The 72,089-nt window shown below is 38.9% G+C and overlaps 1 protein-coding gene, 1 long non-coding RNA gene, 1 other non-coding gene and 1 pseudogene across 3 annotated transcripts; 2 read left to right on the forward strand and 2 right to left on the reverse strand.

Moving 5' to 3' along the window:
- Nucleotides 1-10,090: 10,090 nt before the first annotated feature.
- LOC122478117 lies at nt 10,091-10,244 on the forward strand. The gene has a single exon (XR_006295868.1). It is a non-coding gene; the product is annotated as a small nucleolar RNA SNORA62/SNORA6 family (small nucleolar RNA).
- A 10,349-nt stretch (nt 10,245-20,593) lies between these two features.
- Nucleotides 20,594-32,925, reverse strand: LOC122477108 (T-complex protein 11 X-linked protein 2-like). The gene is given in 12 exon segments (XM_043570000.1): nt 20,594-20,723; nt 20,758-20,942; nt 21,063-21,070; nt 22,026-22,186; nt 22,960-23,011; nt 23,014-23,140; nt 23,236-23,450; nt 23,666-23,799; nt 24,552-24,619; nt 25,333-25,452; nt 26,358-26,443; nt 32,859-32,925. Coding segments are annotated over 12 exon segments (1,353 nt in total).
- Nucleotides 32,926-32,998: 73 nt separating this feature from the next.
- Nucleotides 32,999-35,936, forward strand: LOC122477109 (annotated as a pseudogene).
- A 27,035-nt stretch (nt 35,937-62,971) lies between these two features.
- Nucleotides 62,972-66,027, reverse strand: LOC122477789. Its single transcript, XR_006295760.1, has 3 exons — nt 65,932-66,027; nt 64,378-64,490; nt 62,972-63,414 (listed from the first exon to the last, which is right to left on the reverse strand). It is a non-coding gene; the product is annotated as an uncharacterized LOC122477789 (long non-coding RNA).
- Nucleotides 66,028-72,089: the final 6,062 nt, after the last annotated feature.

Below are 72,089 nucleotides of genomic sequence, written 5' to 3' on the forward strand. Positions count from 1 at the left end.
GCATCCCAGGAATGAATCCCACTTTATCATGGTGAATCATTCTTTTTATATGCTGTTGAATTAGATTTGCTAGTATCTTATTGAGAATTTTTGCATCCATATTCATCAGGGATATTGGCCGGTAGTTCTCTTTTTTTCCTGGGTCTCTGTCTGGTTTAGGAATCAAAGTAATACTGGCTTCATAGAATGAGTCTGGAAGTTTTCCTTCCCTTTCTATTTCTTGGAATAGCTTGAGAAGGATAGGTATTATCTCTGCTTTAAACGTCTGGTAGAACTCCCCTTGGAAGCCATCTGGTCCTGGACTCTTATATGTTGGGAGATTTTCGATAACCGATTCAATTTCTTCGCTGGTTATGGGTCTGTTCAAGCTTTCTATTTCCTCCTGATTGAGTTTTGGAAGAGTGTGGGTGTTCAGGAATTTGTCCATTTCTTTCAGGTTGTCCAATTTGTTGGCATATAATTTTTCTTAGTATTCCCTGATAATTGTTTGTATCTCTGAGGGATTGGTTGTAATAATTCCATTTTCATTCATGATTTTTTCTATTTGGGTCCTCTCCCTTTTCTTTTTGAGAAGCCTGGCTAGAGGTTTGTCAATTTTGTTTATTTTTTAAAAAAACCAACTCTTGGTTTCATTGATCTGCTCTACAGTTTTTTTAGATTCTATATTGTTTATTTCTGCTCTGATCTTTATTATTTCTCTTCTTCTGTTGGGTTTAGGATGCCTTTGCTGTTATGCTTCTATTTCCTTTAGGTGTGCTGTTAGATATTGTATTTGGGATTTTCCTTGTTTCTTGAGATAGGCCTGGATTGCAATGTATTTTCCTCTCAGGACTGCCTTCGCAGCATCCCAAAGCGTTTGGATTGTTGTATTTTCATTTTCGTTTGTTTCCATATATTTTTTTATTTCTTCTCTAATTGCCTGGTTGACCCACTCATTCGTTAGTAGGGTGTTCTTTAACCTCCATGCTTTTGGAAGTTTTCCAGACTTTTTCCTGTGGTTGATTTCAAACTTCATAGCATTGTGTCCGAAAGTATGCATGGTATAATTTCAATTCTGGTAAACTTATGAAGGGCTGTTGTGTGACCCAGTATATGATCTATCTTGGAGAATGTTCCATGTACACTCGAGAAGAAAGTATATTCTGTTGCTTTGGGATGCAGAGTTCTAAATATATCTGTCAAGTCCATCTGATCCAATGTCTCATTCAGGGCCCTTGTTTCTTTATTGACCGTGTGTCTAGATGATCTATCCTTTTCTGTAAGTGGGGTGTTAAAGTCCCCTGCAATTACATTCTTATCAATAAGGTTGCTTATGTTTATGAGTAGTTGTTTTATATATTTGGGGCTCCGGTATTCGGCGCATAGACATTTATAATTGTTAGCTCTTCCTGATGGATAGACCCTGTAACTATTATATAATGCCCTTCTTCATCTCTTGTTACAGCCTTTAATTTAAAGTCTAGTTTGTCTGCTATAAGTATGCCTACTCCCGCTTTCTTTTGGCTTCCAGTAGCATGATAAATAGTTCTCCATCCACTCACTTTCAATGTGAAGGTGTCCTCAGGTCTAAAATGAGTCTCTTGTAGACAGGAAATAGATGGGTCTTGTTTTTTTTATCCATTCTGATACCCTATGTCTTTTGGTTGGCGCATTTAATCCATTTACATTCAGTGTTATTATAGAAAGATACGGGTTTAGAGTCATTGTGATGTCTGTATGTTTTATGCTTGTAGTGATGTCTCTGGGACTTTGTCTCACAGGGTCCCCCTTAGGATCTCTTGTAGGGCTGGTTTAGTGGTGACGAATTCCTTCAGTTTTTGTTTGGGAAGACCTTTATCTCTCTTTCTGTTCTAAATGACAGACTTGCTGGATAAAGGATTCTCGGCTGCATATTTTTTTTCTGTTCAACACATTGAAGATCTCATGCCAATCCTTTCTGGCCTGCCAAGTTTCAAAAGAGAGATCAGTCACAAGTCTTATAAGTGTCCCTTTATATGTTAGGGCACGTTTATCCCTTGCTGCTTTCAGAATTTTCTTTATCCTTGTATTTTGCCAGTTTCACTATGATATGTCATGCAGAAGATCGATTCAAGTTACGTCTGAAGGGAGTTCTCTGTGCCTCTTGGATTTCAATGCCTTTTTCCTTCCCCAATTCAGGGAAGTTCTCAGCTATTATTTCTTCAAGTACCCCTTCAGCACCTTTTCCTCTCTCTTCCTCCTCTGGAATACCAATTATGCGTATATTATTTCTTTTTAGTGTATCACTTAGTTCTCTAATTTTCCCCTCATACTCCTGGATTTTTTTATCTCTCTTTTTCTCAGTTTCCTCTTTTTCCATAATTTTATCTTCTAGTTCACCTATTCTCTCCTCTGCCTCTTCATTCCAAGCCGTGGTCATTTCCATTTTATTTTGCATCTCGTTTAAAGCGTTTTTCAGCTCCTCGTGACTGTTCCTTAGTCCCTATATCTCTGTAGCAAGAGATTCTCTTCTGTCCTCTATACTGTTTTCAAGCCCAGCGATTAAGACTATTATTCTAAATTCACTTTCTGTTATATTATTTAAATCCTTTTTGATCAGTTCATTAGCTGTTCTTATTTCCTGGAGATTCTTTTGAGGGGAATTCTTCCGTTTGGTCATTTTGGATAGTCCCTGGAGTGGTGCGGACCTGCAGGGCACTTCCCCTGTGCTGTGGTGTATAACTGGAGTTGGTGGATGGGGTCGCAGTCAGACCTGATGTCTGCCCCCAGCCCACCGCTGGGGCCACAGTCAGACTGGTGTGTGCCTTCTCTTCCCCTCTTCTAGGGGCGGGATTCACTGTGGGGTGGCATGGCCCCTCTGGGCTACTTGCACACTGCCAGGCTTGTGATGCTTGGGATCTGACGTATTAGCTGGGGTGGGTAGGCAAGGTGCACAGGGGCAGGAGGGGCAGGCTTAGCTCGCTTCTCCTTAGGTGATCCACTTCAAGAGGGGCCCTGTGGCAGTGGGAGGGAGTCAGATCCGCTGCCGCAGGTTTGGCTCAGGCTCCGCAGAAGCACAGAGTTGGGTGTTTGAGGGGAGCGAGCAAGTTCCCTGGCAGGAACTGGTTCTCTTTGGGATTTTGGCTGGGGGATGGGCAGGGGAGATGGCGCTGGCGAGTGCCTTTGTTCCCCACCAAACTGAGCTCTGTGTCCGGGGGCTCAGCAACTCCCCCTCCCTTTGTCCTCCAGCCTTCCTGCTTTCCGAGCAGAGCTGTTAACTTATGACCTCCCAGAGGCTAAGTCGCGCTTGCTGTGGGAACACAGTCCGTCAGGCCCCTCCGCTTTTGCAAGCCAGACTCGGGGGCTCTGCTTGGCCAGCAAGCGGCCCCTCCGCCCCGGCTCCCTCCCGCCAGTCCGTGGAGCACGCACCGCCTCTCCGCCCTTCCTACCCTCTTCCGTGGGCCTCTCCTCTGTGCTTGGCTCAGGCGACTCCATTCTGCTAATCCTCTGGAGGTTTTCTGGGTTATTTAGGCAGGTGTAGGTGGAATCTAAGTGATCAGCAGGATGCGCGGTGAGCCCAGCGTCCTCCTACGCCGCCTTCTTCCCTCCAAAAAACTAGATATATTTAGACATATATTTTATATCCTTTTATTTTGTGAGTTCATTGACTGATTTTTTTTCAGAAATATTCATCTCTGTATTTAGTTATGGATTGTTCTCCAGTTTATTTACTTGGTGTGAATGATATCTAGTTGTAAACATGGAACAGATGAGCTCAATGTCCTTTTAATCTGCCATCTTTTCAAGCTAGCTCCTCTCAACATTTTTAATTCAAATTGGCTTTTTCCACTTATGATATATTCCAATTTTCTTCTTTTTAGTTTTTGGTTTGGGATCTCTACAGAGGTTTACTGGAGAAGGATTTTGCTTTTTAGGTGAATTATTTGTCAATATCTTTTGTTCCCTTTTCTACTGATTAGTAAATGTTCTCTTTGGTCAAATATATTAACATAAAGTTTATAATATTTGTATAATTATTATAATATAGTCTATAATATTGTATACAAATGTTTTCTTTTCACGTTTTTATTTTATTCCTTTCAGTATTACAGAAATTATTTAAGTTTATTCATTGATTCTTTTTATGAAAAAAAATTATACAACTCATGGCAGAAAAACAAAATTGAGCAATTAACAGTGTTACATCAACTACCAGGACCACTGGGGATTCCTATATTCAAAGACTAAAGGGCTACAGGACACAATGGAAAAACTTTAGACATAATTATGCATTTTTGAATAAAGTAGATGATAACTGAAGACTTGTTTGGCTTAAAGGAGATACCATCAAAAGTGCTTCTGGCTTAAAGTAATTCTGTTAATAATTTCTTTCTCTCCTTAGAGTTCACCTCTTCTGGGCCCCACACACACCACCATTCCATATGGCCCTATATCTAAGCCTCTAGGCCTGGGACAGAATTTCGTCTCAACCACCTTCTTTACCACCAAGTGGGTAGGTTGTTTGTTTATATTGTGCATATGATATAGATACCAAAAGAATTTAAAATCAGCTGTGTGACTCTGAAAAGGTTTTTAACTATGATACAAACCTATTTAGAAAATTAAGGTGAAGTTAAAAACACTTTGTCTATCCACCCAAGAAAACCATATATAAAGAAAGGTAAATCATTGTAATTTTTTTCTAATAATATTTAGAAAATTTGGAACATGTTTTATAGGCAAATTCTTATCATATAAATATATCTGATTGCTGAAAATAGTGTTATTCAAAGCACATGGTGAAATAATTCAGGGGAGAACTATGCATCATGATCAAAAATATAAAGGTTAAAGTATAAAAAACCATGAGATACTTAATGAAAAAGCGAACTGAAGAACACCTATATTTAGACAGATAGACCCAAATTTTGAGGAAGAGTATGTATATATATATATATATATATCCATGTTAACCTACCTATACATTATTATATACATGGAAATATATCTGGAGAATAAAATCTGAATTATCAAAAGTAGGCATCTTACTGTGCAACAAGATGAAAGAAAAATACAAGAAAACTTGTGATAATAAGTACATATTTCTCCAATGCATGCATTTTTAGAACAAATTTATTAATTTTGAAATAATCAAAAATAACTGACATAAAATTTTGGTAATTTATTGACATATTCTTGGTTGAGAATTTTATGACAAAAATCACATTGTGGAAACATATTTCTGGATATGAAAAGATTATAAACATACACAAAGTACTTATGTATGTCTCATATGGGATGTATGTGTACATGCACACATATATTTATTTATATTAACATTTTCTCTCTGTGTGTGTCTCCCTCTGTCTCTCTCTCATACACATACATTCATCAGTGGTCAGTGACCTCCAACTTCTAAATCTTCTTTAATAAAAAGTATTTGAGAAAATTAAACAATTTGCTAAATGCCTACTTTTTCAGGTACTGAAAGAATATGTTAAATGAAATTATGATGTAATCTCCTTAATCAACAATTATCTTCTCTTTCTTGTCAAAAATGAATATAATGAAAATGGTGTCACAGTCTTGTGAGAAGTCTAATGACTATTACAAGCTTGGGATCAGAACAAAGATGACACAAACATGATTTTTATTAATACAGTAAAATATTTTCTGTAGCCTGAATATATAAAGCATAAATAAGAAAATAGAAATCATGATCAACCCCCTTCTGAACACTAATCATTATGTGGCAAGTTCCTGAGAGGCTGTGGTATGCAGGGACAAGCCCAGATAGGACATGAGAAAACCTGAGGGATAAATGTGAAGTCATGAATCTGCTTTTTTTAATTGTAGTTGACACAAAATGTTATATTAGTTTCACGGGTACAACAAAGCAATTTTACAAGTGGATACTGGATACGGTTATGCTATGCTCACCACAAGTGTAGCTTCTATCTGTCACTATACAACACTATTACAATACCATTGACTGTATTTCCTATGGTGTAACTTTTACCCCATGACTTATTCATTTCACAACTAGAAGCCTGTATTTTGGACTCCATTTCACCCATTTTGCCCTTCCCTCCACCCTTCTTTTCTCCCCTATTACAGCCATCAGTTTGTTCTTTGTATTTATGAGCCTATTTTTGCTCTTTGATTGTTTTGGTTTTTTGGATTCCACACACAAGTGAAATCATATGGTATTTGTCTTTCTCTGACTTTTTTCACTTAGCAGAATACACACCGTGTCCATCCATGTTGTCTCAAATAGCAAGATCTCATTCTTTTTATGGCTGAGTAATAATCCATTGTGTGTGTGTGTGTGTGTGTGTGTGTATACACATATATAACTTATTTATCCATTCATCTATTGATGGATATTTGGGTTGCTTCCATATCGTGGCTATTCTAAATAATTTTGCAGTAAACGCTGGGATGCATAAATCATTTCCAATTAGCATTTTTAGTAAATTCCCAGTAGTGGATTTACTGTATCATATGGTATTTATGTTTAATTTTTTATGGAACCTCCATACCTTTTCCATAGTGGCTACACAAGTTTACATTCTCACCTAGGGAGCACAAGAATGTCTTTTTCTCCACATTCTTGCCAACACTTGTTATATCTTGTCTTTTTGGTTCTAGCTATTCTGATAGGTATAAAAATAATATTGTGATTTTCATTTGCATTTCCCTAATGATTAGAGATGTTGAGCATCTTTTCATGTACCAGCAATCTGCATGTCTTCTTTGGGAAAAAAAAAGTCTATTCAGATTCTGTATCCATTTTCTCTGGTGTGGAGTTGTAAATGTCCTAGTTTACTAATTTTGTTGAGGGTTTTTACATCTGTGTTCATCAAGAAACTAATCTGCTTCTTTGTGGATGGAACTTGGCACTTGATTTCCTTCAATACTTATATCTTTCACAGTATGTATTATTTTCACTATCCTCCCTACAAAGAAGTTAAAAGTTAGAGCAAGTTAGTCACTTGCCACAGAGCACAGTACTAAAAATATTCAGAGCCAGAACTTGAAATCTGCACTTATCCTGTAGCCCAAGTTGTGTTTCACTGACTTCTGGAGCCTTTACTGCTTAAGGATGGTCTACAATACTGATCCACAGGCTGGAGTTCTATGACATATTCTTCATTAACTTTTTTTTTTTAATTTTTAAGCTTATTTATTTTCAGAAAGAGAGAAAGCACAAGCAAGGGAGGAGCAGAATGAGAGGGAGACAGAGAGAATCCCAAGCAGGCTCCACACTGTCAATGTGGAGCCCTGTGTGGTGCTTGAACCCACTGACCCGTGAGATCATGACCTGAGCCAAAACCAAGATTCAAATGATTAACTGACTGGGCCACCCGGGTGCCCCTTCTTCATTAACTTTTAAAATATCGAACCAAGGGCGCCTGGGTGGCGCAGTCGGTTAAGCGTCCGACTTCAGCCAGGTCATGATCTCGCAGTCCGTGAGTTCGAGCCCCGCATCAGGCTCTGGGCTGATGGCTCAGAGCCTGGAGCCTGTTTCCGATTCTGTGTCTCCCTCTCTCTCTGCCCCTCCCCCATTCATGCTCTGTCTCTCTCTGTCCCAAAAATAAATAAACGTTGAAAAAAAAATAAAATTAAAAAAATAAAATAAAATATCGAACCATATTGTTTCCTTAATCACAAAAATCTATTAAATTTTTTAAACCACTTTGCTTGCAAAAATTTAAAAAATATATAAAAATCTAGGAAGAAAAACTGGCATATATATTACTCGCAAAGATTAATATCCTTCATATAAAAAGACAAAATTGATGTAGAAAGACAAAATTATCTCAACTTAGAATTCTCATTGAAAGCAACAAAAATGCCAGATAAAGTCATGAAAATCTCAGCTACAGTAATTACAGAAATCCTATTGCAAAACTTGTGATAGCCTGTTAAATGATAAAATAAATTTTCAAAAATGGAAATGCTGGGACAGAGAATATACTATTTTTTTAGATGAAAAGAGTGTTGACAAACAGGTCCTTATAGTATACTCCACAGTTTTATAATTTTGTTTCACTTGACATAATCCATTAGAATTTAAAATGCTTATATCATTTGTATAAAATTTAAAGTGTTTATATCCTGGGACCACTGTGTGACTCAGTCGGTAGTCTGACTCTTGGTTTTGGCTCAGGTCATGATCTTGTGGTTCGTGGGATTGAGCCCCACATCAGGCTCTGTGCTGACAGCATGGAACTGGCTTGGAATTTTCTCTCTCCCTCTTTCTTTGCCCCTTCCCTGTTCATGCACTCTCTCAAAATAAATAAACTTAAAAAATTGAGTGTTTATATATTTTGAGGAATCTATGGCATAGAGGGAACCACAGGTTGCTGATGAGGGCCCATCCCAGAATGGGCTCCTTTAGAATCTCTCCTTATGGCTGGTATCCCTGCTCCCATTGACTCAGCTGATGTCAAGGTTTGGGGTTAACATGTTTCCAGTTTAATGATGAGAAATTCTACATTAACGGTTCTGTGCGGAGGCTGACACTCAGACATAGCTCCACATTTGTATGTTTCTTTTTCTCAAAGCCTCTGTCTTCACATACTTTTCCCTGTGTGCCTCTTGAGTTTAGAGTTCATTTCATAACTAGTTCCCTAGTAGATTTGTAGTAGCAAAGGACATGGCTTTATTGTCTTGTGTGTGAGCTGACTTTGTGCACTCACTGAAATGAAAGCTCCTGTCAGACTACACTAAGATATTCAGTTTATGCCTCCCTTATAGACACACAAACACAGCTAGAGATACAGAAGAGACAAGGGGTATAATGCTTGATGAAGGTGGAGATACATGAATGGTGGTCCAGATATCTATTGGAGAGCTTTGATTGTGACACATTTTACATATCACAGCCTGCACACAGTGGTGGTTCTAACACTTACCTTGCTTCACATGGAGCTGTAAATGAGAGTTTGAAGCTCAAGAGAGGACTGAGCTGGGCAACTAGTGATGTCAGGACCTGGCATTTTAGATGATCAAGTTTATTAAAGCTGTTAAAATTTCTGTGTGCTATTCCTTGAATTCTGGAAAGAGCAAGCCATTGGCTTTTCTGCCTGAAGATGTAGAGTGCCATTTAATTGCAAAGATTGAAGATGATTGCTGCTGCAGTGATGTCTTTAGTTGACAGAGGTATTATTAGGCAAAGTTTGTCTGAATACTTAGGAAAGTGAAACAAATAATAATTAACAGAAACACTGCTCATATTTTGATTCTGACAGAAGTGACCTCTGGACCTGAAATATCAAGACTGGCTTCTTAACATACAGTGCACTAAGTGTCTGAAACATTGCAAGAAGTGCCCTTTGGCTCTAGTCTCTGTTAGAGAAAAATCCGTTTGCATGAGTATGTTCATTTGAGTCTGTGTGTATGTGAGAGAGACAGAAACAAAGAAAGATAGAGAAAGAATGAATAAATGAGTGAATGAATAAATGGATACCACTGAGTACACTGACAAATTGGCAGTATTAACCACAAATAACCTGCTATGCATCCCCCAACAGGATTTATGTTCCATCTTACCCACGCACATAAAATCACATACATTTGCTACAAAACTCCTTTTTAAATATATCATTTTAAAGGTTTCTTCCAAAGTATATTCCTTTATGTGAAAATAAAAGCTTCTAGGTTTGAGGCACCTGGGTGGTTCAGTCAGTTAAGCATCCACCTCTTGGTTTTGAGTCCAGTCATGATCTCATGGTTCATGAGTTCGAGCACTGTGCTGGGCTCCGTGCTGCCTGTGTAGAACCTGTTTGGTATTCTCCCTTTCTCCCTCTCTCTGCCCCTCTACTGCCTTCACACACACTCTCTCTCAAAATAAATAAGTAAACTCAAAAAAAAAGCTTCTAGATTATGCATGTTCCCCATTACCATCTCAGGTTGGCTACCTGGCACAAGTTAATGTTCTCCCAGTTTCTTGAAACCAAAAACCCACTTATATTCCTGTTTTTGTTAGTAATGTCAGTACCAAAAATATTTCTACTTTTTTACAATTAGAAAAGAGTAATAGATTGACTATTGGCAATGATAAATAGAAATGAACACTCTGCTCAATTAGTGAATAAAATCCAGAAAACAGAAATTAAATTAATAGCCTGCACATTATTGCAGCTTGGAGTTGAGGCCACTAGCTGGCCAATGAACTAACAAATGTATGTAGTGTGTTACATGAGGGGCATGTCCTTTGCTAACACCATAAGTGTCTCTGGTCCAATGAGTGGAGTTTGATAGTAATTATTGCTACAAGTATGAGGTTTTTAAAACAAAAAAAGAAATTAATAGCATAAACAAAACCAATTTTATTTTTTAATTTTTTTAATGTTTATTTATTTAGTTTTGAGAGAGAGAAAGCTGGGGAGGAGCAGAGAGAGAGAGAGAGAGAGAGAGAGAAATCCCAAGCAGGCTCCACACTATCAGCACAGAGCCTGTCTCTTGGGGCTCAAACTCATGAACCGTGAGATCATGACCTGAGCTGAAACCAAGAGTCAGACAATTAACCAATTGATCCACCCAGGTGCCACAACAAAAAACAATTTTAAATCATGCTTTTAAAAGTTTTTTTGATGTTTATTTTTGAGAGAGAGAGAGAGAGAATGGGGGAGGGGCAGAGAGAGAAGGAGACACAGAATGTGAAGCAGGCTCCAGGGTCTGAGCTATCAGTACAGAGCCTGATGCGGGGCTCGGACCAACAAATGGTGAGATCGTGACCTGAGCTGAAGTAGGATGCTTAACCGACTTAGCCACCCAGGTGCCCCTAAATCATGCTTTTTACAAAGAACTGGGAGACAGAGAGAATAGAAAATATTTAATTTGTCTTAAGAATTCAGCTGTCAATGAAGCTGACAAAAATTGAAAACAAAAGGGGCGCCTGGGTGGCGCAGTCGGTTAAGCGTCCGACTTCAGCCAGGTCACGATCTCGCAGTCCGTGAGTTCGAGCCCCGCGTCAGGCTCTGGGCTGATGGCTCAGAGCCTGGAGCCTGTTTCCGATTCTGTGTCTCCCTCTCTCTCTGCCCCTCCCCCGTTCATGCTCTGTCTCTCTCTGTCCCCCCAAAAATAAATAAAACGTTGAAAAAAAATTGAAAACAAAAAACTATAACTTTTAAGTATCAAAAAATATTCAGCGATTAAAAATACCAACAAACAATAGGACCCTAAAGGTGTAATTCAAATTCTGGTCTTGGCTACTGCTTTAAAGGACCTTCTGATGATTGGATAGTGCTTTTGATGGACGCTGATCATTGTCCATACTCTCCCTTTCAATTAAGGAAATGCTGCTCCACAAATACTGGGAATACTGTCAGCAGGCAGGCTCACCACTGTAGATAGATACCTTAGACCTTGTCAGGTTGCTTACATTTATGACTGACCTTATCCCAAGTAGAGAGTACTCTGAAGAACCATTATAGCTCCAGAGCTTCCTGTGGGTTTGATTAAGGCTCTTGTTGGATTTGCATGACTGTTCATCTTCTCTGTCCACTACTGCTTCCTACCATTTACTTCAACAGGTATTGATATCAAGGACTGTCCTTAATGAATACCTTGTATGCTAGCATCCATTAAACAGATTGATTACAAGGAAACCTAAACCCACTGTGTGATAGAGCTTTACAAATTATATTCTCTCATTTGACCCTCATAAGCTTCTGTCAGTGAGAAATAATCACCCCAAGTTTATAGCTCAGTTAATGTATTAGTTGGTTACTGCTGCATAACAAATTACTTCAAACTCTAGTGGCTTAAAAATAAAAGAAAAAACTTATTACCTTATAATTTGTGTCAGTCAGGAATTCAGGAGTGACTTAGGTAATTCTGGCTCAGTTTTTCTCACAGGTTGTAATCAGTACATATGCCAAATCTGTATGTTATCTAAAGGCTTTCCTAGAGCCTTAAGATCTGCTTCCAAGAAAGCTCATTGACATGGACATTAGCTGGAGACCTCAATTCCTTGCCACATAAGACCTCTCTATATATTGTCTGAGTGTCCTTACAACATGACAGCTATTTTTCTTTAGTGAAGTGATCTGAGGGCTGAGATGGGGCAGGGGGACAGAGACAGAGAGAGTGGAGAGAGAACAAGATCAGTAATCCATAGTAACTTTCTGCCTCACTGCAATGAGTAAAAAGCCCAACTTTGACTACAGATGTGATTCTGGTATTTTCCTGGTAAAGAACGATGATAGCAGGATGGTCCTGAATTGGTTAGCCACACCAGTTTGACAATGCAGCCCTTTCACAACCCTTTTCCTAAGCCCTTTCATTCCTTGTTTCTACAAGTATCTGGTATCCATGCTGAGCAAAGGTCTATTAGGGACAGAGACTACTGCAGATACCTATGTCAAGGAATAGGTAGATTGTGATATGGTATAGAGTGTGATATGGGAGGACTGATTAGGACAGAAAACAGCAAATGGAAGTGCTGGCCAGGAGGGTCCAGCAGCAGCTGCTGTGTTCATTTCCCTGATCCTTGACACACTTTGTTTAGAGATAGGGTGGTAGGGAGTCTGGGGCTGTGGAACTAATGTGGGATCAGCTCTGCAAAGAGGCATTATTTCCATGTTATTTTTTTTTTCTGACCCTCAGGCACAAAGGTATCAAAATACCTGGATACTTCTAAAGAGGCACAGTTCTTACATGGGTTGCTCGTGGTGGACCCCTCCCTGTCCATCATTAGGGACCAGGATCCTCTTCAGGGAAGGTGCCCCAGAAGCAGCTGCAGGCCTTCAGAGGAGTGGCTTTAGTTATGCCCTTTTCTATTCCTCATCTCCAATTAAATTATGTGTCTTTCCTCAGAATATCTCTGGTTCCTAGTATTTTGTCCTAGAACTTGTCTCTGAATTGATACCCTTATTCCTGGGATCCCTGACTGTAGTCCCCACCTCCAGTCCTAGTACATAACTCTGGAGTCTATTGATCCCACTCAGTTTCTTATAAGACTTTAATGACATCATGCTATTAATGATCACAGAATTCCCCTCCAGGCACTGCTGCTTGTGATCCCACCATTTTGTAACCTCTGTACCAGAGAAAGCAAGTGGTTGGATATAAACACTTCATCTCCTCAGTAGCCATATCCAAGGGCAAAAACTTCAAACCTAGAAAAATCAATGTTATACACTGCCCTCCACCCTAACCAAAATAAAATAATTCAGGGTGAAAGGGTGTCCAGATGTTCTTAGCATCCTAACCTTCATCAAAGAAAGGAGGTAATGTAATGGTAGGGGAGCACACTTTCTGGAGGTTGGGAGGACAGTCATAAAGACGTGGCCTAAGATAGACCAACAGCCAGGGAATACCAGGACCCTCTATCTCCCCAGGATAATGTCATTGTAGAGCATTAAATCCACAGAATTGCCTTATCACCAGTGCTCTGGCTGGCACCTGGTGGGCATTTAATGATTGCTCAATGCATGAATGGAGCTTTAGCTATCATCCAGTTGAATACTTCTGTATTTGGTACTATATTATTTCGCCAGGTCTTCCATAACAATTACCACAAACTAGGTGGATAAAACACAGAAATTTGGTTTTTCACAGTTCTGGAGGCCAGATGTCCAAGATCAAAGTGTCAGCAGGTTTGGTTTCTTCTGAGACCTCTCTCTTCTTGACTTGCAGATGGCCTCCCTATTGCTGTGTCTGCACATGGTCATCTCTCTGTGCTTATTTATCCCTAGTGTCTCTTTCTGTATGTCCTAATCTCCTCTTCATATAAGGATATCAAGGGCACACCTTAACAGACTCATATTAACCTAATTATCTTTTTAAAAGCCCTATCTTCAAATACAGCCACATTCTTAGACACTGGGGGTTGAGGATTCAACATATGAATTTGAGGAGAAAACAATTCAGTTCATAACAAGTGGTGCCACTCAAGTACAGAGGATGGAAGGAGCTCCCAATGTTATAGTAGCAGAAGGTTTTCCAGCTTCTAGAAAAGTATCTCCTAAGTCTTGCAAGGCCTTGATCTTGCCCTGACTTCCTCCTTATCAACATGTTTCCCCTATTTACCAAGCTTTCCATCTGATAGCTTTTCTGAAATGCCCCCCCCACCATTTTCCTCTTGAGGATACCTATGCCTTTCTTGGGAAGAGGTTTTCTGTCCTCAAATTTTTACTTCAGCTTATTTGTGGATACCATTGGCCTCTCTGAAGAGGGATCACATCCTTATACCCCACAGTGATTTGAAAGAGAAATAATGACAGAGCCCATGAAACAAGGATGCCCTCTATTCTGTGTTGAATTGTGTCCCCTCTCAAAATTTGTATGTTGAAGTCCTAACATCCAGTACCTCAGAATGTGGCATTATTTGGAAATACAACTTTTGCAGGTGTAATTAGTTAAGATGAAGTCATACTGGAATAAGGTGGACAACTGTCAGATATGATTAATGTCCTTATAAAAGGGAGAAATGTATACACATATTCATACAGTGAAGATGATGCAAAGAGACACAAAGAGATGATAGCCATCTATCAGCCAAAAAAAAAAAAAAATGTCCTGGGATATATTCTTGCCTCACAGCTCCCAGAAGGAATGAATTCTGCCAATACTTTGATTTCAGATGTCTTACCTCCAGAAATGTGAAACAATAAATTTCTCACTTGTCTTGTGTTAGTGAGGTTGGGAATATAGGCTGTGGTAACAGAATGCTGCCGTTTGATTCTGGCTTCTTCTACTCACTAGCTATATGATATTGCACAATTTAGCTTCATTCTGTGCCTACATGCTCATCTGTGAAAATGAGGATGTAATATAACCAATCTAACGTTATTTTAAAAATTAAATGGGGGTAATTTAATTATAGATCATGTAATTGTAGCTCATATTGTCAGTGTAATTCTCATCTAGATGATGCCTGTGCCTGTGCTCTTTGTAGGTGTATGTGGACAAGACAGACATTTAAGAAAGGGAAGTAGCTCCTAAATTCCAGATTCTATTGGTTTTTATGCTTTTCCCCAGTATCTAACTTGTGAGATCATCCTGACTTTAAGACATATATTTAAGATGGCTTATCAGCTAGCCCTGAAGGCCCAGAAATCCAGGGCAATGAGCATCTCTGCAGCTGGGAACTCAAAACAAAATCTCCCAAACCAGTGCTGAAGATTCAAGTTGGCATTAAGAAATAAGCAATACATAGACCCCAGTCACCAAGACTCTCTAGTCCCTCTCTGGCTCTGGTATTTGAGTTCTTCAGGTGAGGTTTCATGCAAAGAAAATCTTCTGACACTTTCAGACAGCTTGCTTCTCAGAGAAACTGCCCCCTTAACTTACTCCACTACCGAAGTCCTAGCCTTGGGAAGACAAAGTAGACAGTTGTCAGCCCCAGTTCTCTCCCTTGCCTGGCTCATCTCAAAGCTAAGGCCCCCTGAAACCATAAGGAATATGGCTCACAGAGAATCCATTGGAAACATAGATTCGTGGTTGCTAGGAATGGAGGCAATAGGGAAATGGGACTTACTGGTAGTTACAGAGTTTCTTTTTAGGATGATGGAAACGTTCTTGAATTAGAATGTGGTGATGACTACAGCATAATGAATGTCCTAAAAACCTATTAATTTTAAAATGGGGGAAATTTATGTTATATAAGGTGTATCTCACTAAAAAAAAAAACATAGCAGAAGGAGGTGACTTGCATGACATAGAAAGCCTAGGTCACTTTAGAGAATACCTAAATTATCATAAACTTTTGATAGAAATATAAATGTTAAAGGCACTGCCGGTGAGAGTTCAGAAGGAAATAGGGAACATGTTTTTAAAAACAGGAGAAAAGGATAACCTTGTTATAAAGTGGTAGATAGCTCAGCTTAATTGTGTCTTCCATTTGTGTAGAAAGCAGAATTTGTAAGGAATGAACATGATATTTTGAGGAGAATGCCAAGTAAAATATTAAAGGTGTAGCCTTTTTTCTCCTTGCTGCTTATAGTAAAGAAGTTGGAACACATAGACTGAAGGAAGAATGTTAAGAATAAAAAACCCTGGACTTAATTATTTGGGAAATTCTGAGCCTATTCAAATTGTAAAAGATGCTAAAACTAAGGGATTCACTATGAGGAAATCATTCCCTAAAGAGAAAACAATGGGTATGGCTGAACAACCTTTGTTAGAGCTTCTAAAGGATCGGAGTATTTATTCATACAGAGGGTCCTTTGAGGAGATTAAACATGTGACTCATGGATCCCATCAACCATCTCAGCAGAATCCAGTTACAAAAATATGTTTATCCAGGAAAGATCTGTGAAAGCTCTTCTGGTCAAATGCAATGAATATTTGACATATAAAGAGTTGACTCATAAGGTTTTTGAGAATGTTGTATCAGCAGAAACACTGCCAACTTGAACTGAATGGGAAAAAGAGAGGATCAAATGAAGGAAGGCTGTTGGACTCCCAAAATTCTACAGGCAGGAAACAGGCTGATAAAAGTACTCAGCTTCAAACATGTATTATCCTTCAAGGAAAATGGAAGGATAACTCTGAGGACAGAGCCTTGGATATAAAAGGTGGAGCCTCAGGCACAGAAGTCAGAGCCTCTAGCCATAGAGAATTATTCCTAGACCTTTAAGCCTAGGGGAGCTTGTCTGGTTGGATTTCAAAATTCCTTGGAGCCAATAACTATTTTCTTTATTTTCTCACATTTGGAGTGGGAATGTCTGTTAATTATCATAATCCTATCCTACCACTATAATTTGGGAAGAGGTAATGTTTTTACTCCCTCACAGGCCCACTAATAGAAGTTTTTCCCAAGGGAGTATCATACTCAGTTTCTCACATACCTGATTAAATGCTTTACAGTTGATATTGTGGACTTATATTGATATGTAATGTGTTAAGACTTTGGTGGATATTGGGATGAGGTGAACACATTTTGTATGTAGAATGGATATAAATTTTAGGGGGTCAGAAGGCAGACTATATGGTAACCTGAATAATAGCCTGTAAGGATATCAATGTCTCAGTCCCTGGAACCTGTAAATGTTGTCTTATATGGCAAAAGGGACTTTGCAGATGTAATTAAGTTAAGGATCTTTAGATGGAGAGATTATTCTGGTAGGCTCTAAATGTAATAACAAGTATCCTTGTTAAAAGGAAGGGAGAGGGAGATTCGACACAGAAGAAAGAGGCAATGTGATGACTGAAGAAAGATGCTATGCTGCTGGTTTGGATGATGGAGGAATGGATCACAAGCCAAGGAATACAACAATGCAGCTCTAGAGGTAGAAATGGAAAGTCAACAAATTCTTTTCTAGGGATGCCAGAGGGAGGCCTTGCCAATACCTTGTTTTTGACCCAGTAAGACTGATTTCGTACTTGGACTCTAGGACTATAAGAGAACAAGTACATGTTGTTTTAAGCCACCAAGTTTGTGGTAATTTGTTACAGCAGCCATAAGAAAATCGTACTGGAACCTTTAGGGATCATCTAGTGAAGTGGTTTGCAAGCAATCCTCAAAACTTCTTTTTACAGCTCTGCTTCAACTCAAGGTGCCTAGTTTTTATTTTATTCATGTCCATCTGGAAAAATTTCATTTTTTTTGAAAAATGAACATATAGGAGATTTAAAAATAAAATCACTGATTTAGTCTAATACACAATTTTATAGATGAAGAAAAAGAAAAATTTGAGAAAGTGAAAAGATTTTCTCATATTCCAGAGCAGGCAAACAAAAAACACCAAAACAATTTCCAACTAACATTTCTTCTGCTATACTGCACTAGAACTGGAAAAATAAATTGGAGATAAATTGTAAAGGAGTAAATAATATATGTAGAGAGCATAGAAAAGTGCCTGGGACATATATGCCCATAAATGTTATAATATGTTCTTGAATTTGCAGAGAATATCTCTGGGAGAATACACAAAAATCTGGCAACAGTAGTTTCATCTATGTAGGAGAAATGAGACACAGGAGTGGGAGAGAAATGGATTTTTCACCACATACCTTTTTTTAATTTTTTAAGTTTATTTATTTATTTTGAAAGAGAGAGTAAGAGGGGTAGGGGCAGAGAGAGAGATGGGAGAGGTAATCCCAAGCAGGCTCCACACCGCCAGCACAGAGCCCAATGTGGGGCTCGAACTCACAAACCATGAGATGATGACCTGAGCCCAAATCAAGAGTCAGATGCCTAACTGACAGAACCACACAGCCACACCCACCAAATGCCTTCTTTAACCATGTGCATATACTATCAATTTCTCTATACATAGAATCCCTAAATTGTGAGAAGGATTAAATGAAGCTATCATTCCTTGTTTAGAATTAGGGTTCCTATCTCCTCCATGTGGAGATATACAACCAACTCAGAATCTCTAAATTAGTTATGCCAAATTGTACTTATAGAGTATAATATAGCAAAGGTTCATTTCAGTCCAATGTCTGTATCCACCAGTCATCTCTACAAAGATACCTTCAGAGCACATTTTTCAAAGACAATTAGACTTCCAAAATTAAGATTTTTTTATATTTGTATAAATATTTGCAAATCATATTTGAAAATCCAACTAGACAAAGTTCACTACCTGCTTATTACATACACCACATTTACCAGCCTTAGTCTCTTTCCTGAGGCTTAACTAAGTCACAAGAATAGACTCCTTGAATGGTCTATTCCCCAGCTCCTCTGTGTTTCCTATATCTAGCCAAAGTAAAATTATCACTCCAGTCACCTATCTGTGTTACCCATTTGGGATCCAATCTCTGGAGAAACTGCCCTGGGACTAATGGAACACAGATCCCATCTGTTATATTTCTTGGGTTAAGTAAGTTATCCTCAGCTCTTTACATTCCCTGAAATAGTGAGGACATTGGATAACCCAGTTACAATGTCCCATAAGTGAATTTCTATTTTCCCCTGCCCATTCCAAACAAGTCAAATTCCAAACTGAATTTTTTCCTTAATCTTCTAGATTGCTGTTGGTCTGTTGCAGTTGGCCTAAGAATGATAGGATGAATCTCCACAATCTCCAAAAACAAGCCCAGGTCCTTGTGGACCTAGACAATTTGTCATGTGTGATTCCAACTGAGTTTACAATCATAACCTGGAAGTTAGAGTTCCAGAGTTCAAGTGAGAATTACGGTGGCTGCTTCCACCCTTGAAAACCCACATCATTCTGTCAAGAAGAATGGGTTATTCTAATCCTAGAGATGTTGAAACAGGATATTAATTCAGCTGCAGAACAGGACCAGGGATGAACTTCATACAAGTCAGTCACTGACTTTTAACTGCTTTCATTTGGTGTTACTACCAAAGACTCCAAACCTCACCCTTATGATCACTTGAGAGACATGAATCCTATAGAGTCTGAGAACTGTCCTCAACAGAATGCTTGTTAGCAGACAATATCAACTTTCATCCAGTCCCCAGTTTTCATACTGCCTCATTCCATAGACCAGAACAGGAGGTGGGGGCTCTTACTATCCCTACATCCTTTAAAATTATAGGGAAGGGCACTTGGGTGGGTCAGTTGCTTAAATGTCTGACTCTTGATTTTGCCTCAAGTCATGATCCCAGGATCATGGGATCAAGCCCTGTGTCGTTCAGTGTGGGAGGCCGGACCCCGGTGCCAGGCTGAGACCGGGTTGAGCAACGGCTCCCTGTTGACTCAGCCAACCCGGTGGTTCCCCCTCCCATTCCCCCACTTGCAAAGGCATACGAAAGAATTGTCAAGGCTGAGAAATCTAATTCCTGAAGCTTATGGTCTGTGGGTGTTGGCAGTAATGTTACCCCCTTTTTTACCCCGAGTCAAATAGGAACAAACATGGGAACTATGTTTTGCTAGCAATCTCTCAACAAGGTCTTGTTGTGACCCATTTAGAAAGTTCACAAGGTACACAGAACTAAATGTTTTGGTTGGCAGCGATCATGCAAAACCTGTTTATTCTTAGAATGACCTGACCCATAAGAGTCTTGATATAAAAGATTGTGTACAGCAACAATAAAGCCGTCACTTGGGCCATCAGCCCAGGGGACCCTCCTGTTCCCAAACTGGCTTCTCTCTTCTTTTCTTTCTTACATTCCCCTATCCTCAGGACCCTGATCTCGGTGTTTGTTGCGCAGGTCGCAACAGTTCAGCGTAGAGCCTGATTAAGATTCTCTCTCTTTCTCTTCCTCTCTTTCCTTTTGTCCCTCTCCCACACTCACACACTCACTCTCTTTAAAATAAAAATAAATAGGAGCACCTGGGTGGCTGTCAGTTAAGTGGCAACTTCAGCTTAGGTCGTGATCTCATGGTTCATGGGTTCGAGTCCCACTTCAGGCTCTGATTTTCTGATTTGCCTTTATATTCATACTCTGGATAACTCCATTCCAAAAAGGGTTTTCATAGCCCTCAAGGAAATTATTTTCCATTATACAAAATAATGTTAGCACCTGATGCCTTGATTCCTGCTCAACCGCTAGCATACTCTGAAGGAAAGCTGAGGGTCCGCTGTATTCTCAGCTAGTTAGGATATAAGGGCACAGAACCTATAATCAGTTGCAAAACAAAAGGAACTGAAGTTTTCTTGCAGCTCAGAAGTTTATTAACTGAGGTTGGACCACTTGGTGTTACTTGCTTGATCCTGCATCTCTGTGTCCTGGCTGTAGTGAGGAAGAGGACTAGCTGCTCTATTGACCACAGGTGATGTCATCCCAGGAACATGGTGAGCCCTCTCTCCTGGTTCCCTGTTGCCATATCTGGGGTCCATCACTATCAGACCCCACTTCTGTTTCTTGTGCCTGAGCTGAAGGGATGATACATTGTTTTTTTGTTGTTGTTGTTTTTGTTTGTTTGTTTTAGGATTTTGGCATAGTAGGGGATAAATACTTGCTGATTGTGATGCATCAGATTGAAAAATTTCCAGCCTAGTTCTGTCAACTCCCCTTTGATGAGAATAAAGCCTCCAGGAAAGTCTAGCCGAGACTCCTGCATGCCATGAACCAAACATTTGAGAAACAAATGGATTGATTCATTGATCTGTAAGCAAGGGAAAACAATGAAAAGAGGAAGATCAAAGAGGTTTCAGAAAAAAATCATAATGTCCTTGTACTTTTTGCTCACCAAAGATTAAGTTAACTGAGATATTCACTGACCTACCCATTCATCTGGATAAACTGTATAAATGAGAATTATCTACTTCATTTTTGAGGAGGGAATGCTATCAAGCTCCCAAAGGCAATGCATGTTCAAAAGATGTTGACCTAGCAAATTTCTGGATATTCATAAGATTATGTGGTTTTAAGTGAGTTCCTTGTATGCATTGACCTACCAAGAGGATCCCAGATATTGTAGATGAAATTATAAAGGCATGCATTGCAACAGTGCACAAAATTCAGTCCTACACATCCAAATCAGTTGATGTTAAGATGCAAAAGTAGAAGCAAGCTGGCCAAGTTTACTGCTTCCATTGCAGCATGGAATATATCCTACAGCCTAAGTCAGTATTAGTTCCTTGGAGGTGTGTAGGAGCCCACAATGTAACTTTTAAAACATAGGCTAGAGGAAAGGTCTCCCATCATAGATCTTGGACTATATAGTTAGGAAAATGACCAGGAATGACTTGGGTTGATGGGACAGTATTTCACACCTGCAAGTTACATAGCTTAGCTATGGGTCCACTTTAAAACCATACAATCACTCTTCAAACTGAAAGAGATCTATTTCAACCCTGCATATTATAGATGAGAAAACTAAAGCCAAAAGTCTTTCCCAATGATCATGCTTTTCTATTTTTAAATAGTTAGCAAACTGGCTTCCAAGGTTATGTTTACCTCTTCATCTTCCACATTCTTTTTTATTTAGTTTATTTATCTTTTTTTTTTTGAAAGAGAAAGATACAGCATGCAGGAGGAGCAGAGAGAAAGGGAGGAAGAGAGAGAATTCCAAGCAGGCTCCGTGCCACCAGCACAGAGCTGGACATGGTGCTTGACCTCACAAACTGCGAGATCATGATCTGAGCTGAAATCAAGAGTCAGACACTTAACCAACTGAGCCACAAAAGTGTCCCTTCATCCTCTACATTCTTGGCACCCCTCCCTATCACTACTATGGGACTCTTACCAATGATGTTATGAACACAGTTCTCCTTGGCAATATTCTGGAGTTGGCCTAAAAGAGATGCCATGTTTTCTCTTCTCAGGGCAGTAAGGTCCATGTCTTTGAGGCCTTGATGGATTTCCTGAGACACTTGTTCACTCACACTCAGCATAGCCACTTGAGGCCTAGATAATGAAGGACAGAAAGCAGAGTGGCCTTGACATAGGGTCATAGCAGAGTGGCCCTGACCTAGAGTCAAAGCCCAGAAAGCCCCTAATAGAAGACAGGTCCTCAAAGGATAATTCTAAGTCACCACTACTGGTAGACAGCAGGACCCCATGTACAAATTAAAAACCTTCATTGTTACCCTCAAGGGGCCAACTAATTCATACATATAGTATTATATTCATCTTCAAATAAAACAACATAAATTGGACAAAGGTTCAGTTCTATCGTTGGATTCACTCAGTATTCTTTAGTCACATAAACGTTATTTAAATCTTGTTTTAAGATTTTCTTGGGTATTTTCCTGGTTGTTCTTTTCGTATTTCACCAGTTACATTATAAATATGTTAAGAGACCTGGACTTCTAATTCCTCTTTTTATTTTCGTTGTGGTGCTCTGCATGCAGTGATGATCAATCAATATTACTGATCAACTGATAAACTTCTGGATATACATACACAAATCCAACATCACCTATTCAAATATCTAATGAATTATTTTTAGAAAAACATGATAATGAATCATTTGTAGCAAACTAGCCTCCACACTCTTCTCTTTGTAACTAAGTTTTATTACTCTATTCCAAGCCTTGACTTATCAAAAGACACCAACAATCTTTACTAGTGGCCCCCAAGGTCCTTTGTGTGGTTTCTGATGACAAATAATCAATAATATATTACCAAAAAACACATATTATTTTCAACTCTAAGAAAGATCTGCCTATGAAGCTTACCTAGAGTTAAATTCCTCTGTCAGGGCCTTGGTTATGCACTTCAGTTTGTCACAAATTCAGAAAACCTGAGTAAAGCATTACCAGAGAAACTTCTGGCTATTAGCAAGACTGAGGCTAGGATAGTTAACTGGTGCAGCTGGGACTCCATCTCCCACAGCCAGATTTTGTCCATCAGCAAAGTCTGTTGAGAGAGGGAAGAGTGGGTTAAGAGAGGAAAGTTCTGGTAGAGATGTTAAATACAAAACAAAAAGGCAAAGCTCTAAAACACATTTGTACCTCAGGGAACTCATAATTATCAGGATCCCAGAGAAGGTTCATGTAACTCTGGAATATCACCCTTGTGGGATTGGGGACATCTGAGTTTTTAGCTACCCAACTTGGAGGTGAACAGGACAAGCTGCAGGAGCTGGAAGATCCATAAGAACTTGTAGATGGTATAATGAGATCTGTTGCTGCTTTGGTTAGCCATTTTGTGGTGTAATCAAGGAGATCTATGACATAAAAGTGAATATGTGAGGCTTAAAGACTAAGACTTGGTCAATAAAAATTATTTTGTGGGACTTTCTGTCCTAGTGAAATATTCCTTTTCCCTACCCTTTACCCAGAAAAGAAACTTTCTATTCAAAAATTAGAAAATACTTTATCACTGTAAGAAGGCAACCCCAAAGTCAAATCTCCCTCTCCTGAACTTAAATTTTAAACATACTGGGATGCTTGTCAAGGAGTTCTTGAAATTTAGCTCGTTCATACTGGACATAATGTTCCTGCAGGAAGGGTCAAAGGATCTAGATAGTATAGCTCACCATGTCCATTTTCACCAGGATAAGAACATGGAAGATACTTATGTCATAAGAAGAAATCAAATATTTACACTATGAAAGGAAATCTAGTGTGGAAGGGTGGAACTCAAGCAAGAAGTTCTAAAATCACAGTAGAGTTAAAGTGGGCCTTAAAAACAACCATCTAACTTGAATTTACAAATAAAAATACTGCAGTTAGGGACCCAAGACCACAAAGTGATTGTTGTCAGAAGTAAAGACAAATATGTCTTCTGTCCTTTTAGTTACCAGTCTAGAACTCTTTCCAATGTAGCCACTACTTTTTAGAAAGAGTACTCAGTGGAAGGGAAATGATCAAAGCCCTAATAACTATCTACGAGTAGCTGGAGTGATGGTGATTGAATTTCTAACTCACTGGTCATATCACTTTACCATTCTGAGTCTTGGTTCTCCTAGCTATGAAACAGGGATAATCTTCATTTATGTACCCTCACAGGGTATAAGTTAAGATACATAGGAGAACATCTTGGAAAGGGCAGTTTGAAATCTCTAGAAGAAAGAATTACTATGCTATGTCTTAGCATCATTTATTAAAAGGAGTCAAAATGATATAAAGATCACCAAAAAAGACGCCAAGAGACTATCCTTGGAAAACAACAGCCACTAGTCTAGGGAGGAAAATAAGAGATATTAGTCAGTTCATCAGTATAGAAGAGCAAGATAAGGCAGGAGCTACAACACAGTATCCAGCCCAGAGTTTTCTGGCACAGTTGTCTAAGGCAGATTTCAGGGTCACTACATTTAGTTTCTTACCTCAGTAATTGCACAGGATCTGCTATGCTTTCTACTTTCTGCACAGCTTCATCTTGGACTGGTGCACACAGTCAATGGAATGAAATTGTTTAGAAATCCTAACACTCTCCAATGAACAGCCCTCTTAAAACAAAGTCATCACAGCCTATGTCTTTTGGGAGTCTCAAAACTATGTCTCTAAGTTTCTTGTAGGAGAATATTATTTCTTTCTGTTTAGGGACCAATTATAACACAAGGCTTCACTGGGATCAGTAATAACAATAGTGCCATATTATTTCTTGACGACAATGAGGTTAAAATATGAATAAAAATAGGAGTATCATAAAAAGAAGTGCAGAATATAAAATATAAAAAAATACACACCACCACAAGGTGATTGAAGCACTCCTAATGAGGGATAAAGACATTTTGATTGTTTTATTTGAAAGGTCAAAGATAATAAGCAAAGGAACCATTAAAGGTCATTTGAAATTGCTTTTTGACTCAAAAGTATGAGATCCTTGTGGGCAAGGGCTCTTTTATTCACTTATGTGCTTCTGAAACATAGAAAAAGCTCAGTGAAAATCTTTTAAATTGAACAATATACTGTGATATTATAGCAAGATACCAACTTTCAAGCTTCATATCATACAAATAAAATGCTTCTTTAGATGGTCTATTTAAGTAATGGACCATGTTCAGAAAGGCAGTATGCAACTTAGGATATTGGTAGCCATCAACAATCCAAAGATTTGGTCTGCCCAGAAACTTAACATCCACAAATGAGAGGTTGGTTACTCACCTCCTTAAATTCTTTTAAAAGTTCAAGAGCATAAGTGAGGTCAGGGGAGTACTGGATAGCTGCGCTTTCAGATGGTCCCCAAAAGCATTGTACATTGTCTCCATGAACCTGCCTTCCAAACTATAAGAAGTTTAAATGAGCAAATTTCTCTCTACCCAGAGAACTGATACAGGATCATAATGTCCTAAATCCCAAACAGCACTTTCAAGATCATGAAAGATCATTAAATTGACAGGCCAAGAGCTATATGTAGATGGGCAGAATTGAATAAACTGAGTTTAGTATCAGATGCAAAGATGTTAACCAAATCATCTCAGAAGGGACCTCAGGGATCCAGAGAAGCTCTCCTGCAGTAGAAAGAACCATGAACTAGGGGTTGGGCCCTTAAGTTCTAGTCCTGGTTCTGCATCTAACCTAAATGTATACCTTAGTTTCTGTGTCCGTATACTTATACTTTACACTAGATATTCTTTTTATTTCAGTTTTGAAACCCAAGAAAAAATTTCCTTCTTGATAAAACTTGAAAGTTTTAGGTGCACCTCAAACTCAGCAAGCTGAAAATTCAACTCATTATCTCCCCCGTTCAGCCCTGTTCCTTATTCATGCAAACCAGAGAGCTTAGCTCTTTTCATCTTAAAAATATAATAATAATGCAAGTTTTTTTAAAACAAATACAAGAAATACAAAAACAAGTGGGTAAAAAGTCAAAGTTCATCCCCCAACACACCAATCCCACTTGTGAGATGTTACCAACACATAACTTTGGTGTGTACTGGATTCCTTCTAAATTACTTTCCCCTCATCTATTTATCTACTGGGTCACAAAATTCCAGAGATTTTGTTTCCTAAATATCTCTGTAATCCATCCCCATCTACTGTAAATTCCTACCTGAACTATTTCAATAAGTCTATTAAATGGTCCTCCTACCCCCAACAAAGTCTTACACACACAATGCCACATATTCGTGCTAAAATCAAGGATTTTTTTTAAAGATAACAAATGTGATCATGATGGCATGGTTTACCATGATTTCATGAGCAATGCTAAGTTTAGAAACTTCGTTAACTGTCTCTATCAGATCTGTGACAGAAAGTACTTCAGGTCTGCTCTCTGGAAAAAGGCATAGCAGTCATCATCAGAGAACCCACACAAGTAGAATTTCTATTTTATTTAGAGATTTACTCAGTGACGTAAGACCGCAAAATTTAGATCCATCAAACATCCTACATGGATTCACTCAATCATTCTAGTATTTGGAGGTTTTCTGAACTCTTTGACCTTCAATAGCACTGTAACTCTCTGAGAATTCAGGCACGAAGAGAAGTTTATGAAGAGGAAAAAGTGAAACTGATTTCAAAACCTTTTGCTTGAAATATCAAAATTGTAAGTAAACACAGCAAAGAAACACTGACAAATTAATAATTATGATTTATACAATAAATATTTTTATGAGTTACTGTTTCTACTATTTTTTTAGTTTCAGGAGTATAATTTGCTGATTCATCACTTATATACAATACCCAGTGCTCATCACAAGTGCCTTCCTTAATACCCATCCCCCATTGAATCCACCCCCCCCACCTCCCATCCAGCAACCCTCAGTTTATTCTCTGTAGTTAAGAGTCTGTTTTATGGTTTGACTCTCTCTGTTCACCTGTTTTGTTTCTTAGATTCCACATATGAATGAAATCATATGGTATTTGTATTTCTCTGACTGACTTATTTCACTTAGTATAATACGCTTTAGCTCCATCCATATCTTTGCAAATGGCAGGATTTCATTATTTTTTATGGCTGAGTAATATTCCATTGTATATATATACACACCACATCTTCTTTATCCATTCATCAGGAGATGGACATTTGGGCCCTTTCCATAATTTGGCTATTTTTGGTAATGCTGCTATAAACATCAGGAATAAATTCAAGATAGATGAAAGACCTAAATTTAAGATAGCAGCCTATCAAATTCTTAGAGAAGAACACAGGCAGTAACCTCTTTGACATTGGCCTTAGCAACTTCTTACTGGATATGTCTCCTGAGGCAAGAGAAACAAAAGCAAAAATACACTATTGGGACTTCATCACATTAAAAAACTTCTGCACAATGAAGGAAACAATCAACAAAGCTAAAAGGCAACCTACAGAATGGGACAAGATATTTATAAATGACACTATCTGATAAAACGTTAGTATCCAAAATATATAAACAACTTATAAAACTCAACACCCAAAAAATAAATAATCCAATTAATAATGGGCAGAAGACATAGACAGTTTTCCAAAGAAGACATCCATATAGCCAACAGACACATGAAAATATGCTTAACATCACTGATTGTCAGGGAAAAAGAAATCAAAACTACAATGAGCTATCACCTGAAACCTGTCAGAAGGGCTAAAATCAACAACATAATAAACAACAGGTGTTGGTGAGGATATGGAGAAAAAGGAACCCTCTTGCACTGTTGGTGGGAATGCCAACTGGTGCAGCCACTATGGAAAACAGTATGGAGGTTGCTCAAAAAGTTAAAAATAGAACTACCTTAGGATCCAGTAATTGCACTACTAGGTATTTACCCAAAGAATACAAGAACATGAATTCAAAAGGACATATTCACCTGTATGTTTATATCAGCATCATTTACAATAGCTCAAATATGAAAGCAGCCTAAGTGTCCATCAATAGATGAATAGATAAAGAAGATGTGGTGTATATATATATATATATATATATGGTATATATATGTGGTATATATATATATGTGGTATATAAGATGTGGTATATATATATAATATATATATTATTTTGCTTGATATATATATGTGTATATATATATATCAAGCAAAATAAGTCAGCCAGTGAAAGACGAATACCATATGATTTTACTCATATGTGAAAATTAAGAAACAAAACAAATTAGCACAGGGGGAAAAAAGAGAGAGGCAAATAAAGAAACAGATTCTTAGGACACCTGGGTGGCTCAGTTGGTTTAACATATGACTCTTGATTTCAGCTCAGGTCGTGATCTCATGGTTTGTAGGATTGAGCTCTGTGTTGGGCTCATGCTGATAGTACAGAGTCTGCTTGGGATTCTCTTTCTCCCTCTCCCTCTGCCCCTCCCCCACTTGCTCACGTGCTTTCTCTCTCTCTCTCTCTCTCTCTCTCTCAAAATAAATAAATAAATAAACTTTTTTAAAAAGAAACATATTTTTAATTATAGAGAACAAACTGATAGTTACCACAGGGGACGTGGGTGGGGGAATGATTAAGTAGGTGATGGAGATTAAGGAATGCATTTGTTGTAATGAGCACTGGGTGTTGTATAGAAATGCTGAATCACTAAATTGTACACCTGATAATAATATTGCACTGTGTGTTAACTAACTGAAATTTAAATAACAATTTTAAGAAAAAAACACTACCAAAAAAGAAAACTACATGCTAGTTTCTCTGATGAACATAGATGCAAAAATCCTGAACAAAATATTAGCAAACCAAATCCAACAATACTTTTAAAATATATGCCATACAATCATGTGGGATTTACTCCTGGCATGCAATGATACAATGTTTGCAAATCAGTCAACTTGATACATCACATTAACAAGGGAAAGGATAAAAACAATATCACCTTTTTAATGGATTCAGAAAAGCATTTGACAAAGCACAACATGTACTCATGATAAAAACTGTCCAAAAAGTAGGCTTGGTGGGGGGCGCCTGGGTGGCTCACTGGGTTAAGAATCCAACTCTTGGTATCCGCTCAGGTATCTGCTCATGGTCCATGAGATCAAGCCCCTCATTGGGCTTGGTGCTGACAGTGTGGAGCCTGCTTGAGATTCTCTGACTCTCCCTCTCTCTCTCTCTGCCCCACCCCCGCTTGCTCTCTGTCTCAAAATAAATAAATAAATATTGTGGTTTTTTTTTAACTAGGTTTGGTGGAAACATACCTCAACATAATAAAGGCCATATATAAAAAAACCCACAGTAACATCATACTCAATGGTGAAAAACTCAGAAATTTTCCCCTAAGAGCAGAACAAGACAAGGATATCCACTCTCACCACTTTTATTCAATAGTACTGGAAGTCTTAGTCACAGCAAGTAGACAATAAAAAGAAATAAAAGACATCCAAATTAGTTAGGAAGAAATAAAACTTTCACTATTTGTAGATGGCATAATACTATATATATATAAAAAAACCTAAAGATTCCACCAAAAAAAACCTATTAGAACTGATAAACGAATTTAGTAAAGTTGCAGGATACAAAGATCAATATACAGGAATCTGTTGCATTTCCATACTCTAATAATGAAGTAGCAGAAAGAAATTAAGAAAACAATCCCATTTACAATTGCACCTAAAAGAATAAAATGGATAGGAATAAACTTAAAGAAGGGAGTGAAAGACCTGTACTCTGAGGACTATAAAACACTGATGAAAGAAATTGAAGATGACACAAACAAATGGAAAGATATTCTATGTTCATAGATTGGAGGAACAAATATTGTTAAAATGTTTATATTTTCCAAAGCAATCTACAGATTCAATGCAATCCTTTTCATAATACCAACACTATTTTTCACAAACTAGAACAAAAATCTTAAAATTTGTATGGAACCACAAAAGACTTCTTGAGAAAGAAGAACAAAACAGGAGGTATCACAATCCAAGGTATACTAAAAGCTATAATAATCAAAATATAATGGTATTCACACAAAAATAGACACATAGATCAGTAGAACAGAATAGAGGGCCCAGAAATAAACCTACACTTTTATGGTAAATTAATCCATACAAAAAAGGCAAGAATATACAATGGGAAAAAGATAGTCTCTTCAACAAATGGTGCTGTGAAAACTGGGCAGTCACATGTAAAAGAATGAAACTGGATCACTTTCTTACACCACACACAAAAACTCTAAATCGATTACAGGCCTAAAAGTGAGACCTAAAATTTCTAAAATAAGACATAGGCAGTAATCTTTTTGACACAGAAACATTTTTCTTGATATATCTCCCTTGGCCAAGGTAAACAAATGCAAAGTTAAACTATTGGGACTACACCAAAATTAAAACTTGTGAACAATGAGGGAAACCATCAATAAAAGAAAAAAACAACTCACCTAATGGGAGAAGATATTTGCAAATGATGTATCTGCTAAGGGGTTAATATCCCAACTATACAAAAGAACTTATACAACTCAATACCCCAAAAATAAATAACCCAACTAAAAAATGGACAGAAGACATGCATAGACATTTATCCAAAGAAGGCATCCAGATGGCCAACAGACACATGAAAAGATGCTCAACATCACTCATCATCAGATAAATGCAAATCAAAACCACAATGAGTATCACTTCACATCTGTCATAATGGCTAAACCAAAAACACAAGAAACAGCAAGTGTTGGCTAGGATGTGGAAGAAAAGGAACACTCATGCACTGTTGGTGGGAATGCAAAGTGGTGCAGCCACTGTGGAAGAAAGTATGGAGGTTCCTCAAAAAAACAAAAACAGAATTTCCCTATAATCCAATAATTCCACTACTAAGTATTTACCCAAGAGTATGAAAGCACTAATTCAAAAAGATATATGCACCTCTATGTTTATTGAAAAATGATTTACAATAGCCAAATTGTGGGAGTAATGTAAGTGCCTATCAATAAATGAATGGAGAATGAAGATGTGGTATATATACATAATGAAATATTAATCAGCCATAAAAAGAATAAAATCTTGCTATTTGCAACAACATGAATGGATCTAGAGGGCATAATGCTAAGTGAAATAAGTCAGTCAGAGAAAAACAAATACCATCCAATTTCACTGATATGTGGAATTTAAGAAACCAAAGGACAAATGGAAAAAAATAGAGACAAACCAAGAAACAGACTCAACTATAGAGAACAAACTGATGGTTACCAGAGGGAGGTGCATGGGGGGATGGGTGAAATAGGTGAAGAGGATTAAGAGTACACTTACCATGATGAGCACTGAGTAATGTATACAATTGGTGGATCAGTATATTGAAACTAATATAACATTGTATATTAACCATACAGAATTAAAATCTTAAAAAACAGTCTCTTAAATATAGAGAATAAAACGGTGGTTGCCAGAGGGTAGGTGGGGAGGGGGATGAGTGAAACAGTTGAAGGGGATTACAAGTAGATTTATCTGTTTCTGTCTCAAAAATAAATAAACACTGAAAAAAGTTGTTGAGGCACTTGGGTGGCTCAGTCGCTTAAGCGTCCAAATTCATTCAGGTCATGATCTCATGGATTGTGGGTTTGAGCCCTGCATCGGTCTCTGGGCTGACAGCTTAGAGCCTGGAGCCTGCTTCGGATTCTGTGTCTCCCTCTCTCTCTCTGCCCCTCCCCCACTCGTGCTCTCTCTCTATCAAAAATAAACATTAAAAAAATTTTTTAAATTGTTGAAGAGTAGACTTATCATGATGAGCACTGAGTAACATATAGAATTATCGAATCACTGCATTGTACACTGGAAGCTAATATACACTGTATGTTAATTATTCTGGATTTTATAAATAAGTAAATATGTAATCTATTTCCAAAGACTCTCAAGGATTGTCAAACACAAGCTATTATGCTTTGTTGGCCTCTTTCTCTATAGCCAAAATGTCTTTCAATTTTACCTGCTGGTAAAGTTCCTAGGTCCTATATGTAAATATTCAAAGGGGAAAAAAAGACAACAAAAATAATAATCCAAAAGAGGAGTAGTGAAAGGATGAGGAAGGAAAAATGCAAGGTTGCAAGAGACTTCTATGCTCCTAAAAGACACTTAAGCCACAGGCAGTCTATTACTTTAATGTAACTGCTATCAAGCACTACCCAAGGATGTGATGGTAGAATTCTAGACGTACCAGGAGAGTGGTCATCTAAACAGAAACTCTTGTTTTCCTGGCTCTTCCCTGGTGTTTTAGGCTTATAAGCCCCACTCTCTGCTTCACGGGGATCATTTTGTAGCACACTTTATTCAATCTTGGGCATCTTGATGTTATCTGGAATGAGGAAGACAAGAAGAGGTAAGCTGTTGGTAGTATAAGATCTGGCTCTGACCAGGGATGAGGGAGAGGAGGGCTCTTCAGCTGTCATTGTGTGCCTTGATGACAGAACCTACTTCTCCCAGTTAAGGTGGTTAGGAACAAAGTCTTCAAGAGCCTCTTATTGCAATAGCTAAGGTCCTCAAACAGTCTTGGGGGAAGGAGAACTTGAGATTAGTAGGACTGCCTTTCCTTAAATCAAAGCAGTTAAGGATAAGGCAAGCAAAAGAGGAAATCAAGGCCCAGAGATGGACAATGACTTGCCAAAAAGCACTGCACAGAAAGAGTGGAACTAGGAGAGGAAACTTCCTCAACTCTGACTGCCTTTTATTAGTCCAGGAATGAGTCCCTTCCTCCTTAAATTTCACCCCAGACCCACCTTTGACTATGAAGAGAGTAGTGGCTAGACTCATGCAGCAACAGACCCCCTTGGGGACCCTGGTCCCTCACCTCCTCCCAGCCCTCGACCTGCTGCCCTTAGGCAGCTGCTTCTGCTAATGAAGCCCTTCTGTCTCATCAGTCTGGTCCTGGAGCATACCTTGGTAGACAGGGCAGGAAGGCAGATCAGCAGGAAGGGACTGAGTGGAACCATGGAAATGATGAGACCTACCTGGAGCACACCCCTGCCAATGATGCCAGGTAGAAGGATCCAAAGCCTAAAAACAAAGGGTAACCAGTATCACAGGTAGCAAGAAGGGTTTTGTGCCCCGGGTACTATGGAACCAAGAGACCAGGAAAGGCAAGTAGGGAGGCATCATTGGTGATAAAGAATGGCATTCATCTTATGAATTTAGTGCTTCTCCATTTCCCTGTGGATGGTTTTGGGGAAGAGTTTTTCTTGTGAAATTCCCTGTGTGCACTTTCTCTCTCTCTCTCTCTCTCTCTCTCTCTCTCTCTCTCTCTCTCTCTCTCTTTCTCTCTCTCCTCTCTCTGTGATTAGGGCTCCCTCCTCATCATAGCACCTGAAACTCTTTTCTCCTCCAAATAAACTCTCCACAGCTCCTACCTTCCAGGATGTGGCAGTTTTTTCACCTTTAGTTATATCCTTTTGCTCTCTCAGTCTTCACATCAATTTCTTGGGTGATGAAAATGATTTGATATTTAGCTGTGTTTGAGGAAGGAAGCAAGCCTAGGGTCTCCCTAACCCTCCACCATCTTAACTCCTCTCCTACACTTTTGATTCATTATATTGCACACCTGAACTAATTAATATAACGTTGTATGTTAATTGTACTTGAATTTTAAAAAGTAAATTAATTTTAAAAATAGAGCTGAAATTCCTCATGTAAAAAAGAGGAGAGAGAGAGTGACATTCTCATTTTTGGCCACCCCAAATTTCTTTCTCAGTTTGGTGTCCTGGGGCTGGAAATTCCTAACACCTTAGAGGTATTTCCTTCTAATTATTCTTAACCCCAGGCAGTGCCTTTTTTAAAATGCACATATGTCCTGGGAGAGGTCACCAGGGCCCAGGTTCTGGCCTTTTGTCACATGTCCCAGGGTGTTATCTATCAACCATCAACAAATTCCATAGTTGTGCTATACATATCCCACATGATTTAGAGCTGCACATATGAAAACTTTTTGAACATTTCAAAGAGAAATGTAAAAGTAAAGGATTGTTATAACTCATTGCTAAAGGTTTTTTCAATTATAACCTCCATATTATTGAAAATGACTCAAGAAAAACAGAAGACTCTTTAGGTCCCAAAGCAATGCAGCACTAACGTTAAAATTTCAGATTCCAAGATAACATGAAAGATATTTCAAATAAGAAGGTAAGAGGGGATGATGTTTTTCCAGAGCATCTCAAACCCCACTTCAAAGGTAGCCACCCACTTCGCCAATTTCTAGGCCACATTTGACCACTGGTATCTTTGGGGTGGGGGGTAGATCAGCATGACTGAGATAGAGATTTGCAGAATCTGAGAACCAGGAGACATCTTGGAAGTTTCATTTTAAAGGTGAGAAAACTAAAGCCCAGAGAGAGGAAATTCCTCTCTCATTCAGAGTTGAGGAGCTCAAGAAGAAAATTTTGATGTGGTGGTGCTAAGGGTCAGGAGGATCAGAGTATGACAGAGGGGAGGATGGTGAAACTATATTAAGGACTCTGCCCTCTTGGCAGCATTGGCTCCTCTCAGGGAACTGCTATTGCACAAGCCCTGCCTAATCAGACAGAAATGGCTAGTCATCCTCTCAGTTGGCTGGTCACCTTTCCCAAGCCCAGTATACATCCTTCTTACCTGGAGCCACTCTGTCCAGGAGAGGCCTCCCAATCCCAGTCCCTTGATTCAGTGAGAGAAATTCTAGAAATAATACTTTTAAACTGAAAACATTTTGTTTTTCTTCATAAAAAAGTAGCCATTAAAAATCAGGGATCTGGAACAGAAATAAAATGCAAACCTCAGGGGCTTGGAAGTCTAGAAAAGGCATGAAGTAAGAAAAGAATTGAAGGAGGGATAAGAGGTCTGGGGAGAATATCTTTCCAATATCTCTCTGTTTTCTAGCCCTACAATGTCCTTATATTCCTCCCAGGGACATGAAAAGGGAGCATCGGACCTCATTTAAACCTAACTTTATTCCCACTTCATCCCCTCATGGGATTGTCAAGGGATGATGAGCTGTAGCATGCTAACATTTGATCTATTTCATTTTTAAAATTTATGCCATTCTGCTGATTCCTTTTTTATTTTTTTTTTTACATTTATTTATTTTTGAGAAACAGAGTGAGACAAAGTGTGAGAGGGGGAGGGGCAGAGAGAGAAGGGACACAGAATCCAAAGCAGCCTCCAGGCTCTGAGCAAGCAGTCAGCACAGAGCCTGATGCAGGGCTCAAACCCACAAACCTTGAGATCATGACCTGAGTCGAAGTCGGACGCTCAACCGACAAAGCCACCCAGGCATCCCTACTATTCTGCTGATTCTTAATACATTTTTGTCATGAACTAAAAATTATCGATTTCGCCATAATATTTTTGTAGTACAATTTGTTCAAAGGAAAATAGTGGATTTTTTCAACAATATCAAAATTATCTGTCTTACTAAGTAGTCATTTCTATTAGCTAATTTTCTAGGATACTAACATTCAATATCAAAGGCTTTTTTCAGAAATGGCTACATTTTTATAATATGAATTATAGTATCCTAAAGTTTTATGTATTTATCTATTATTTGGCCTTGTGGCATGACAAATTTAAAAAGTAAGGAGTTGGGCCAGGCAGGTGATGGGCAGGATGGACAACCTTGGAGCAGTACTTGGAGGACACAATGAAGAATCCATCCATTGTTGGAGTCCTCTGCACAGATTCCAAGAATTTTATCTGGGCTGCTGCAGGACTTTGTCAGATTGGCATGCTGGGTGATCTCGGTTCTAACCCAGCAAGCAGCTAAGCTAATCTCAGACCCCACTGATATTCCTGTGGTGTGTCTCGAATCAGATAATGGGAACATTATGATCCAGAAACATGATAGCATCATGGTGGCAATGCAAAAAATGGCCTCTTGACATCTCATATCAGTTCTCCAGCAGCATGTCATTTGGGGTTGATCCTACCTTATGTTAATTACCTTGTAGAACTATTAAGGTTCTAGTAGTTAGGCCATTTATTTAGTGTTCATTGGGCACTTTTCTGTTAGTTTTAGAGTATGCTGCTTTTTAAATAATTTATTGTCAAGTTAGCTAATATACAGTGTATACAGTGTAGTCTTGGCTTCAGGAGTAGATTCCCATGATTCATCACTTACATACAACACCCAGTGCTCATCCCAAGTGCCCTCCTCAATGCTCATCTCCCATTTTCCTCCCCCCCCAATTCCCACCCCCATCAACCCTCAGTTTGTTTTATGTATGCTGCTTTTTGACACCCAATGGACTGACTCATCAAAATATTAGTAAGAAAGGATCGTGTTTTGAAGCAGCAGATCCAGGTCAATTGAGGTCATAGAATTTTGTTATATTCAATAAATCTGGTTGGAGGAAAGCTTGGATATTTTCTGGATTCTTTTTTATTTTATTTTTATTTTTTTCAATATATGAAATTTATTGTCAAATTGGTTTCCATACAACACCCAGTGCTCATCCCATTGCCCTCCTCAATACCCATCACCCACCCCCCCTCCCTCCCACCCCCCATCAACCCTCAGTTTGTTCTCAGTTTTTAACAGTCTCTTATGCTTTGGCTCTCTCCCACTCTAACCTCTTTTTTTTTCTTCCCCTCCCCCACGGGTTTCTGTTAAGTTTCTCAGGATCCACATAAGAGTGAAAACATATGGTATCTGTCTTTCTCTGTATGGCTTATTTCACTTAGCATCACACTCTCCAGTTCCATCCACGTTGCTACAAAGGGCTATATTTCATTCTTTCTCATTGCCACGTAGTACTCCATTGTGTATATAAACCACAATTTCTTTATCCATTCATCAGTTGATGGACATTTAGGCTCTTTCCATAATTTGGCTATTGTGGAGAGTGCTGCTATAAACATTGGGGTACAAGTGCCCCTATGCATCAGCACTCCTGTATCCCTTGGGTAAATTCCTAGCAGTGCTATTCTTTTTTTTAAAAGTAAGAATACAAAAAAGATTTCATATGGGTTATATCTGCCAATATTTATTTTATTAATTATTAAAGCTCAATTAAAAATGTTTTTGTTAATTCATTTAAAAATTACCCTAAATATCAATTATATCACTTAAACATGAATTAAACTTTTACATGAAAAATATGAGGAAATGATCATTTTTTATGTACTTAAAAATCTTTTTCATATCTTTCCTAATAGAAAGCCACTGTATTCCTGTATCTGCTTCACACTAAATAAACTTCCAAAATAAGTTTATTATGGAAGTAGTTTATACCTTACAGACCCTTCAAAAAGCTAACCTAGAAAGTCTCAGAACTGACCATTTAGTAACTCATTATTTAGCAAATCAACTCATCATCAGGGAAATACAAATCAAAACCACAATGAGATACCACCTTACACCTGTCAGAATGGCTAACATTAACAACTCAGGCAACAACAGATGTTCACGAGGATGTGGAGAAAGAGGATCTCTTTTGCATTTTTGGTGGGAATACAAGCTGGTGTAGCCACTCTGGAGAACAATATGGAGGTTCCTCAAAAAACTAAAAATAGAACTACTCTATGACCCGGCAATTGCACTACTAGGCATTTATCCAAGGGATACAGGTGTGCTGTTTCGAAGGGACATATGTACCCCCATGTTTATAGCAGCACTATCAACAATAGCCAAAGTATGGAAAGAGCCCAAATGTCCATCAATGGATGAATGGATAAAGAGGATGTCATTATTTAGCAAATCAATTATGGAACAAACTCACTATTTCCTTTTGAGCAAATTGCACTATAGATACATTAAACTAAAGCTGATAATACTTAGTTCATTGTAAAAGAAAACAATATTTTAAATCATCAGGTCATCACAAGTCCAAAAAGTGAAGTAGATAAAACTCTACTGGGCTACAGTTCTTATTATGAAAACTTAGGTGGTTCCAAAAATAGCTTTTGGTTTTTGATGCTCAGATCCCTCTGAGTACACTTCACTTACAGCTACTGTTCTTGGTGACAGAATTTTTGCCTTCAGATCTAGTGTTCTTGGCCAGCTCCCTGGCCAGCTGTTTGAAGGTGGTAGTCAAAAGTCTTTGTAATGAGACAACTGGTGAGCCTTGTCTGAGATGTACTGGAGAATACTATTAAGAAAAGAGTTCATTTTATACCTGGCCTCATAAAATGATGATACACCTGTCTCAGAGCCTTGTAGACATAGATGAAATAATTGTCTCAGTAACATGTATTTTGGTTCTATTCCTTCAGGGTTTTAGAGGCATCTTCATCAGATCCCTTGTTGTTACATAGAAAATTTAGCAGAAAGTCCAGGTATTGTGTAAAAACCTTTTCAGTACCTTGGAAAAACATTCAGTACCCTGGAAAAACAGGGTAGGGTGTATTTATAGGCCTTGTATTCACATGAGTTATTGAGTAAACTCAATATCTAATTAGGTAAAATGTAATGCAACAAAGCCTGCCAATAAACTACACCATGTTAAATGTGATTGGATACTCTTCCTATTTGGCATGAGCCAATTAGAAAGCAAGGAATAATCAGATTGATGGAAACTTCCTGTGGCTTCCATAAAAACATTTTGAACAGACCTCTGCCTACAGTACCAAATTAATGTAGAGATATAGCTAGCTCTACATATTGTTTGGGGACTGCATTACATTACTGGTCTGCATGAATCTTCTCCCAGCCCTCTTCTACAAAGCCCCCTCCTCTGCTCTGCACTTTTTTTTCCTATCTCTATACAAAACTGTTTGTCCCTGTATTAAGCCCATGAGGATGGGAACATATATTTCCTCCATGGTCTGCTTAGCTCAACTGAATTTTCCCAATAACCTTTTGTGGTATAGACTCTTTTTAGCCTCATTTTTAGATGAGGTAGGAGAAGAGACAGAGAAACTAAGTAACCTGTCCAAAGGTGACACTGCTGGTACGTGGAAAATCATGTACCAGGTTGGTCTGAGTCCAAAGTCCAAGCACTTGAGCACTGCCCTCTGTCATACTCTCTGTCAGACTGTGGTGGTATCTTCAATGCATGGATACCCAGACAATCTGAGGTGATCCCATCTTTACAGCAAGCTTTTCCATAGCCTTATCTTTTATTCAAAGGCTTTATTATCAGCTCAGAGGCATAAAAACAAAAACCTCAAGTCAATATCCCTGCAAAATATTTTCTTGTGCAACCACTGGAAGTTTTTTGAGTAGTAGTTAACATGTTCAACACTTCCTGTGCTCAATTCTATATTGCAATAGCTGTCTTAAGCATATGCAAAGCCATTCCGTGTTTCATAATTGTGTCCAATATACTGTGGAGGTAATTTTGGGAAGCATAGAGTGGAAAAAGTTTCCATGTTGGGATTAAACTGCTATTATTTGATGACCCACATTCAGCTCTCTACACGTAAACGTTGCTACAGAAACCTGAATGTTGTTCCCATAGGTAGAATATACAGTTATACAACAGAGGAATTGGTGATCCCATCAACCAATGCTTTTGCCTTTAATTAGTTACCAGAGTTATGTCAGCATCCCTTCCTGGCTCTTTGGAGATGTTTCCTCGCCATTTGATATTACTGGAGAGAACAAAATATTCAGTGAAATAGTCAAGTTGAGGACTTAATTATAATTATTACTGAAAAGGAAAATTTATTGAACATTGGAGTCCGTGTCATACCTATTAAAAAGAAGATTTAATGAACCAGAACTTTCTCTACCTCTAACATTGCCAGTTTACCACCCTTATAGATTAGACTCCTGTTTCAGTTGGTGTTGTTTAAACCAGGCATTGCTAAACTACTAAGAGTCACCATTGACTAATTTATGGGGAATACTTCAATTATCTTTCATGACATATCTGTGAAATAAATATTATCTCCATCTTTATGGATGAAGAAACTGAAACACAAAAGATCATCATTTGCCCAAGATCATACAGATGGGAAGTTGGACAGCCAATAATAAAATATATTTCAAAGTATTTAAGTGTCCAGGGGCAAGATATTTTTGTCAGATGTGAATGTGAATTCATTAAATTTTAAGGTATTTATAAAACTCACATACCTCTGCAATGTCATAAGTATTTTAAGTCATGACACTAAATGAGATTTTTGATCTTTTGCACAGATGGAGCAGGAATGAAATTGTTTGACTTTTCTCTTTTGATTAACTTCCTGCACCTTTTTTTCCCAGCATATGTTATTTCTTTAAGACATTTTGCCCTTTTATATTCTTGGTAATTAAGGCCATATCTCTCTGTGTACATTAATGGGATAAATGTGTAAAAGCACTGTCCAAGTAATTAAGTTACCTTTGCAAAGGACGTGGATGAGAAGACAACCATTTAACCTGTGGAAGTAGCTACTGATTACAAAGTTTAACTATAGAAGTAGAGGAGCTGAACTACAATCTGTCAAACTTACTGTGCACAGATACAGTCTGAGCCGAGGCTGAGGGAAAGACCCTGGCTTCCAGTTTTTGCTCCACTGCTGTCTCTAGGAAAATAGAAAAGTAAACTTAAATTGTCATGTATTCAACAAGATGTCTAATGAATCAGAATGAATTAGGTTCAGGACACTGGAACAGCCAGGTACCAAGAAAAAGCATTTATATCCATAGGCAGTTCTCTTATAAGAAAGCCTACTTTAGATTGGGAAACCTGGGGTTCTGAAGCAGGTGGAAAAGTCCAGGGCTTGATTCAGGAGACATAACCACATCATTCTCCACCCCCCATGTAAAGCAAGATATCAAAGGAAGAAATATTCATATCCTCTTTGTCAATATGGTGGTAATAAAAATAAATAATAATAATAATAATAATAATAATAATGCAGCTCCTTTCTATTCTCTCCCACATCTGTCCCTGCCACCACTAATTCTCTGTTTACCAATTGCTTGTCCTCTTACAATTCAGGCCCAGCCTTTGTGAAAATACATCTGAATTCAAAACCTAGCTGTAGAGAAACCTATCATGGTTGAAGCATGTGCAATACACATTTTCCCTTCTATGACTCACTAAACAGAGTTTATTATTTTTAACTTTATTTCCAATCTCCAACAATGGCACTCTGCCCATGGATCATTCTAGGTAAGTACAGCTTAAAGAAGCAGAAGAATGTACAGCACAAGGACCTGTAAAGGCTGAATACACACCTTAAAATGTGGCTCTCCCTCTTTTTAACCCTCTTTTCTTAAGATCTTCACAGAGTCACAAAGTCACTCATTTGAATTCTTGCCTTATTCCTTATATGAATCTATAAGTCCTTGGAGAACAGAATTCTCTTCTCCTTGTCTCCCATATTCCATATACAGATCCTTAGACTTAACAGGCTCTTGACAACGGTCGGCTTAATTGAAGAAATGCTTTACCCTTTAAAGGATAAAGTCTGTGCTATCCCAGCCTCAAAAGCATTTTAAGTGGTAAACCATTTATCTAAAGCAGTGTTTTTTTTTAATGTTTATATATTTTGAGAAAGGGAGGGAGAGAACACACATGAGCAGGGGTGGGGCAGAGTGTGAGGGAGAGACAGAATCCAAGCAGGCTTTGCACTCTGACGCAGGGCTCATGAACTGTGAGATCATGACCTAAGCTGAAATCAAGAGTCAGACGCTTAACCTACTGAGCTCCCCAGGAAGTGGTAGTTCACCCCTGAATCAGTGATACTTAAACTTAATTATGTATCAGAATCACCTGGAAGACATGTTAAACCACAGAGTACTAGGTCATTCCCTTAGACCTAAGTTAGTAGGTCTAAGATGGGGCCTGAGAATTTGTATTTCTAACAAGTTCCCTGGTGAAGCTGATGCTGCTGATTCAGAGACCACACTTGGAGAATAAGTGATTTAAAGTAAAAGTCTTGCAGACTAATTACTCCATCAGTTTCCTGTAAAGACATCAATAATATTTACCCATATCCAGGAAACAAAGACCATACATGAAAGAGGCCCAGAAGACAGATATTGGAAACATCTGAAGCCATGCACCACAGAGAGAAGTGGTCATATATACATCATCACTTTTCAAAACTATGACATAAGAACATCCCTTGACTCACTGAATCTGAATCTCCTGGGGCAAGGCCTAGGAATACTCACTAATCACTAAGAGTTATTCTCAGGCTCATGACTCAGGGACCACAGTTTTAAAAGTTCTGCTGTATATATTCTCAAATAATTATCAAACAGCCAAGGGAAATTATGTATATCATCCTAAGTTACCTTCTTTTCTTGAGTGGCACCTTCTCCTGTGTGACCTAAAATGTCTCTTTTCCAGAGAGTGAAGCAAATCATAAGAGACTATTAACAACCCTAAGCAAACCATAAGAGACTCTTTTTTCTCTTATAGAGAACAAACAGACTTGATGGAGGGAGGTGGACAGGGGATAGGTTTAAATGGGTGATGGGTATTAAGAAGGGCCCTTGTGATGAGCGCTGGGTATTATATGTAAGTGATGAATCACTAAATTCTGTACCTGGAACCAATTTTACTATATGTGTTAACTAACTAGAATTTAAATAAAAACTTGAAATAAAAAAAGGTTTAAGTATTTCAAAAAGTCTCTTCTGAGTCTCAGTTTCTTCACTTGACAAATGCAGCTCCACCATGCAGCAAGTTCTAGTTCTGCTCTAGGCTCTGCCATCAAGTAACTTTTTTTCTTTCCCATAAATATAACTGCTGCAGATAGAACTTAGTGATGTTGATTTTTCAGTTTTTCCAGGTTTATTGAGATATAATTGACATATAACATTGTAAGTTTAAGGTTTACAACATAATGATTTGACATATCTATATATGGTTAGATGATTGGCACAGTAAGCTTAGTTAACACATTTATCACCTGACATAATTACATTTATTTTTTGGGGGGGTGAGAATTTTTAAGATCTACATTCTCAGCAACTTTCAAATATACAATACAGTATTGTTAGGTAGAGTCACCATGCTGTATATTACATCCTCAGGACTCATTCATTTTATAAATAAAAGTCTGTATCCTTTGACTACCTTTACTCATTTACTCCACATGCCACCTATCCCTGGGCCCTGAAAACCACCAATATGCTGTTTCTATGAGTTCAGCTTTTTTTAGATTCCCTATATAAGTGAGATCATACAATATTTGCCTTTCTCTGTGACTGGTTTCATTTAGCATAATGCCCTCAATGTTCAACCTTGTTGTCACAAATGGCAGGATTTCCTTCTTTTTTATAACAAAATAGTATCCTATTGTGTATAAATGTGTATATATATATATCACATTTTATTTATCCATTCATCTGTCAACAGACCCTTAGGTTGTTTCCATGTCTTGGTCATTGTAAATAATGCTACAATAAACATGAGGATGCAGCTATCTCTTTGAGATTGTGATTTCATTTCCGTTAGATATATACCCAGGGATGGAATTGCTGGATCAAAAGGTAGTTCTACTTTGAATGTTCTGGGAAACCTCCACACTGTTTTCCATAGTAGCTGTATTAATTTTCATTCCCACTGATATGAACAAGGATTCCCTTTTCTTCACATGCTCACCAACACTTGTTATATCTTGTTGTTTTGATAATAGCCACTTTAACAGGTGTGAGGTGATATCTCATTGTGATTTTGATTTACATTTCCCTAATAACTGGTGATGTTGATCACCTTTTATGTGTTTGCTATTCACTTGAATGCCTCCTTTGGAAAAAATGTCAGTTCAGCTCCTTTGCTCATTTTAAATCAGATTATTTGCTTTCATGATATTGAGTTGTAGTTCTTCATATATTTGGGATATCAACTCCTTATCAGATATGTACTTTGCAAATTTTTTTTCTAATTCTGTGGTTGCTTTTTAATTTTATTGATCATTCTTTGGTTGTACAGAAGCTTTTTAGTTTGATGTACTCCTACTTGTTCACTTTTGCTTTTATTGTTTGTGCCTTAGTGTCAAATCCATGAAATTTTTGTCAAGACCAATACAAATAAGCTTTTTCTTATATTTTCTTCTAGGAGTTTTATGGTTTCAGATTTTACATTTAAGGTTTAATCCATTTTGAGTTATATTTGTGAGTAGTATAAGATATGGGTAAATTTTTATTCATTTACATAGAATTATTGATTTCCCTAATGCTACTTATTGAAGACACTCTCTATTCTCTATTTAGTATTCTTGGTTCCCTTGTCAAATATTAGTTGACCATGTATACCTGGGATTTTTTCATTGATATCATTCTGTGCTATTGGTCTATGTGCCTATATTTATGTCAATACATAAATATATTTGATTACATAGCTTTTTAATACAGTTTGAGATCAGGAAGTGTGATGTCTCCAGCTTTGCTCTTCTTTCTCAAAGTTTTTCTTCGGTTATTTTGGGTCTTTTATGGTTCCATAATAATTTTAGTTTTTTTCTTTTTCTGTGAAAAATGGCATTGGAATATTAGTAAAGATTGAATTGAATCTGTAGATGGCTTTGGGTAGTATGGGCATTTTAAGAATATTAATGATTATAATCCACGAACATAGGATACCTTTCCATTTATTTGTGTCTTCAATTTCTTTCATTAGTGTATTATTATATTAATGTATAGATCTTTCACTTTGTTGGTTAAATTTATTAAGTATTTTACTGTTTTTTGATACTATTGTGAATAGGATTATTTTATTTATTCAGGTATTTAACTGTTACTGTATAGAAACATAACTGATTTTTCCATGTTGATTTCGTATCCTAACTACTGAATTTGTTGATTAGTTTTAACAGTTTTTATGGTGGAGTTTTTAGGGTTTTCTATGCAGAAGATCATATTATCTGTAAACAGAAATAACTTTACTATTTTTTCCCCAATTTGTATGCCTTCTATTTATTTTTCTTGCCTGAATTCTCTGGCTAGGACTTCCAGTACTATGTTGAATAGAAGTGGTGAGAGTGGACAACTTGTCTTTTTCCTGACCATAGAGGAAAGTCTTTCAAACTTTCACCATTGAGTATGGTGCTATCTGGGCATGTCGCATATGGCTTATATTATGTTGAGGTACTCTCTCTACACCCAATTTGTTGAGATTTTATCATGAATTGATGTTGAATTTTGTCAGATGCTTTTTTGTGCCTCTATTGCAATGATTATGTTATTTTTATCTTTCATTCTATTGATGTGATTTATTAGATTATTGATTTGCATATGATGAACCATCCTTACATACCAGGAATGAATCCCATTGATCACGGTGTATGATACTTTTAATATGATGCTGACTTCAGTTTACAAGTATTTGGTTGAGTATTTTTACATCTATATTCATCAATGATATTAATTTAGGTTTATTATCTTTTAGTGTCTTTATCTATCTTTGGTATAAAGATAATGCTGGCCTTATAAACAAGTTTGGGAGTGTCCATCCTCTTCAAATTTTTGGAAGAGTTTGACAAATATTGGCATTAATTCTTTTTTTAAAAATTTTTTTTTCAACATTTATCTATTTTTGGGACAGAGAGAGACAGAGCATGAACGGGGGAGGGGCAGAGAGAGAGGGAGACACAGAATCGGAAACAGGCTCCAGGCTCCGAGCCATCAGCCCAGAGCCTGACGCGGGGCTCGAACTCCCAGACCGCGAGATCGTGACCTGGCTGAAGTCAGACGCTTAACCGACTGCGCCACCCAGGCGCCCCATATTGGCATTAATTCTTATTTAAAGTTTTGGTAGAATGAACCAATGAAATTTTCTGGTTTGGAGCTTTTCTTTGTTTGTTTGTTTTGTTTTGTTTTTTTGTTTTTCTCTGTAGGTTTCTTATTTTAAAAAAATCGACTTTATTGTCAAATCGGTTTCCATACAACACCCAGTGCTCATCCCACCAAGTGCCCTCCTCCATGCCCATCACCAACTTTCCCCTCCCCCCACCCCCATCACCCTCAGTTTGCTCTCAGTCCTCAAGAGTCTCTTATGGTTTGTCTCCCTCCCTCTCTGTAACTTTTTTTCCCCTTCCTCTCCCTCATGGTCTTCTGTGAAGAAGTGATGCAATCAAATGGAACAATATCCATATCATAGGAATTCCAGAAGAAGAAAGAGAAAGGTGTGATTGAACAAATCATAGCTGAGAACTTCCCGAATCTGGGGAAGGAAACAGACATCTCTGTAGGTTTCTAGGAATTTTTCCATTTCCTCTAGGATGTACAATTTGTTGGTGTATAATTGTTCATGGCAATCTCTTGTGATCCTTTGTATTTCTGTGATATCAGATATATTGTCTCCTCTCTATAATTTTCTTTATTTACGGTCTCTATTTTTCTCTTGGTTAGTCTAACTAAAGATTAGTCAATTTTATTTGTATTGTCAAGGGAACAACTCGGTTTATTAATCTTTTTTTAATATGAAATTTATTATTGTCAAATTGGTTTCCATACAACACCCAGTGCTCATCCCAAAAGGTGCCCTCCTCAATATCCATCACCCACCCTCCCATCCCTCCCACCCCCCATCAACCCTCAGTTTGTTCTCAGTTTTTAACAGTCTCTTATGTTTGGCTTTCTCCCACTCTAACCTCTTTTTTTTTCTTCCCCTCCCTCATGGACTTCTGTTAAGTTTCTCAGGATTAACATAAGAGTGAAAACACATGGTATCTTTCTCTGTATGATTTATTTTACTTAGCATAACACTCTCCAGTTCCCTCCACGTTGCTACAAAAGACCATGTTTCATTCTTTCTCATTGCCACGTAGTATTACATTGTGTATATAAACGACAATTTCTTTATCCATTCGTCAGTTGATGGACATTTAGGCTCTTTCCATAATTTGGCTATTGTGGAGAGTGCTGCTATAAACATTGGGGTACAAGTGCCCCTATGCATCAGTACTCTTGTATCCCTCGGGTAAATTCCTAGCAGTGCTACTGATGGGTCATAGGATAGGACTATTTTCAATTTTCTGAGGAACCTCCACACTGTTTTCCAGAGTGGTTACACGAGTTTGCATTCCCACCAAAAGTGCAAGAGGGTTCCCGTTTCTCCACATCCTCTCCAGCATCTATAGTCTCCTGATTTGTTCATTTTAGCCACTCTGACTGGCATGAGGTGATATCTGAATGTGGTTTTGATTTGTATTTCCCTGATGAGGAGTGATGTGGAGCATCTTCTCATGTGCCTGCTGGCCATCTAGATGTCTTCTTTACAGAAGTGTCTGTTCATGTTTTCTGCCTATTTCCTCCCTGGATTATTTGTTTTTCAGGTTTGGAGTTTGGTGAGTTCTATATAGATTTTGGATACTAGCCCTTTGTCCAATATGTCATTTGCAAATATCTTTTCCCATTCCATTGGCTGCCTTTTCATTTTGTTGATTGTTTCCTTTGCAGTGCAGAAGCTTTTTATCTTCATAAGGTCCCAATAGTTCATTTTTGCTTTTAATTCCCTTACCTTTGGGGATGTATCAAGTAAGAAATTACTGCAGTTGAGGTCAGAGAGGTTTATTCCTACTTTCTCCTCTAAGGTTTTGATGGTTTCCTGTCTCACATTTAGGTCCTTTATCCATTTTGAGTTTGTTTTGGTGAATGGTGTAAGAGTGGTCTAGTTTCATCCTTCTGCATGTTGCTGTCCAGTTTTCCCAGCACCATTTGTTAAAGGAACTGTCTTTTTTCCATTGGATATTCTTTCCTGCTTTGTCAAATGTTAGCTGGCCATGCTTTTGTGGGTCTAGTTCTGGGGTTTCTATTCCATTTCATTGGTCTATGTGACTGTATTTGTGCCAATACCATGCTGTCTTGATGATTACAGCATTGTAGTAGAGGCTAAAGTCTGGGATTGTGATGCCTCCTGCTTTGGTCTTCTTCTTCAAAATTCCTTTGGCTATTTGGGGCCTTTTGTGGTTCCATATGAATTTTAGGATTGCTTGTTCTAGCTTCGAGAAGAATGCTGGTGCAATTTTGATTGGGATTGCATCGAATGTATAGATAGCTTTGGGTAGTATTGACATTTTAGCAAAGTTAATCTTCCAATCCATGAGCACAGAATGTTTTTCCATTTCTTTATGTCTTATTCAATTTCCTTCATAAGCTTTCTATAGTTTTCAGCATGCAGATCTTATACATCTTTGGTTAGGTTTATTTCTACGTATTTTATGCTTCTTGGTGCAATTGTGAATGGGATCAGTTTCTTTATTTGTCTTTATGTTGCTTCATTATTAGTGTATAAGACTGCAACTGATTTCTGTACATTGATTTTATATCCTGCGACTTTGCTAAATTCATGTATCAGTTCTAGCAGACTTTTGGTGGAGTCTTTCGTATTTTCCATATATAATATCATGCCATCTGCAAAAAGTGAAAGCTTAACTTCATCTTTGCCAATTTTGATGCCTTTGATTTCCTTTTGTTGTCTGATTGCTGATACTAGAACTTCCAACACTATGTTAAACAACAGCGTTGAGAGTGGACATCCCTGTCGTGTTCCTGATCTCAGGGAGAAACCTCTCAGTTTTTCCCCATTGAGGATGATATTATCTGTGGGCTTTTCAAACATGGCTTTTATGATGTTTAAGTATGTTCCTCCTATCCCAACTTTCTCGAGGGTTTTTATTAAGAAAGGGTGCTGGATTTTGTCGAAGGCCTTTTCTGCATCGATTGACAGGATCATATGGTTCTTTTCTTTTCATTTATTAATGTGATGTATCGCGTTGATTGATTTGCGAATGTTGAACCAGCCCTGCATCACAAAAATGAATCCCACTTGATCATGGTGAATAATTCTTTATATATGCTGTTGAATTCGATTTGCTAGTATCGTATTGAGAGTTTTTGCATCCATTTTCAGCAGGGATATTGGCCTGTAGTTCTCTTTTTTACTGGGTCTTTGTTGGGTTTAGGAATCAAAATAATGCTGGTTTCATAGAATGAGTCTAGAAGTTTTCCTTCCCTTTCTATTTTTTGGAATAGCTTGAGAAGAATTGGTATTATCTCTGCTTTAAATGTCTGGTAGAATTCTCCTGGGAAGCCATCTGGTCCTGGACTCTTATTTGTTGGGAGATTTTTGATAACTGATTCAATTTCTTCGCTGGTTATGGGTCTGTTCAAGCTTTCTATTTCTTCCTGTTTGAGTTTTGGAAATGTGTGGGTGTTTAAGAATTTGTCCATTTCTTCCAGGTTGTCCAGTTTGTTGGCATATAATATTTCATAGTATTCCCTGATATTTGCTTGTATTTCTGAGGGATTGGTTGTAATAATTCCATTTTCATTCATGATTTTATCTATTTGGGTCCTCTCCCTTTTCTTTTTGAGAAGCCTAGCTAGAGGCTTATCAATTTTGTTTATTTTTTCAAAAAACCAACTCTTGGTTTCATTGATATGCTCTACTATTTTTTCAAATTCTATATTGTTTATTTCTGTTCTGATCTTTATTATTTCTCTTCTTCTGCTGGGTTTGGGGTGTCTTTGCTGTTCTGCCTCTATTTCCTTTAGGTGTGCTGTTAGATTTTGTATTTGGGATTCTTCTTGTTTCTTGCGATAGGCCTGGATTGCAATGTATTTTCCTCTCAGGACTGCCTTTGCTGCATCCCAAAGCGTTTGGATTGTTGTCTTTTCATTGTCATTTGTTTAATATATTTTTTAGTTTCTTCTCTAATTGCCTGGTTTACCCATTCATTCTTTAGTAGGGTGTTCTTTAACCTCTATGTCTGTGGAGGTTTTCCAAACTTTTTCCTGTGGTTGATTTCAAGCTTCATAGCATTGTGGTCTGAAAGTATGCATGGTATGATCTCAATTCTTGTATACTTATGAAAGGCTGTTTTGTGACCCAGTATGTGATCTATCTTGGAGAATGTTCCATGTGCACTCGAGAAGAAAATATATGCAGTTGCTTTGGGATGCAGAGTTCTAAATATATGTCAAGTCCATCTGGTCCAATGTATCATTCAGGACCCTAGTTTCTTTATTGATCCTGTGTCTAGATGTTCTACCCATTGTTGTTAGTGGAGTTTTAAAGTCCCCTGCAATTACCACATTCTTATCAATAAGGTTGCTTATGCTTGTGAGTAATTTTATATATTTTTGGGGTTCCCATATTCAGCACATAGAAATTTATAATTGTTAGCTCTTCCTGATGGATAGACCCTGTAATTATTATACAATGCCCTTCTTCATCTCTTGTTACAGCCTTTATTTAAAGTCTAGTTTGTCTGATATAAGTATGGCTACTCCAGCTTTCTTTTGGCTTCCAGGAGCATGATAAATAGTTCTCTATCCCGTCACTTTCAATCTGAAGGTGTCCTCAGGTCTAAAATGAGTCTCTTGTAGACAGCAAATAGATGGGTCTTATTTTTTTTATCCATTCTGATACCCTATGTCTTTTGGTTGGAGCATTTAGTCCATTTGGATTCAGTGTTATAAAAAGGTGTGGGTTTAGAGTCATTGTGATGTCTGTAGGTTTCATGCTTGTAGTGATGTCTCTGGTACTTTGTGATCCTTGCAGCATTTCTCCCACAGGATCCCCCTTAGGATCTCTTGTAGGGCTGGTCTAGTGGTGATGAATTCCTTCAGTTTTTGTTTGTTTGGGAAGACCTTTATCTCTCCTTCTATTCTGAATGACACACTTGCTGGATAAAGGATTCTCGGCTGCATAATTTTTCTGTTCAACACATTGAAGATTTCCTGCCATTCCTTTCTGGCCTGTGAAGTTTCAGTAGATAGATCCATCACAAGTCTTATCAATCTCCCTTTATATGTTAGAACATGTTTCTCCTTAGCTGCTTCAAGAATTTTCTCTTTATCCTTATATTTTGCCAATTTCATTATGATATATTGTGCAGAAGATCGATTCAAGTTATGTCTGAAGGGAGTTCTCTGTGCCTCTTGGATTTCAATGCCTTTTTCCTTCCCCAGATCAGGGAAGTTCTCAGCTATGATTTCTTCAAGTAAGCCTTCAGCACCTTTCCCTCTCTCTTACTCCTATGGATTCCCTATTATGTCTATGTTATTATGTTTCATTGCATCACTTAGTTCTCTAATTCTCCCCTCATACTCCTTGATTTTTTAATCTCTCTTTGTCTCAGCTTCCTCTTTTTCCATAATTTTCTCTTCTACTTGACCTATTCTCTCTTCTGCCTCTTCAACCCGAGCTGTGGTCGCTTCCATTTTATTTTGTAGCTCATTTATAGCATTTTTAGCTCCTCCTGACTGTTTCTTAGTCCCTTGATCTCTGTAGCAATAGATTCTCTGCTGTCCTCTGTACTTTTTTCAAGCCCAGGGATTAATTTTATGAGTAGTATTTTAAACTCATTTTCCGTTATATTGTTTAAATCGTTTTTGATCAGTTCAGTAGCTGTGGCTACTTCCTGGAGTTTCTTTTGAGGAGAATTCTTCCATTTTGTCATTTTCGATAGTCCCTGGAGTGGCACAGAACTGCAGGGCTCTTCCTCTCTGCTGTCTGGAGTAATTTGTGTTGGTGGGTGGGGCCACAGTCAGACCTGATGTCTTCCTCCAGCCCACCGCTGGGGCCACAGTCAGACTGGTGTGTACCTTATCTTCCTGTCTCCCAGGGGCAGGAGTAACTGTGGATTGGTGTGGCCCCTGTATGGGCTGCTTGCACACTCCCAGGGTTTGGGTGCTGCTTCGATGGGATCTGGCTATTAGCCGGGGTGGATCCACAAAGTGCACAGGGGCAAGAGGGGCAGACTCAGCTCGCTTTGCCTTCAGTGGTCCAATGCAGGAGGGGCCCTGGGGCACCGGGAGGGAGGCAGACCCTTCAGAGGGATGGATCCACAGAAGCACAGCGTTGGGTGTTTGTGGGGTGCAAGCAATTTCCTTGACAGGAACTGGTACCCTGTGGGATTTTGGCTGGGGGATGGGCAAGGGAGATGTTGCTTCCCAGCACCTTTGTTCCCCACCAAGCTCAGCTCTGTCCTCTGGGGTTCAACAGCCCTCCCTTCTGTTGTCCTCTAGCCCTCCCACTGTCTGAGCAGAGCAGTTGACTTATAATATTCCAGATGTTAAGTCCACCTGGCTGTCAGAACACAGTCTTTCCGGCCCCTCCACCTTTGCAAGCCAGACTCAGGGGCTCTGCCTTGCTGGTTGGGCTGCCCCTCCACCACCCCAGCTCCCTCCCGCCAGTCTGTGTAGCGCACACTGCCTCTCCGCCCTTCCTACCCTCTTCCATGGGCCTCTTGTCTACGCTTGGCTCTGGATGGAGAATCCATTCTGCTAGTCTTCTGGAGGTTTTCCGAGTTATTTAGGCAGATGTGGGTGGAATCTAAGTGATCAGTAGGACACGGTGAGCCCAGCGTCCTCCTACACCACCATCCTCCCCTGACCCTCTGTTTTATTAATCTTTTTTGTTGTTTTCTTATTCTCTATTTCTGCCTAATTTTTATTATTTCCTTCCTTCTGCTAACCTTAGGCTTAGTTTCTTCTTCTTTTTTTAGTTCCTTGAGGTGTAAAGTTAGGTTGTTCATTTGAGATTTTTCTTTCTTCTTTTTTTTGTTTTTATGAAATTTATTGACAAATTGGTTTCCATACAACACCCAGTGCTCATCCCAAAGGGTGCCCTCCTCAATACCCATCACCCACCCTCTCCTCCCTCCCACCCCCCATCAACCCTCAGTTTGTTCTCAGTTTTTAAGTCTCTTATGCTTTGGCTCTCTCCCATTCTAACCTCTTTTTTTTTTTTTCCTTCCCCTCCCCCATGGGTTCCTGTGAAGTTTCTCAGGATCCACATAAGAGTGAAACCATATGGTATCTGTCTTTCTCTGTATGGCTTATTTCACTTAGCATCACACTCTCCAGTTCCATCCACGTTGCTACAAAGGCCATATTTCATTTTTTCTCATTGCCACGTAGTATTTCCATTGTGTATATAAACCACAATTTCTTTATCCATTCATCAGTTGATGGACATTTAGGCTCTTTCCATAATTTGGCTATTGTTGAGAGTGCTGCTATGAACATTGGGGTACAAGTGGCCCTATGCATCAGTGCTCCTGTATCCCTTGGATAAATTCCTAGCAGTGCTATTGCTGGGTCATAGGGTAGGTCTATTTTTAATTTTCTGAGGAACCTCCACACTGCTTTCCAGAGCGGCTGCACCAATTTGCATTCCCACCAACAGTGCAAGAGGGTTCCCGTTTCTCCACATCCTCTCCAGCATCTATAGTCTCCTGATTTGTTCATTTTGGCCACTCTGACTGGCGTGAGGTGATACCTGAGTGTGGTTTTGATTTGTATTTCCCTGATAAGGAGCGACGCTGAACATCTTTTCATGTGCCTGTTGGCCATCCGGATGTCTTCTTTAGAGAAGTGTCTATTCATGTTTTCTGCCCATTTCTTCACTGGGTTATTTGTTTTTTGGGTGTGGAGTTTGGTGAGCTCTTTATAGATTTTGGATACTAGCCCTTTGTCCGATATGTCATTTGCGAATATCTTTTCCCATTCCGTTGGTTGCCTTTTAGTTTTGTTGGTTGTTTCCTTTGCTGTGCAGAAGCTTTTTATCTTCATAAGGTCCCAGTAATTCACTTTTGCTTTTAATTCCCTTGCCTTTGGGGATGTGTCGAGTAAGAGATTGCTACGGCTGAGGTCAGAGAGGTCTTTTCCTGCTTTCTCCTCTAAGGTTTTGATGGTTTCCTGTCTCACATTTAGGTCCTTTATCCATTTTGAGTTTATTTTTGTGAATGGTGTGAGAAAGTGGTCTAGTTTCAACCTTCTGCATGTTGCTGTCCAGTTCTCCCAGCACCATTTGTTAAAGAGCCTGTCTTTTTTCCATTGGATGTTCTTTCCTGCTTTGTCAAAGATTAGTTGGCCATACATTTGTGGGTCTAGTTCTGGGGTTTCTATTCTATTCCATTGGTCTATGTGTCTGTTTTGGTGCCAATACCATGCTGTCTTGATGATGACAGCTTTGTAGTAGAGGCTAAAGTCTGGGATTGTGATGCCTCCTGCTTTGGTCTTCTTCTTCAAAATTCCTTTGGCTATTCGGGCCCTTTTGTGGTTCCATATGAATTTTAGGATTGCTTGTTCTAGTTTCGAGAAGAATGCTGGTGCAATTTTGATTGGGATTGCATTGAAAGTGTAGATAGCTTTGGGTAGTATTGACATTTTGACAATATTTATTTTTCCAATCCATGAGCAGGGAATGTCTTTCCATTTCTTTAAATCTTCTTCAATTTCCTTCAGAAGCTTTCTATAATTTTCAGCATACAGATCCTTTACATCTTTGGTTAGATTTATTCCTAGGTATTTTATGCTTCTTGGTGCAATTGTGAATGGGATCAGTTTCTTTATTTGTCTTTCTGTTGCTTCATTGTTAGTGTATAAGAATGCAACTGATTTCTGTACATTGATTTTGTATCCTGCAACTTTGCTGAATTCCTGTATCAGTTCTAGCAGACTTTTGGTGGAGTCTATCGGATTTTCCATGTATAATATCATGTCATCTGCAAAAAGCGAAAGCTTGACTTCATCTTTGCCAATTTTGATGCCTTTGATTTCCTTTTGTTGTCTGATTGCTGATGCTAGAACTTCCAGCACTATGTTAAACAGCAGCGGTGAGAGTGGGCATCCTTGTCGTGTTCCTGATCTCAGGGAAAAAGCTCTCAGTTTTTCCCCGTTGAGGATGATGTTAGCTGTGGGCTTTTCATAAATGGCTTTGATGATGTTTAAGTATGTTCCTTCTATCCCGACTTTCTCAAGGGTTTTTATTAAGAAAGGGTGCTGGATTTTGTCGAAGGCCTTTTCTGCATCGATTGACAGGATCATATGGTTCTTCTCTTTTTTTTTGTTAATGTGATGTATCACGTTGATTGATTTGCGAATGTTGAACCAGCCCTGCATCCCAGGAATGAATCCCACTTGATCATGGTGAATCATTCTTTTCATATGCTGTTGAATTCGATTTGCTAGTATCTTATTGAGAATTTTTGCATCCATATTCATCAGGGATATTGGCCTGTAGTTCTCTTTTTTTTACTGGGTCTCTGTCTGGTTTAGGAATCAAAGTAATACTGGCTTCATAGAATGAGTCTGGAAGTTTTCCTTCCCTTTCTATTTCTTGGAATAGCTTGAGAAGGATAGGTATTATCTCTGCTTTAAACGTCTGGTAGAACTCCCCTGGGAAGCCATCTGGTCCTGGACTCTTATTTGTTGGGAGATTTTTGATAACCGATTCAATTTCTTCACTGGTTATGGGTCTGTTCAAGCTTTCTATTTCCTCCTGATTGAGTTTTGGAAGAGTGTGGTTGTTCAGGAATTTTTCCATTTCTTCCAGGTTGTCCAGTTTGTTGGCATATAATTTTTCATAGTATTCCCTGATAATTGTTTGTATCTCTGAGGGATTGGTTGTAATAATTCCATTTTCATTCATGATTTTATCTATTTGGGTCATCTCCCTTTTCTTTTTGAGAAGCCTGGCTAGAGGTTTGTCAATTTTGTTTATTTTTTCAAAAAACCAACTCTTGGTTTCGTTGATCTGCTCTACAGTTTTTTTAGTTTCTATATTGTTTATTTCTGCTCTGATCTTTATTATTTCTCTTCTTCTGCTGGGCTTAGGCTGCCTTTGCTGTTCTGCTTCTAGTTCCTTTAGGTGTGCTGTTAGATTTTGTATTTGGGATTTTTCTTGTTTCTTGAGATAGGCCTGGATTGCAATGTATTTTCCTCTCAGGACTGCCTTTGCTGCGTCCCAAAGCGTTTGGATTGTTGTATTTTCATTTTCATTTGTTTCCATATATTTTTTAATTTCTTCTCTAATTGCCTGGTTGACCCACTCATTCGTTAGTAGGGTGTTCTTTAACCTCCATGCTTTTGGAGGTTTTCCAGACTTTTTTCTGTGGTTGATTTCAAGCTTCATAGCATTGTGGTCTGAAAGTAAGCATGGTATAATTTCAATTCTTGTAAACTTATGAAGGGCTGTTTTGTGACCCAGTATATGATCTATCTTGGAGAATGTTCCATGTGCACTCGAGAAGAAAGTATATTCTGTTGCTTTGGGATGCAGAGTTCTAAATATATCTGTCAAGTCCATCTGATCCAATGTCTCATTCAGGGCCCTTGTTTCTTTATTGACCGTGTGTCTAGATGATCTATCCATTTCTGTAAGTGGTGTATTAAAGTCCCCTGCAATTACCACATTCTTATCAATAAGGTTGCTTATGTTTATGAGTAATTGTTTTATATATTTGGGGGCTCCGGTATTCGGCGCATAGACATTTATAATTGTTAGCTCTTCCTGATGGATAGACCCTGTAACTATTATATAATGTCCTTCTTCATCTCTTGTTACAGCCTTTAATTTAAAGTCTAGTTTGTCTGATATAAGTATGGCTACTCCAGCTTTCTTTTGGCTTCCAGTAGCATGATAAATAGTTCTCCATCCCCTCACTCTCAATCTAAAGGTGTCCTCAGGTCTAAAATGAGTCTCTTGTAGACAGCAAATAGATGGGTCTTGTTTTTTTATCCATTCTGATACCCTATGTCTTTTGGTTGGCGCATTTAATCCATTTACATTCAGTGTTATTATAGAAAGATACGGGTTTAGAGTCATTGTGATGTCTGTATGTTTTATGCTTATAGTGATGTCTCTGGGACTTTGTCTCACAGGGTCCCCCTTAGGATCTCTTGTAGGGCTGGTTTAGTGGTGACAAATTCCTTCAGTTTTTGTTTGTTTGGGAAGACCTTTATCTCTCCTTCTATTCTAAATGACAGACTTGCTGGATAAAGGATTCTTGGCTGCATATTTTTTCTGTCTAGCACCCTGAAAATCTCGTGCCAATTCTTTCTGGCCTGCCAAGTTTCAAAAGAGAGATCAGTCACGAGTCTTATAGGTCTCCCTTTATATGTGAGGGCACGTTTACCCCTTGCTGCTTTCAGAATTTTCTCTTTATCCTTGTATTTTGCCAGTTTCACTATGATATGTCGTGCAGAAGATCGATTCAAGTTACGTCTGAAGGGAGTTCTCTGTGCCTCTTGGATTTCAATGCCTTTTTCCTTCCCCAGTTCAGGGAAGTTCTCAGCTATTATTTCTTCAAGTACCCCTTCAGCACCTTTCCCTCTCTCTTCCTCCTCTGGGATACCAATTATGCGTATATTATTTCTTTTTAGTGTATCACTTAATTCTCTAATTTTCCCCTCATACTCCTGGATTTTTTTATCTCTCTTTTTCTCAGCTTCCTCTTTTTCCATAACTTTATCTTCTAGTTCACCTATTCTCTCCTCTGCCTCTTCAAGCCGAGCTGTGGTGGTTTCCATTTTGTTATGCATTTCGTTTAAAGCGTTTTTCAGCTCCTCGTGACTGTTCCTTAGTCCCTTGATCTCTGTAGCAAGAGATTCTCTGCTGTCCTGTATACTGTTTTCAAGCCCAGCGATTAATTTTATGACTATTATTCTAAATTCACTTTCTGTTATGTTATTTAAATCCTTTTTGATCAGCTCATTAGCTGTTGTTATTTCCTGGAGATTCTTCTGAGGGGAATTCTTCCGCTTGGTCATTTTGGATAGTCCCTGGCGTGGTGAGGACCTGCAGGGCACTTCCCCTGTGCTGTGGTGTATACCTGGAGTTGGTGGGAGGGGCCGCAGTCAGACCTGATGTCTGCCCCCAGCCCACCGCTGGGGCCACAGTCAGACTGGTGTGTGCCTTCTCTTCCCCTCTCCTAGGGGCGGGATTCACTGTGGGGTGGTGTGGCTCGTCTGGGCTACTTGCACCCTGCCAGGCTTGTGATGCTGGGGATCTGGCGTATTAGCTGGGGTGGGTAGGCAAGGTGCTCGGGGGCAGGAGGGGCAGGCTTAGATCGCTTCTCCTTAGGTGATCCACTTCAGGAGGGGCCCTGTGGCAGCGGGAGGGAGTCAGATCCGCTGCCGGAGGTTTGGCTCCGCAGAAGCGCAGAGTTGGGTGTTTGCGCGGAGCGAGCAAGTTCCCTGGCAGGAACCAGTTCCCTTTGGGATTTCGGCTGGGGGATGGGCGGGGGAGATGGCGCTGGCGAGCGCCTTTGTTCCCCACCAAACTGAGCTCTGTTGTCAGGGGGCTCAGCAGCTCTCCCTCCCTTTGTCCTCCAGCCTTCCTGCTTTCCGAGCAGAGCTGTTAACTTATGACCTCCCAGAGGCTAAGTCGCGCTTGTTGTGGGAACACAGTCCGTCAGGCCCCTCCGCTTTTGCAAGCCAGACTCGGGGGCTCTGCTTGGCCGGCGAGCCGCCCCTCCGTCCCGGCTCCCTCCCGCCAGTCCGTGGAGCGCGCACCGCCTCGCCTCCCTTCCTACCCTCTTCCGTGGGCCTCTCGTCTGCGTTTGGCTCCGGCGACTCCGTTCTGCTAATCCTCTGGCGGTTTTCTGGGTTATTTAGGCAGATGTAGATGGAATCTAAATGATCAGCAGGACGTGCGGTGAGCCCAGCGTCCTCCTAAGCCGCCATCTTGCCGCAACTCTCCTCTTTCTTCTTAATGTATGCATTTATCATTATAATCTTTCCTCTTAGAACTGTTTCTTCTGCATCCTGTAAGCTTTGGTATGTTGTGTTTCCATTTTCGTTTGTCTTAAAATAGTTTTTATTTCATTTTTTTCATCCCTTGGTTGTTCAGTAATGTGATGGTTAATTTTCATGTATTTGTGAATTTTACAGGTTTACTCCTGTTATAGATTTCTACTTTCTTATCACTGTGGTTGCAAAAGTTACCTGATATAACTTCTTTCTTCCTGAATTTGCTGAGACTTTGTTTGTGACCTAACATATAGTATAACTTAGAAAATGTTCCATGTGCACTTGAGAAGAATGTATGTTCTGCCGTTGTTGGATGGAATGTTCTGCATATGTCTCTTAGGTCCATTTGGTCCATAGTGCTGTTTATATTTGCAGTTTCCTTCTTGACTTTCTGTCCATTGTTGAAAGTGGGGCATCAAAATTTCTATTATTGTATTGATGTCTATTTCTCCTGTTATTTCTGTTAATATTTGCTTTATATATTTAGGTGCCCAATGTTAGGTTCATAAATGTTTATAATTGCTACATCTTCTTTTTTTAAAGGCTTATTTATTTATTTATTTTGAGAGAGAGTGAGAGAGAGAGAGAGAGAGAGAGAATCCCAAGCTCTGTGCTGCAGCAAAGAACCTGAAGTGGGGCTCTGATCCCATGAACCATGAGAACATGACCTGAGCTGAGATCAAGAGTCAGATGCTTAACCAACTTAGCCTTCCAGGCACCCCAATTGCTATATCTTCTTGATGAATTGACCCCTTTATCACTATATAATGACCTTCCTTTTCTCTTTTGATCATTTTTAGCTTAAATCTATTTTGTCTTATATATGTATAGCTACTCTTGCTTTCTTTTGGTTACCATTTCCTTGAAATGTATTTTTCCATTCCTTAAGTTGCAGTCTATGTGTGTCCTTAAAGCTAAAGTGAATCTCTTATGGGCCAGCATATCATTAAATCTTGTTGTTTTTTATCCATTCAGCCATACTATGTCTTTTAATTAAAGAGCTTAATCCATTCACATTTAAAGTAATTAATTATAGGTAAGAACTTACTAAGATTTTGTTGTTTCCCAACTGTTTTATAGATCCTTTCTTTATTACGTCCTCTCTTTATTATTTGTGATTTGATGACTTTGTGCAACATTATGCTTTGACACCTTTATCATAATCTTTTATGTACCTATTGCATGTTTTTTCCTTTGTAGTTACCATGAGGTTTTCATAAAATATCTGATATTCATAACACCCTACTTTAAGCTGGTAACAACTTAAATTTGATGGCCAACAGAAACTTTATACTTTTACTTCTTCCCTCCTCACATTTTAGGTTATTGATGCTACAATGTATGCCTTTATGTACTATATATCTGATACAAATTATTGTAGTTGTGGTTACTTTTAATACATTTGGTTTTAATTTTAGAGAAAGTGTCAGTGGGTGAGAGGGACAGAAGGAGAGAGAAGGAGGATCTTAAGTGATCTCCATGCTCAGTGCAAAGCCTGACGTGAGGCTCAATCCCATGACCCTGGATCATGACCTGAGTTGAAATCAAGAGTTGCATGCTCAACCAACTAAGCCACCCAGGCACCCCTGTTTTTTAACTTGTAAACTATAGTTGTAAGTGAATTGCAAATCACCCTCACAATATTAGAGAATCTAACTTTGAATATATATTTACTATTACCATTGAGTTTTACCTATTCATATATTTTATGATGTTAATTCATATCCTTTTATTCCAGCTTGAAAAACATACTTCAACATTTCTTGTAAGGCAGATGTAGTGGTTATAAACTTTCTTGGCTTTTGTTTGGGAAAATCTTTATGTCTTCTTCATTTATGAAGGACAGCTTTATGAGGTATAGTATTCTTGGCTGACAGCTGTTTCTTTGAATATTTTGAATATATCATCCCACTCTCTCCTGGCCTACAAACCTTCTGTTGAGAAATCACACACATAGGGCTGACACATACATGATGAATCCCTTTTCTATTGCTTTTAATAAGATTCTCTCTTTGTCTTTTACTTTGATGAGTGAATTATAATGTGTCTTGGTGTAACCCTGTACAGGTTCAACCTATTTGGGGTCTTTTGGGCCTCATGAATCTGAACATTCATTTCTATTCCCAAGTTTGGGAAGTTTTGAGCCATTATTGCTTTACATAGACTTTCTGTGTTTTCATTTTATTTTCTCCTTTTGAGAATCCCATGATGCATGCATTGTTCCCTTTGATAGTGTTTCATAAGGCCCATAGGCATCTTCATTTTTTTTTTTTCATTCTTTTTTCTTTATGCTTCTCTGACTGGATTTCAAATGACATCTTCTAGCTCACGGATTCTTTTCTTCTGCTTGATCAAGTGTGCTGTTGAAGTTTTCTACTGAATTCTTCAGTCATTGTATTCTTTAGCTTTAGAAATTCTGTTGGCTTTTGGGGGGGGGGTATTTTTTGTTGAACTCCTCATTGTGTTAATGCATTGTTTTTCTTATTTCATTTTGTCTATGTGTTCTTGTAGGTCACTAAACTTTTTAAAAGGATTATTCTGAACTGTCAGACAGTTCGTAGTTGTTTCTTTAGGGTCAGTTATTCAAGTGTTATTAGTTTCCCTTTGTGGTAGTATGTATACATAATTCTCTGTGATTCTTAATTCCTTGCATTGGTATCAGCACAACTGGGTAAGCTATCTCCTCTTCCAGACTTTACAGATTCACTTTGTCAGAGAAAGACCTTCACCAGTCAGCTCAGTTTGGGGTATTGGTAAGTCAGCTGGTAACATCAGTTGGAGAATGCCATCAAAAATATGTGACCACCAATTAACCCATACACTGGATCCAGGCATTTGGAGGCTCCCCACCTCCTTCTGTCCTTAGAATGTGGGCTCATGCTGCTTTTCCTACTCTCAGAGGCTACTCCATGGACATAGTCTTGAGATAGTGATATGGTGTTGAGAACACCCACATTATGTATGTGACTGAACCCAGTTAGGGCTTCTTTATAAACTTTTGAGATTTTGCAGGTAAGTGTAGGGATCTCTTTGTCTTACTGACACCCCAAACAAGCCGCATATGTAAGTTCCCTTTGCATATTAAAATTTAACCTACTAACCTGGAGTGGCCTTCCTTTTTCTTCAGTCTCTCTCTATCCTATGTGTCTGGGTGCTGCTTACAAATTACACAAGGGAAGGTCCTTGGAAGGGTTATAAACAACAGCATTCATAGGTGAGAGAACCTTGTTCTCATGGTCTCTTGTCCCATGCTCTGAGGCCAGGGGGCTGACATTGGCTGGCCTCCACATTTGGGTGGGCTTACTGGCTGGGTTCCAGATGTAACTAATTCCACTGGATGGGCTTCCTGGTATATAACTTATGTCCAAAGGATATGAGAATTGCCATCAAGAAAACACTTAGAGGTAAGGGAGGAGGCACACAACAGTGGACTTCAAATACTGGAGCAGGGATTAACTATGCTGTGTGAGTTTCCAGTCTGCAGTCCTAGGACTATTGGATACAAGTTACAGGAAGGCAGATTTGGACACAGTATAAGCAGCAGGTCACTGCAAGGGGCTGAGTAACTCTGTTGGACAGTTGCTTCAGGCAAGAGGTAAGGTGTTGGTTACCAAAATGGTTACTTCCAAGTCTCAAATCCTGTGGCTACACTAAGCACTGTGATTGCATTACTTCACTGACACCTGATCAGAGTTGTCCCACCTACTCTTTTGCTCATGGAAGTTTATGGTCTGGCAAAGAAAACAGTTTCCACTTCCTGTGGTTATTTAAATATGTAAGCCATTAGAAAGGGGGTGGTAACACGAGGTTTCAAATACATATAAACAGCATAATATTTTTTGTAGGAAATGACATGTGTATTAGTAGACCACAGCCTGGATGATTATACACCCAAATGCTAACAATTGTAATTGATGGGATGATAAGGATTGATTTTTACAAATCAAAAGTTGATAAAAGTATTATTTAAGAGCAGGGAATGGAATACTCTCATTTATATGTATTCCTTGTGCTCACCATGAACACCAAAAGTAATTGGTTCATAAACAATGAATTCTGTTCTGTACAAGAATGAAACCAGAGATTCAGTGCTACAGATCATTAGCAGGTATTAGACATCTGAGTTTATGTTCAATAGATGTGATGTGCTTAGAACAATGTGTCCTAGAACGTGCCTCCTTCCCCTTTCCCCCATCCAACCCCAGCCTTGAGTGTCTCCTATCAAGCTGAAAGCACATTCCAGAAAGCAAGAGAGCCCAGTTTAAACATCTCAGCCCTATTCACTTTAGAAGTTCACTTCAGACCCTGTGTTGTCATTTTCTCACTTCCTACATAAGAAGGCTAGTCCACATTACCTCCTCTCCCAAGGTTCTCATGGGAGAATCATGATTCTAACTCTTGGAAAAGCATATAGCATTCCCAACTCAGAATCCACTGGACCCGGACAAAGGAGAGCCTTATCCCTCTGACCAATCTCCCAAAGTGGCTTTTCTTAAACTATTTTGTTTGGCTGTAAAGAGTACCTTTGTTGTACTTTCATTACGTAGAAGACCACCAAGAATGGACCACCGGAGTCTCAACACAATGATTATATTTATTATTTTATCGCTACATTAGAAATGAAAATAAACTGAGAAGGTGCAAATGTATGCCACTTCATGAATATTATGAAACAACAAATACAGCCACTATAGAAAGTTAAAAGTGGTTTAACCTTTGGGGGTGCAAGGACTACACACAGAAATGTCATCAATGGTAAGATTATTAACAGCATCTGCCAACTGGAAGGTATGTACCAATGGAAAGTTTAAAAAAAGGGAACACTGGCTTCCCCTGACCTCTTGGCTATGGGATATGGATGGGAAGACATCAGAAGATGCCTAAAATAGCTACAAACACATAAGTTTACAAAAAAAACAAGCCCCAAACTAAGACACTAAAGCAATGTTGAAATTTTCTGTTGGGAGGAGATCCACATTTTATGATGTTTGAACACACTCTTTCTCTTGTTGGATAGCTAGGGGAAAAAACAAACACAAAAAATCATTAAGAAGGTATATTTCTAGAAGTTCAGTTTTCTTCCAAGAGTTCTTTGCCAAGTTACTGAAGGCTGCCATATCTGCTTTAAATTTAGAAGGCCAAGGCACTAACTACAAATCCCCATTCAAGTGTGTGTGTATATGTGTATGTGAGTGTGTGTGTTGTGCATGCATCAATGTTAACCACCTGAACATTCATTAGAATTTACATCAACTGTTTTTTTTTTCATTTGAGAGGGAGATTTATGCTGTTGCCATTTTTTCCATAGATTATTCTGAGACTGAAGAAGTGAAGCATTTTCCTCAGGTTTAACTATCACTATGTAATTAGGAAGTTATACCCTTTAGACAATTACGACTAACTGTGAAACTCAAGTAACACTGACATGGCAAAAAATGTCCCTCAATTTTGTGAATATGTTTGGAGTTTCTCTATCAGGCTAAAACTCCCAAGGGCAAACCTGATCCCTTGAGTCTGGGAGCCTTGAGTGCACCCAAGATCTAAACTTGTTCTCTGCCTTATTTTATCATCAGGCAGAGAAAGCCAACACTGCAGTTTGTGTGGTTTTCTAGGAATGAAATCACAGGCCAAAATGGCTAGATGCAGAAAATACCTAATAACCATTAAGTAGACAAAACAAAGATTTTTCTAGTACTAAGTCTAACATTCCAAGATTGGTTGTAAAGATATTTTTAGTAATTTTCAACAAGAAATTCGTTTTTTATTCCCCCATTACTTCTTGGGTCCATCATATGAGAACCATTTGTATAATTCAAGTAAGAAGACAACTATTTGGTATTTTTAACTGTTGCATTAAATACAGTGGTACTATAATTATTTCTTAGTGGCAAAATTTACTAGAAGAGTTTATTTACTGAGCCTATCAATGTTCACCATTGTTTTTCTCCATTAGAAACCCCCAGCCCCATCCATGACTTACTTTCCTTTGAAGGGAGAGTATTTTTTTCTTTAGTGTTAGTTTTCTTCAGTTTTGACCAAACTTCTCCACTTCAGACAAGTCTGGCTTATTACTCATCTTGACTAAAAGAAAAACTAAAAAAAAAATTACATTAAAATACACAGAGCTATTGTCATACTAAGGAATCAGAGCCAAAAATTCTCATATTTAATATCAATGTGTATTTTACCGGCTGATTTTCAAGACAACAGCACACATCTTAGAAAAGCCATGTTTTTATTAGAATACTCTAAATTACACATCACTGCCCCATTTGTGTTAGGTAGTAAAAGCCATTAAATCAGGATGCAATAGAAACCAAGATGCTCTAAAATCCAGAGTCAAAATGTCTAATTCTTTTCGATTACAGCTGGGGTCAAATGGACGTGACAGAAGCACCTCCATATAGAGTTAAAAGAAAAATAAGGACTGTGTTTAACCAGCTAATGATTTTGTGACTGGATATAGCAGTAATTTGAGCAACTTCACTTTGCATTCAATTAATTTTGGGGGGCATTTTTCTTGGGGAGTAGGAATAAGCACACAAAAAGGGTTGGCATAAATTGTACTAGTTTCTTTCCATTTTATCTGCCCAGAGATAAAGGAGTCACAACAAGAGAGGGAGGGGATTTAATCCAGTCATAACTAATTACATGTCTCATAATAACTCCTTATGGCACAGGTTTGTAAATGCTGTAAGAAGGCACAGCTGATTAGGATCATACCAAGGCCTTCAGCAGAATGGGGTAAACAAATAGAATTGATTTTTATTTCACCATGTTTTCTCCGCAAAGGGAGAGGTTAGGAGATGAGATGCCCTGTGCCCATTCTGGTTTTGTACGGGAAGAGATAACAGGAGACCCCAGCGACCTGAAAACAGAGCTCTCAAGCATGTACCTGGCCCCACCCTGGTGGGGTCAAGGCACGTCTAGTGCCCAGAGTAGAATGGAGAGGCCCCCAAGCAGCAAGAAGTCCTGAATATGCCTCCCTTCCGTCGACGTTACCCTAAAACCCTCCTTTGACGAGTGGTCAGACGCCAATCTCCAGAGGTAGGAAAACAGGGGCTAACAAATCATAAAGGGCTGGGCGCGTGGGGCATTTTGTCAGGAAAAGTTTTCTTACATTTTAAAATAACTATCATCCTTGTCAGGCGCGCAGCCTACCTTTTGGCCACAGGAGGGGAGAGCGCGAAGGGCCAGCACCAGATGGCCCATTCCAGGGAGCCCCCAAACTCCTCCTCCTCTGGGGCTCGGCCTGCAGCCACAGCGGACCCGCCCCTCTCCCCTCCCGTGGCCTTGCAGCCATAGCGGTCGCCCCCTCGGGCCTTCCAAGGACCCACCTGGGGGAGGACTTGGCAACGCGCAGAAGGCGGCGCCACAGAAGACAAAGGCGCGGACTCGCCAGGAGACTAAGTTACAAACCGCCAGCTCCAACCTGGCCCCTCCAGTTACCGAAAGACCGACACCTCCCGCCACGCAGCTGCTGCACCCTCCTGTCCCCATAGTCTTCTGGCTCCGGGGGGCCACACGTCCTCACCTAAAGGCTTGAAAACCGGTGAAAGACCTACAGCTAGACCAACGCCTCTCCGCACTCAAGACGAGGTTAATGTTCCTGCGCGGAACCCTGAAATTATAAATCACGGAGCCGATCCCGCCCCAGACCTTTCTGATTGGCTGGGAGATCCCAGGCCCGCCTCTTCGCCCTTCCCCCCACTTTCTTCTTTCAGCAAAGTGGCTGTCCCCCACTGTCTCCTCTCTACTCTGAACCTCGGCTCTGCAACACTGTCTTGGTGACGTTATACCCAAGCTGCCTCGCCAGACCCCGTCCAAGCCTTCTCTGATTCCGCGAGGAATAGCCTGCCTGCCTCTTCCGCCTCTCCTACTATGTTCGTGCTAAAGATTTCACTTTCCTTCCTTCCAAGTTTATTCACCCCTCCAAGATAATTGGTGCCTCTATAGTAAGCAGCCACTTATTGTCCAGTTGGCTTTCAACGTCCGGAACTGGGAGATCCAAGCTGAAGGAGCTGTAATTAGGCTCTCTGGGCTTTATATAGCCAGCCATAAAGCCTAAGTACACTGTGATAACCAAACAATGGTTTGGAAGCAATGCTCAGTTGTGTCTGTTCTAATCCTTGGCTAGGCCTTGGAGGAGGGGCGCTCATTGAGAGAGTGGGCAGTTCAGAGTCATTCACCCCCATAGCTGGACATTTCTGTGACAGAGATGCTCTCCTATGTAAAAGTCACATTTTCAGTTTTTTCAGCCACTGAACATAGTAGTAATCAGTTTAGGGTAATCACAGGAGAATCCAACTATGGCTATTCATCTTTATCTCCCCAATCCATAGCACTCTCTTGGCCCAACAGGAGACACTAGATAAATAATGGTCTAGAGATTGCAGTAATACAGCCATGATAGAGCAGAAATTTTGTACAGCAGCACCACCCAGTGTCCATGATGGGGGATAAAAGTGAGAATCCAGTATTAATTTAAAGGACTAACTGTTCAAAGTCATTTTCTTGAAACTCCTCCAGAATCTTAGAGCATTAAGGTAATATGGAGATAGGACTATGTCATTAGCTTGCATCCCATATTTTCCACATGACTTATGTGTGGTGGTAGAGATCTACATAGATCAGCACCCACTTTCTCCACAAGGATTTTTCAAGCCCTCCCCACCTCTCTCCATTCGTTTTGTTTTCTATGCTTTTGTAGGACTTCATGTTAGTTTGAGAGTTTTGTAGCACTTCATGTTGATTTGGGAGATTTGTATGTTTGCTGGAGAAATCTTTAAAGCAGAAAGCCATCCTCGTTCAACAAATAATATTTATTGAGTACCTACAATGTCGCAGGCATTAAATATAATAAGCACCAGTGTTTCCACAACTCAGAGTTGAATGTTTTTAACATTTGTGTATATTTACTGTCACCCCTCAACTCCCTCATTTTAACCTCCATAAAGCTATGACCACATCCCTTCTCTAGTTCACTTCTCACACCCCTTCCCTACTCCTAAAACATAATGCACTCTCAGTAATTCCCCCATATCCTCAACTTCTTCTCTAAATGTGTCCTTATTGTCTTCCCCTAACAGAAACAAGGCTCTCCACCTGAGGATCCTTTGTCCCCTGAAGCCCACTCAAGCCCATTCAAGAGTAGTATATGACTTTTCTCTCACACCACCATTGTACCACAGAGCCTGAAGTTTGAGTAAATGTCTTTCTTGCTTCTCATTATTGCCTTTAGACAATTCCTTTCCCACATCCTTGAAAACTGTCAGCTGTTGGCAGCTTGTCACCAAAACTAGCCTTTATTTTTGTCATCTATCAAATTTCATTTTCCCATCTCTCTTTATTTCTTGAAGATTTTAACTCCTGGAGCACAGTCACTCTCAATGAAATAGTACTGTATTAATTCCTGGTGAGTTCAAGAGCAACCATTCTGACACACTGACTTCTTCAGTTCCTTGAACATTTCTCCTTCATGACATTGTCTTTGACCCCACCTCAGGTACTCACTTGCATGTCCACACCCTAGGGTTTATTATAGCAATTTTTTTTTAAATTTTTTTTCAACGTTTTTTATTTATTTTTGGGACAGAGAGAGACAGAGCATGAACGGGGGAGGGGCAGAGAGAGAGGGATACACAGAATCGGAAACAGGCTCCAGGCTCCGAGCCATCAGCCCAGAGCCCGTCGCGGGGCTCGAACTCACGGACCGCGAGATCGTGACCTGGCTGAAGTCGGACGCTTAACCGACTGCGCCACCCAGGCGCCCCATATTATAGCAATTTTAACAACCCATCCATAATCTCAATTTCAAAAATCCCTCTTTCTATCACCGCCTCTCTTTTCAGCCCACTCAGAACCTCACCTTCTCTCAACCTCACCAAAATCTCCAACCCATTGATCTTACCAGATTCCATCATCTTTTGTTTCCTTATTTTTTTTCTCTCTTCTCCTTCTCCAGCTCAAATGTTATGTTCAGTCTTCATTAGCACTTGTTTACATATACCCCATATTCTCCTGCCCCTCTCTCACTTTGTAATATTTTCCTGGAAAAATCATAACCTGGCTAAACTTCAAAGAGCCTGAACTCACAGAGCTAAACCTGGCTCGAGGAAAATGCACAACCACATGACCAATTTCAGCTTAAATTCATGATTATGAGTTCAATGGTGAATCTCAATCTGGCCTTAATGCTGCCAGTCAATCACTCAATGGGCCTCCTGTCCCTTAACTTTCCAACTTTTCTAAATTATTAATTCATGCCTTCTCTCTCCTCAAATTCCCAACACCATTTCCCCAAGCCAAATTTTCTGTTACTTTATATTTTACTAGAAAATTGTAGCTATCAAAAGAGAACTTTCACAGACTTCTACCACCATATAATTTTGTCTACCCACAACTACATCTGTATACATAGCCGTCTTGTTAATACCTTTATTAGAGTTCTCCAGAGAAACAGAACCAATATGATAGATAGATAGATAGATAGATAGATATGTAGAAGATTTATTATGAGGGATAGACTCATAATTATGAAGGCTGAGAAGTCCCACAATATACTAAATGCAAGCTGGAGGCCCAGGAGAGCCAGTGAGTCAGTCAGTCCAAGCCTGAAAGCCCAAGAACCCAGGACCTGGGGTGTGGTGATAGGTGGCAGGGGACAGACAATGGTATATGTTCCAGCCCAAGTCCAGTCCAAAGGGCTGAGAACAGAGTGACAATGCCAAGGGCAATAGAAGAATGTCTCAGCTTGAGCAGAGAGAGTAAATTTGACCCCTGTCTGCATTTTTTTTTCTATTTGAGTCCTCAACAGATTGGATGACACCACTCACATTAGAGAGGGGAATTATTTTTACTCAGTCTATTAATTAAAATTCTAATCTCTCCTGGAAACACCCTTGAAGACACACCCAGAAATAATATTTTAACAGTTATCTGGGCATCCCTAAGCCCAGTCACATTCACATATAAAATTAACCATCACATAAATTGTCATATATAAATTAGCCAAACACTCTTTGACAGGAGTTAAATAGGAAAGGATATGCTTGAAAGGATGCCAAAAATGTCTAGGAACTTTAAAATGTGCTAGCATAGATCAAATGCTGTTAAATTTTAAATGCTTTTTAGAAATAAAAGAATAAAACAGGGGCACTTGGGTGGCTCAGTTAGTTATGCTTTCAACTCAGCTTCGGCTCAGGTCATAATTTTATGGTTAATGGGTTCAAGCCTCGCATGAGGCTCTGCACTGAAAGTGTGGAGACTCCTTAGGATTCTCTCTCTACCTCTTTCTGCTCCTCCCCTACTTGTGTGCATGTGTGCACTCTTTCTCAAAATAAATACATAAAAACTTAAAAAATAGAAATAAAATAAAACGGTTGTGTCCTAAAATTGACTAAAGACATTTATTTAATATTTAGATTGTCAAAATATAAAAAGAAAACTAAAAAAGATATTTTAAATTCTCAGAACGAATTAAACTAACCTACCATAAATAAAATAAATTTTGGTAAAATGGGTTTTAGATAACTTTGTCATTAAATAAATTAATAAGGAAATAAGGAATACTCCCCCATATGGTATAAAATAAGTCAAATATTTAAAAGACTGGAGAAAGAATATCATTTCAAAAAGACTGTAAAGGTCTGTAGCACATATTATCCTATGAAGTATTAAGCCAAAGACTCCTAAGTGACTGTATAAGTCAGGGTTCTCCAGAGGAACAGAACCAGTAAGATATATTTCTTTCAAAGAATTTTATTTCAAGAAAGTTATTTCAAGGAATTGGCTATGACATATCTGAAATCCACAGAGCAGACCAAAAGGCTCATGCAGGAGTTAGTGCTACAGCCTTGCAACAGAATTTCTTCTTCCTCTGGGAAACCTCACTTTTTGCCCTTAAGAACTTTCAGTAGATTGGATGAGGCCTACTCACAGTGTTAGGGATAATCTTTATTTAGAGTCAACTGATTTCAGATGTTAACTACATCCACAAATACCTCCACATCAATGCCTAGACTGATGTTTAATTAAATAACTAAGTACTATGGCCTAGCCAAATTGAGACATCACAGTAACTAAAACACCTTCATCAAGAACTGTCTCTGGAAGACCAATTAAATTCCTTCTGAACTTCTACTTTTAATAATCTTATGTCTGCTCCAGTGATTTTTCCAGACATAATGCCACACACCATTTTTAAATTCAATAAATATTATTGAATTTCTATGATGTGGTAGGTACTATTGGAGTGTCTGTCCCTAAGTAGCTCCATAAATTTGAGGTTTCACAGGCAGTGAGTTTATTTGCTCTATCATTACCATTCTTTATTACCTTAAAGGAAATGTGTCAGCATTAAAAGAATGAATCTGAATAGACTATTGAAAAAGTTTCACCAATAAGATTTGATAGATTTCTTATCTCTCAATATATCTCTTCAAGTTCAGCATTAAGAGTCCCTTCACAGTCTCAAAGTTTCTGTTACTGTGTTGATTGTACACTTTTTTAAATATGAAATTTATTGTCAAATTGGTTTCCATACAACACCCAGTGCTCATCCAAACAGGTGCCCTCCTCAATACCCATCACCCACCCTCCTCTCCCTCCCACTCCCCATCAACCCTCAGTTTGTTCTCAGTTTTTAAAAGTCTCTTATGCTTTGGCTCTCTCCCACTCTAACCTCTTTTTTTCTTCATTCCCCTCCCCCAAGGTTTTCTGTTAAGTTTCTCAGGATCCACATAAGAGTGAAAACATATGGTATCTGTCTTTCTCTCTATGACTTATGTCATTAAGCATAATACTCTCCAGTTCCATCCATGTTGCTACAAAAGGCAATATTTCATTCTTTCTCATTGACATGTAGTATTCCATTGTGTATATAAACCACGACTTCTTTATCCATTCATCAGTTGATGGACATTTAGGCTCTTTCCATAATTTGGCTATTGTTGCAAGTGCTGCTATACACATTGGGGTTCAAGTGCCCCTATGCATCAGCACTCCTGTATCCCTTGGGTAAATTCCTAGCAGTGCTATTTCTGGGTCATAGGGGAGATCTAGTTTTAATTTTTTGAGGAACCTCCACACTGATTTCCAGAGCAGCTGCACCAGTTTGCATTCGCACCAACAGTGCAAGAAATGTCCCATTCCTCCACATCCTTGCCAGCATCTATAGTCTCCTGATTTGTTCATTTTAGCCACTCTGACTAGCGTGAGGTGACATCTGAGTGTGGTTTTGATTTGTATTTCCCTAATGAGGACTGACGTTGAGCATCTTTTCATGTGCCTGTTGGCCAGGTTGATGTCCTCTTTAGAAAAGTGTCTATTCATTTTTTCTGCCTATTTCTTCACTGGATTATTTGTTTTTCAGGTGTGGACTTTGGTGAGCTCTCTATAGATTTTGGATACTAGCCCTTTGCCCGATATGTCATTTGCAAATATCTTTTCCCATTCTGTCGGTTGCCTTTTAGTTTTGTTGATTGTTTCCTTTGCAGTGCAGAAGCCTTTTATCTTCATGAGGTCCCAATAGTTTATTTCTGCTTTTAATTCCCTTGCCTTCAGATGTGTCAAGTAAGAAATTGCTGCAGCTGAGGTCAGAGAGGTTGTTTCCTGCTTTCTCCTCTAGGGTTTTGATGGTTTCCTGTATCACATTCAGGTCCTTTATCCATTTTGAGTTTATTTTTGTGAATG

This window comes from Prionailurus bengalensis, chromosome X (genome assembly GCF_016509475.1).
Source record: "Prionailurus bengalensis isolate Pbe53 chromosome X, Fcat_Pben_1.1_paternal_pri, whole genome shotgun sequence".
Lineage (NCBI taxonomy): Eukaryota > Metazoa > Chordata > Mammalia > Carnivora > Felidae > Prionailurus > Prionailurus bengalensis.